The sequence below is a fragment of the Gorilla gorilla genome, chromosome 1, assembly GCF_029281585.2.
Source record: "Gorilla gorilla gorilla isolate KB3781 chromosome 1, NHGRI_mGorGor1-v2.1_pri, whole genome shotgun sequence".
NCBI classification, from domain to species: domain Eukaryota; kingdom Metazoa; phylum Chordata; class Mammalia; order Primates; family Hominidae; genus Gorilla; species Gorilla gorilla.
In genome coordinates this window covers 199,381,545-199,452,976 of record NC_073224.2, presented here as the reverse complement: position 1 = coordinate 199,452,976, position 71,432 = coordinate 199,381,545, and the positions used below count along the sequence as shown (strand labels likewise).

General features: G+C 41.8%; 3 protein-coding genes across 11 annotated transcripts; all 3 read left to right on the top strand.

The window, feature by feature from the left end:
* The first annotated feature begins 6,709 nt into the window (after positions 1–6,709).
* On the top strand, positions 6,710–14,083 carry EXO5 (exonuclease 5). 7 transcript variants are annotated; one of them, XM_019016306.3, is made up of 4 exons: positions 6,710–6,939; positions 7,477–7,651; positions 7,759–7,816; positions 12,563–14,083. In XM_019016306.3, exon 4 carries the CDS (start codon positions 12,593–12,595, stop codon positions 13,712–13,714), a length of 1,122 nt encoding a protein of 373 aa, XP_018871851.2. In that variant the 5' UTR covers positions 6,710–6,939; positions 7,477–7,651; positions 7,759–7,816; positions 12,563–12,592; the 3' UTR covers positions 13,715–14,083. The 7 variants fall into 7 exon arrangements, with proteins under 7 accessions (XP_018871851.2, XP_018871856.2, XP_055248599.2 ...); XM_019016311.4 differs by having other exon boundaries at positions 6,745–6,920; XM_055392624.2 differs by having other exon boundaries at positions 6,756–6,908.
* A 15,522-nt stretch (positions 14,084–29,605) lies between these two features.
* ZNF684 (zinc finger protein 684) lies at positions 29,606–46,273 on the top strand. 3 transcript variants are annotated; one of them, XM_019016352.3, is made up of 6 exons: positions 29,637–29,861; positions 30,819–30,888; positions 31,223–31,261; positions 38,661–38,787; positions 39,692–39,787; positions 44,670–46,273. In XM_019016352.3, the coding sequence occupies exons 3-6, from the start codon at positions 31,247–31,249 to the stop codon at positions 45,566–45,568; spliced, it is 1,137 nt and encodes a 378-aa protein (XP_018871897.2). In that variant the 5' UTR covers positions 29,637–29,861; positions 30,819–30,888; positions 31,223–31,246; the 3' UTR covers positions 45,569–46,273. The 3 variants fall into 3 exon arrangements, with proteins under 3 accessions (XP_004025594.2, XP_018871897.2, XP_030859385.2); XM_004025545.5 differs by lacking the exon at positions 30,819–30,888 and having other exon boundaries at positions 29,606–29,861; XM_031003525.3 differs by lacking the exons at positions 30,819–30,888; positions 31,223–31,261.
* Positions 46,274–55,600: 9,327 nt separating this feature from the next.
* LOC134759092 (zinc finger protein 766-like) lies at positions 55,601–66,431 on the top strand. The gene is made up of 3 exons (XM_063709285.1): positions 55,601–55,744; positions 61,224–61,350; positions 65,676–66,431. Exons 1-3 carry the CDS (start codon positions 55,601–55,603, stop codon positions 65,786–65,788), a joined length of 384 nt encoding a protein of 127 aa, XP_063565355.1. The 3' UTR covers positions 65,789–66,431.
* Positions 66,432–71,432: the final 5,001 nt, after the last annotated feature.

Sequence of the window (71,432 nt, the reverse complement as noted above, 5' to 3'; positions counted from 1 at the left end):
CCATTCCCATTACCAATGTGTTAATCAGGTTCTTAGCACTTTCTAACTGCTTAAAAGATACCAAACTGGTGTTTCTATTTGTAGTTTGGATTAATCTCTCTAGCCTCCCCACTGCTTCTAGAGTAATCATTCTAAAACATATGTCTAATCAAACCACATCATTGCTTAAAATCCCTCAATGATTTCTCATAACTTTAAGATAAAGGTAAGCCTGAGCAATATAGTGAGAACTTCTCTCTACGAAAATTTAAAAATTAGGCCAGGTGTGGTGGCTCATGCCTATAATCCCAGCACTGTGGGAGGCTGAGGCAGGTGGATCACCTGAGGTCAGGAGTTTGAGACCAGCCTGACCAACATGGTGAAACCCCATCTCTACTAAAAATATAAAAAGTAGCTGGGCGTACTGGCGCATGCCTGTAATCCCAGCTACTCAGGAGGCTGAGGCAAGAGAATCGCTTTAACCAAGAGGTGGAGGTTGCAGTGAGCTGAGATCGTGCCACTGCACTCCAGCCTAGGGGACAGAGCGAGACTTCGTCTCAAAAAAAAAAAAATTTTTTTTTTCAATTAGCTGGGCATGGTGGTGCATGCCTCTAGTCCCAGCTACTAGGGAGGCTGAGGTGGGAGGACTGCTTGAGCCCAGGAGGCAGAGGTTGCAGTGAGCCAAGATTGCACCACTGTACTGCAGCCTGGGTGACACAGCAAGACCCTGTCTAAGAAAAAAAAAAAAAAGATAAATTTCTTAGTACAGACCACTTGGTATAGAGCATCTCCTATTTGTCTAGAAGTGGCTCCCAAATTTCCACCCAAGCATATTTTGCTTCAGCTATAAAGATCTTATGGTTCCCTAAATATTCCATGCTATTTCATGGTTTCTGGTCCTCAATGGTGCAATTTCCTCTTCTGTCCAACTTCTCTTTTTCTTCTTTTTTCTTTTTTTTTGAGATGGAGTCTCACTCTGTCACCCAGGCTGGAGTGCAGTAGCACCATCTCGGCTCACTGCAACATCTGCCTCCTGGGTTCAAGCGATTCTACTGTCTCAACCTCCCAAGTAGCTGGGATTACAGGTGCTGCCACCGTGCCTGGCTAATTTTTGTATTTTTAGTAGAGACTGGGTTTCGCCATGTTGGCCAGGCTGGTCTCAAACTCGACCTCAGGTGATCCTCCTTCCTTGGCCTCCCAAAGTGCTGGGATTACAGGTGTGAGCCACCGTGCCCAGCCCAACTTCTTTATTTAGTTAGCTCCTACTCATCCTCCCAGATTTAGTTTGCATCATACAAGGAAATGACATGTGATACACCTCACAAAATTTATACCTTTCTTGGATGAGCCCTTGAATTCTTGGCTGGATTGACTAAATAAAGAGATAAGCCTTATCCTATAGGATTTGAGACCAGAAAGTGACAACGTGGGGTTTAAATTTTATAAAATTACTGTGAAATCGGTTTGGGAGAACCACATCTCAACATGAGGCAATAGCCCAGTGCAATAACTTACCACTTCAGTTTGCTTTACATTGTTACTTGCTCCACGTCCCTCTTTTCTTATCCTTGCTACCACGTGCTTAACACCTTCCAAATTTAAAAAAAAAAAAAAAAAAAAAAAGGACTCTAATCCTTGCCTCAGGCTCTGTTTTCTAGAAGACTCTGGCTAAGACAGGCATAGAGTTTAACCCCAGTTTACCAATCAGGAACAATTTCTGAACTTATGTTTCAGCTATCAGGGAAACAGACTTCCTTTTTTCCCACAATGGACACAAATCTGAAAGGCTTTCATGGTCCTGGAAGCTACTAGCAGTGGAAGAGGAGGGAGGCTGCCAGATATGGAGCAAACACAGGAGAAACAGATCCAAGAAATGGAAAGAGAAAACCCCTTGACTCAAGGGTTCATAATGTACCATATCCGAAGCTGCCTTCTTTTAGCAGAAGCATGCCCCAGTCGTTCATCCTTAGCTCATTCTCACCCCCCCACAACTTCCTAGCCTAGGGCTACCTCCTCCTGCTTTCTCCGACTAAAAATGCCCCTTTCAATTGCCAGAAATTGGAGTTTGACTCAAGAGAGAGGCTGATTCTCATATAAGGAATAGAAGATTCTCAAATACTGAATATTGTCAATGGAGTTCTCTTGAGCATGTAAAGAGTATGCCGATTATTGCCCCTATACCTGTGAGGAACACAATTTGAGCAAGATAAATTCTCTTCCTTTAAGGCTCTGATACTCTAGAGCAGCACTGTACAACAGAAATATAATGTAAGCCACAACACAAATGCAAACATATGTAATTTTCAATTTTCTAGCAACTACATTAATACAACAAAAAACAGCAAGTAAAATTAATTTTTTTTTAAAGACAGAGTCACTCTGTTGCCCAGGCTGGAGTGCAGTAGTGCAGTCTTGGTTCACTGCAACCTCTGCCTCCTGGGTTCAAGTGATTCTCATGCCTCAGCCTCCTGAGTAGCTGGGACTACAGGCACATGCCACTATGCCTGGCTAATTTCTGTATTTTTAGTAGACATGGGGTTTCGCCATGTTGGCCAGGCTGGTCTTGAAATCCTGACCTCAGGTGATTCACCCACCTTGGCCTCCCATAGTGCTGGAATTACAGGCATGAGCCGCCACACCCAGCTTAATTTTAACATGTTTTATTTAACTCAGTTTTATTAGTCTGTTCTCATGCTTCTAATAAAGACATACCCAAGACTGGGTAATTTATAAAGGAAAGAGGTTTAATGGACTCACCATTGCACATGGCGGGGGAGGCCTCACAATCATGGCGGGAGGCAAAGGAAGAGCAGGCATGTCTTACATGGTGGCAGGCAAGAAGCTTGTGTAGGGGAACTCCCCTTTATAAAACCATCAGATATTGTGAGACTTATTCACTATCACGGGAACAGCACAGGAAAAACTCGCCCACATGATTCAATTGCCTACCACTGGGTCCCTCCCATGACACATGGAGATTATTAAAATTCAAGGTGAGATTTGGGTGGAAAACATAGAGCCAAACCATATCACCAATATATCCAAAACATTATCATCTCAACATTTAATCAATGTAAACATTATTAGTGAGTTATTTAACCTTTTTTTTGTACTCAGCTTCAAAGTGCTTGTAAATTTTATAATTATAGCACATTTCATTTTGGACTAGCCACATTTCAAGTGTTCAAGAGCCACATATGACTAGTGGCTACTGTATTGGACAGTGCAGCTCTGGGAGTAATCACATAAAGACTTACTCCGATATATGGTAGACTGTAGTCAGTACAATGTTAGGGGTACAATCCTGTGCTCCAAAACACCAAGGAGGGAAGAATGGACACAGAGGAAAATGGGCCATTTGTGTCTAACAGTATTTTGATGGTTACAGACCTGGAGATGGAAGAACCAAATCAGTGACTTTTGCATACAGGTGGGCCTTAAGGACTCAGACTTCCTAGGATAGCCTTTTGGGGAAAAGGGCATTCTTTTCTCAGTTTTGAGACCCACAGTCTTTAGGCTGAAAGTTTTGGGGAATATATGGTACTATGTTTTTGACATTTATTTTCCCCACAAATTCCATGACTGTTTCTAAATCTCTTCTGCTTCACTCTACCCAGTGTCATTGCCCCTCGAACCCCATTTGAGGAGTGGTCCATGTGTGAAGGGGCTGGGGAGGGGTTTTCCTGGCATTCAGTTTACATCTCAAGTAAGAAAGGTTATGTTGGGGAAGAGGCAGAAAGTTTTTGTAGCCTCAATCCAGAAATGCCTTCTCATATCTCAATGGATTAAAAAGCATTTCCTCAATGATATGGTTTGGTTGTCTCCCAACCCAAATCTCATCTTGAAGTGTAGCTCCCATAATTCCCACATATCATGGAGGAGGTACCTGGTAGGAGGTAATTGAATCATGGGGGCAGGTCTTTCCCATGCTGTTCTCGTGATAGTGAATAAGTCTCACAAGATCTGATGGTTTTGTTTTGTTTCGTTTTTGTTTTTGAGATGGAATTTCACTCTTGTTGCCCAGGCTGGAGTGCAGTGGCGCAATCTCAGCTCACCGCAACCTCCGCCTCCCAGGTTCAAGTGATTCTCCTGCCTCGGCCTCCCGAATAGCTGGGATTACAGGCATCTGCCACCATGCTTGGCTAATTTTTTGTATTTTTAGTAGAGATAGGGTTTCACCATGTTGGCCAGGCTGGTCTTGAACTCCTGACCTTAGGTGATCCACCAGCCATGGCCTCCCAAAGTGCTGGGATTACAGGCATAAGGCACCACACCCAGCTGACCTGATGGTTTTATAAAGGTGTGTTCCCCTGCACATGTTCTCTCTTGCCTGCCACCATGTAAGAGGTGACTTTGCTCCTCCTTCACCTTCCTCCATGATTGTGAGGCCTCCCCCGCCATGTGGAGCCGTGAGTCAATTAAATCTCTTTCCTTTATAAATTACCCAATCTCAGGTATGTCTTTATTAGAAGCATGAGAACAGACTATTTAATACACTCAAATTCCATTTTTTTTTTTTTTTTGAGACAAGAGTCTCAGTCAGCCACCCAGGCTGGAGTGCAGTGGCATGATCTCAGCTCACTGCAACCACCATCTCCCGGTTTCAAGCGATTCTCCCATCTCAGCCTCCCGAGTAGCTAGGATTACAGGCACCTGCCATCATGCCCGGCTAATTTTTGTATTTTAGTAGAGACAGGGTTTCACCATGTTGGCCAGGCTGGTCTTGAACTCCTGACTTCAGGTGATCCACCCACCTCGGCCTCCCAAAGTGCTAGGATTACAGGTGAGAGCCACCGTGCCTGGCCTTAACTTACATATTTCTAAGAAAAAGAACATTTTCCTACATAACCACAAAATCATTATGACACTCAGGAGACCTATAATTGATTGATAATATTATCTAAAACACAAGTCACTTCAAAATTTTCCCAACTGACGCACCAGAGTAGCTGGGACTACAGGCACATATCACCACCTCCAGCTAATTTTTGTATTTTTTGTAGAGATGTGTTTTCACCATGTTACCCCAGCTGGTTTCTGAACTGAGCTCAAGGGATCCACCCACTTCAGCCTCCCAGAGTTCTAGGATTACAGGTGTGTGAGCCACTGCACTCAGCCTGTAGTTGTCTTAATTTAATGTTTCTCTTTCTTTCTTTTCTTTTCTTTCTTTCTTTCTTTTCTTTCTTTCTCTTTCTTTCTTTTTCTTTCCTTTTTTCTCTTTCTTTTTTTCCTTTTTTTTTTGATACAGAGTCTCACTCTATCACCCAGGCTGGAGTGCAGTGGCCTGATCTTGGCTCACTGCAAACTCCGCCTCCCAGGTTCAAGTGATTCTCCTGCCTCAGCCTCCCAAGTAGCTGAGATTACAGGCACCTGCCACCACACTTGACTAATTTTTTGTATTTTTACTAGAAACGGGGTTTCACTATGTTGGCCAGGCTGGTCTCAACTCCTGACCTCAAGTGATCCGCCTACCTGGGCCTCCCAAAGTGTTGGTATTACAGGCGTGAGCCACCATGCCTGGCCAATTTAATGTTTTTCTATTTTTGTTTTAAAATATTTACCTATTCTGAAGTCCAAAGATATTTTCCTATATTATATTCTGAAGGCTTTATAGTTTAGGATTTCACATTTAGGTCTTAATCCAGCTGGAATTGATTTTTGTGATGAAATGAGAGATAGAGGTCCTGTTTTCTGTTTTTTTGTTTTTTTTTTTTTTTTGAGACGGAGTCTCCCTCTGTTGCCCAGGCTGGAGTGCAGTGGTGTGATCTCCGCTCACTGCAACCTCCGCCTCCCGGTTCAAGCGATTCTCCTGGTTCAGCCTCCCGAGTAGCTGGGACTACAGGTGTGTGCCACAACACCCAGCTAATTTTTGTACTTTTTAGTAGAGACAGGGTTTCACCATGTTGGCCAGGATGGTCTCGATCTCTTAACCTCGTGATCCGCCCGTCTCAGCCTCCCAAACTGCTGGGATTACAGGCGTGAGCCACCGTGCCCGGCCTTCATATTGTCATAGAACCTTCACCGAATAGACCATCTTTTCTCCATGGCTGTATGATGCCACCTTTGTCATAAATCCAGTTTTCAAGTATGCGTGATAAACCGTAAAGAAAAGCAAAGAGTCAAGTATCTGCTTTTGGTAAAATAAATAAATAAATAAATATAAATAAGAAAAGCAAAGTGTTACAAAAGTCGGGCTAGTGGTTTTCTCAGGAAGTGTATCTGTGAAGAACCTGACACTATTCTTTTTTCGCTCTAATGACTTGGCTGTTCATAATAATTATCTTTGCTTTATATTTCAGAATAAAATTGTGTTATATTTATCAATAAAAGGTTAACTAAAAGTAAGCAAACAGAAAAAAAAAAAAGAAATATTGATGAGGGGAGCGCCAGCATCTCTCAAAAGTGAGTTCGTGGTTTTGCTCTCAATGGAAAAGCTGGCGGGAGGTGCTAAGGTGGGGATGCTGAATCCACGGATGGCCAACCGGAGACGCGGCACTTCACCGGGGGCAGCGAGGGGCCCAGACCTTGCTCGGACTGTCCCGGTGGTAACTGGGAGACCTCGCCAGTGAGGGAAGTTACAGGTCAGCTGCGCCTGGAATTAAACGACCCACAGACAACGGCGCAAACAGAGGGACTGACCTGCTTTAGTGAGCTCCCAAAACCTGCTCTTGCATAAGCAGCACCCTCCTCCGCTCAGACAGACGGATTTCTGCCCCAGCCGCAGCCTCGCGAGGTAGGCGGCGCCGCGAGGGCCTCTGGGAAGGCGGTCCGTGGGCAGCCGCGGGGCACTCTGGGACTGGGCTGTGGGCGGCTTTTTTGCGAGTGGCGGGTCGACTGTGTAGTCCGCTCCTGCAGCGCGCTCTGCCCGGCTTCCTCAGTCTCCTCGCCCGGAGCGTCCGGGAGCAGCTCCGAGGCCGCGGCGAAACCAGGTGGAGTCCGAGGTTCGGAGGAGTATCAGAGGTTAGGGGAAGGCCGGAGAATGGGCTGGGAGGCTGCGTTTCGGAGCTTAGGGTTCTGTCCCTGCGATCGCCGCGTCTCCCTCCCTTGGTGGGCGCGGCTCCCGGGAAGCGGCTCGTCTCGTCTCCCCTCACAGGCCGGGTTCCCCTTCTGGACCTTCGCCCTCGGAACACAGTGCTGTTGGCCGGGACTCCTTCCCGAGGTGGACGGCTCCTTGTTCTCATTCCTGGCTCTGCCAGAACTGTAGGAAGTGCGCAGTACACTTTAGGGCATGCATGGCACTCCCTGGGAGACAGTGCTTTAGGGCCAAAGATCTCCCCTGCAGGCAAACGCCCGCGGAGCCCACAAGTCCGGGCCGCACTGAACAAGTCAGGATGTTGCCATCGGCAATTCTGCAGAAGGCAGTAACCCATCAGAGAGAAAGAGCCGCTGTCATAAGGTCTCTTGCTTGAGCTGCTGGGTTGAGAATGGAGCTGGAAGAGGGAACTGATCTCGGAGCTCCTTGGGGACCTTGGTTATGTTTGACCCTTTTACTTTCAGGGAGCAGGGATTGGATCAAGTCATTGCATCTAGAGTACGGGGGAACGAAGAAATCATGGAGAGAGTTTGCCCCAGGAGAGAGGCGAGCGTTATGTAACCTAGGATCTGGGGTGGGTAACAGTCTGTGCGGTGTCAATCTGAGAGGAGAAAACACCCAACGTGAGGGAATGGTCAGGTAAGAAAGGACCAGAAGTTCCGGTTCTACCATAGCAAGGACCTAAGTTGCTAATTTAGGTTCTTTAATGCAGACCTGGTCTTTCAGAACTTCTTTCTCTTCCCTAGCCTTGTCATTTCAGCATTCTGGCCTTCCCTATGAGGAGGAAGATCAACGAAGTCACAGGTGAATAGGAGTTTCTTCTCTTCTAAAGTTTCATCTCCTTTGTCAGGGGGAATCGATACACTCTCTGATCTCTTCCTTGGGGAAAAACAAGGAGATCTATCTTCATCGAGTGCTAATATGTGTACTATATGTTATCACTCAATGGTCGGATAGCTCAGTAGGGTTAGTAGGTATTTTAAAGATGTGTCAGTAACTTCAGGAAAACTAGAACCTTGTCCAAGCTTACTCAAAAGGCAAGTAGCATACTACTAAATGCTACCGAACTACTCAGGATTAGGTTCAGAATCCATATCTGTAGGACTCCCAGACTCTTGACATTATGCTGTTTCCCAGCATCCCATTCACTTACTACCTAACAATTTTGCCATACCTGTGACTACCTGTATTATTCTATGTTTTTACTTACTTTTTTTTTTTTTACAAAAATCAAACTTGTCCTAAGAAACAATATCTGTGAAATTAGCCATTTGATGGCTGCTCCAATAACAGTATAGTTATTCTAAGGTGTATCTAAAAATGTTGGTCCATGTGCTATGTAAAATCGTCTCGTGTCAGACATACAAACTACAATTTGGGACACAATGCACTGCATTATGCTCTCTTCTGGATTCTTTTCTGCGTAGGAAAGTCCCAGACACATCTGAGCATCAGTTATCCATCCCTAGTGTACTGTTTTATTCTTATAGATGAATACTTTCACAGAGAATGCCCTGCTTTGTATCTTCTCCAAAAGACATTTCACTTCCCTGTTTAGAACTACCTGTTCTCAATGTTGTATGTAAAACAAGTAGGAACTCCATACATTTCAGGAGCTTCCTCTCTCTTTGGGGAGTTAATGTGTACACAGGAAATAGTCTAACTCTGTGCTGTTCAGTAGAGCTTTCTGTGATCAGGGAATGTTCTGTATCTGTGCCTTATCTGTATCCACCAGCCAGATGTAGCTACTGAGCACTTAATATATGGCTAGTGCAACTGAGATGTGAATTTTATTTTATTTTAATTAATTTAAATTTAAGTAGCCACATATGGCTAGTGGCTACTAATGGCTACCATATTGGACAGCCAGATCTAGATATTTGAAATAAAATATTTTAAGGTTATTGATTTGGACTTGGAGTTCCCCCTCACCCTCACAAATACCTCATAGCATATGTGTTATAAATGCCCTTTAGGGCTGGGTGCGGTGGCTCATGCCTGTAATCCCAGCACTTTGGGAGGCCGAGGTGGGTGCATCACGAGGTCAGGAGATCGAGACCATCCTGGCTAACACGATGAAACCCCATCTCTACTAAAAAATACAAAAATTAGCCAGGCGCGGTGGCGGGTGCCTGTAGTCCCAGCTACTCGGGAGGCTGAGGCAGGAGAATGGCGTGAACCCGGGAGGCAGAGCTTGCAGTGAGCTGAGATCCCGCCACTGCACTCCAGCCTGGGTGAAAGAGTGAGACTCTGTCTCAAAAAATAAAATAAAATAAAATAAAAAATAAATGCCCTTTAACTTTAGTTTCTTGGTGAAGGGTAAATATTCTTTCCAATTTTCAGAGACTTCATAGTTGAAATAAAGTTTCTTGAAATTATTTAAAGCACATTGACAGTTTATAACACTTGTGTAAATGCACAGCTTCTGTATTTTGTTACTATTGAAATATCCTGTAAAGCAATAATGTTGTAGGATACTCTATAAGCAAAAGTCTTACTATTGTATTATTTTTATTCATTGCAGATAACTTTTCTTCTAGCTATCTATGTTTTCTTTCATTAGTGATGTTTAGACTATTTAAAAATCAGTTAAACACAACCACAACTGATATTAATGACGTTTTCAGGGCATCACTTCTTACGCTTTGACATAGGAGTTGGTGCATTCACCTTATTTCACTGCTTATTAGAATAGCAAGAAGGGGACATTTGGTTCATAGCTATCTCTATCAGCTAAAATTCTATGTCAAATTATTTATTTTCCTGGCACTCAAAGTCAGACACTAATGGACTGGTTGTATCTTGTTTTGCTTACTCTCTGTGCAGGTTAGATATGTGGGGTTAGAAGGAAGGCTTAAAAAGAGTATCTTCATAAGATAATTTGCCTAGTTTTTCTTTTTTTTTTCTTTTTTTTTTTTTTTGAGACGGAGTCTCGCTCTGTTGCCCAGGCTGGAGCACAGTGGTGCGATCTCAGCTCACTGCAAGCTCCGCCTCCTGGGTTCACGCCATTCTCCTGCCTCAGCCTCCCAGGTAGCTCGGACTATAGGCGCCTGCCACCAAGCCCGGCTAATTTTTTGTACTTTTAGTAGAGACCGGGTTTCACCGTGTTAGTCAGGATGGTCTCGATCTCCTGACCTTATGATCCGCCCGCCTTGGCCTCCCAAAGTGCTGGGGTTACAGGCGTGAACCACTGTGCTTGGCCACCCAGTTTCTTAAGATTAAAAAATACTTGAAAGACAAAACAATCAAACATAATGTGTGGTCTTTGTTTCCTGGATTAAAGAAAAGCTATCTAGGACGTTTTGAGGACAGTTGGGGAAATTTATATATGAACTGGAATGTTAAGGAATTACTAATTTTGTCAGATGTGATAATGTAGTTATGAGGAGAATGTCATTTGGAAGACAGTATTGTGGTTATGAAGAAGAATGCCATTTGGAAATGTATGCTGAAACATTTAGATTTTAAAGTGTTATGCTGTCTGTAATTTACTTTAAAATAGTTCAGCCAAAACAAAAAAGTACACACACAAGAAGTAAATACAGCAAAATGTCAACAGTTGTTCATCTACATGGTGTGGACATGGGTGTTTGTTGTTTTATTCTTTCTACTTCTCTGTATGTTTGAAATTTTTTTTTTTTTTTTTTGAGATGGAGTCTTCACTCTGTCACCCAGGCTGGAGTGCAGTGGTGTTATCTCAGCTCACTGCAACCTCCACTTCCTAGGTTCAAGCGATTTTCCTGCCTCAGCCTCCTGAGTAGCTAGGATTACAGGTGCCCGCCACCACACCCGGCTAATTTTTTGTATTTTTAGTTTCACTATGAGGTGTATTTTTAGTTTCACCATGCTGGCCAGGCTGGTCTCAAACTCCCGACCCCAGGTGATCCACCTGCCTTAGCCTCCCAAAGTGCCGAGATTACAGGCTTCAGCCACTGTACCCGGCCTTGAAAATCTTTATAGTAAAAAGTTGAAAGAAAAAAGGAGTACAGTACCCATCCCCATCCCACAGTAGGGTAGTGAGATATTGGATGTAAAACACGTGGCTCAGTGTCTGGCACACAAAAAATAACCGCACAATAAATATTCTCTATTATAGCAGTAAATTTTGAGTTTTTAATAATGCTGTAATAGGCAGATTTTTTTCCCATTATAAGCTAGTTTCTTGTGGAGGGAGAAAATAAACTTAATGGGAAACTCCAGTTTAGTGACAGACACCAATTTCTATAATATTAAGAGGATAATTTATGAAGTCAAGCTACTAATTTCCATGTGTTGCTGTAACATCCTCTTATTATTTCATGCATTAATTTGTGTTAGACTATATTTATTTGTATTTATATATAGTTGATCTTTGAATTTGGCCATACTAGGTTCCTTGAACTGCATTTAAAAACAGTTATAGCAGAGCTCCTTTTTCTCAAGGAACAGTTTGTAGTTGAGATTCATTTTGCTCGTCAAGGACTTTGTATCAAGGAAATTGTAGAAAGTGGCCCATGGTAGACTTCTCAAACATTGTTCCTACATTTACAAAGATGTATATTCACTTAAAATAATGAAATACTCTTTCAAGTCAATAGAATTTTGAAGCAGAAAAGGCAAACCTCAAATCTGCTTTTTTTTTTTTTCTTTTTCTTGAGACAGAGTCTTGCTCTGTCACCCAGGCTGGATGCAGTGGTGCAGTCTCGGCTCACTGCAACTCCCATCTCCCTGTTCAAGCAATTCTGCTGCCTCAGCCTCCTGAGTAGCTGGGAATACAGGTGTGTGCCACCATACCTGGCTAATTTTTGTATTTTTAGTAGAGATGGGGTTTCACCATGTTAGCCAGGCTGGTCTTGAACTCCTGACCTCAAGTGATCTGCCCACCTCAGCCTCCCAAAGTGCTGGGATTACAGGCGTGAGCCACCCGCCCGGCCTCAAAGCTCTTTTTAAATCTGAAGAAACTGAGGCCAAGAAAGGTGATTTGCTTAAAGTCACACACAGTATGTTAGTGGAAGATCCAGGAATAAAACTATTTTCCCACTTAAAAAATTCTGCAGTGGCTCATGCCTGTAATCCCAGCACTTTGGGAGGCTAAAGTGGGTGGATCATGAGGTCAGGAGACTGAGACCATCCTGGCTAACACAGTGAAACCCCGTCTCTACTAAAAATACAAAAAATTAGCCAGGCGTGGTGGCAGGCGCCTGTAGTCCCAGCTACTCGGGAGGCTGAGGCAGGAGAATGGCGTGAACCCGGAAGGCAGAGCTTGCAGTGAGCCGAGATCGCGCAACTGCACTCCAGCCTGGGTGACAGAACGAGACTCCGTCTCAAAAAAAAAAAAAAAAAAAAAAAATTCTGCCAAGAGATATATATGGATATATATAAGGAGCCCTATAGCAATACATACCTGGACTATAACTCTAAGGCATTACTAATTGGTCATAAATAAACTGGCTTTTTAAAAGAATGTAAATAAATAATTTGTCATAATTTTGTTTTTATCTCACTGAAATTTGAAAGTGCTTTTGAGAACGTTTTTATTTGAACAATGCATTTCTTTAACATGTTATGCAGGGCCCTTCTAGCCCAATCCAGAGCTGTGCCATGGCAGAGACAAGAGAAGAGGAGACAGTGTCAGCAGAAGCCTCAGGGTTCTCAGACTTGAGTGACTCAGAGTTCCTGGAGTTTCTGGACCTAGAAGATGCCCAAGAGTCAAAGGCTTTAGTTAACACGCCTGGCCCATCTTCTGAATCCCTTGGGAAGGATGACAAACCCATAAGCTTACAAAACTGGAAAAGAGGATTGGATATCTTATCACCCATGGAGAGATTCCACCTTAAATATTTATATGTTACTGACCTGGCTACTCAGAACTGGTGTGAACTGCAAACAGCATATGGGAAGGAGCTTCCTGGTTTCTTGGCACCTGAGAAGGCAGCTGTGTTGGACACTGGTGCCAGCATACACCTAGCTAGAGAACTAGAACTTCATGATCTTGTGACTGTCCCAGTCACCACTAAAGAAGATGCTTGGGCAATTAAGTTTCTGAACATACTTTTGCTGATTCCTACCCTGCAGTCAGAAGGGCACATCAGAGAGTTTCCAGTGTTTGGGGAAGTGGAGGGTGTACTTCTTGTTGGAGTGATTGATGAGCTGCACTATACAGCCAAGGGGGAACTGGAGCTGGCGGAACTCAAGACACGCAGGCGCCCTATGCTCCCTCTGGAAGTTCAGAAGAAGAAAGACTGTTTTCAAGTCAGCCTATACAAATATATCTTTGATGCCATGGTACAAGGAAAAGTGACCCCTGCTAGCCTAATCCACTACACAAAGTTGTGTCCAGAAAAGCCACTGGGGCCATCAGTGCTGAGGCATGCCCAGCAGGGAGGCTTCTCTGTGAAGTCTTTGGGTGACCTCATGGAACTGGTCTTCTTGTCTCTAACACTGTCAGACCTCCCAGTTATTGATATCTTGAAGATTGAGTATATCCACCAAGAGACTGCCACTGTGCTGGGTACTGAGATTGTAGCCTTCAAAGAGAAGGAGGTGAGAGCCAAGGTGCAGCATTATATGGCCTACTGGATGGGCCACCGAGAGCCCCAGGGAGTTGACGTGGAGGAGGCTTGGAAGTGCCGGACGTGTACCTATGCAGACATTTGTGAGTGGAGAAAGGGCAGTGGAGTGCTCAGCTTGACACTGGCGCCCCAAGTCAAAAAAGCCAAATGAATAGAAGGTATGCTTTCAAGAATGTTGATCCTTCCTGCTCCTGCTGTACCTAAGCAAAAGAGGACCAGTCTCTGAGCTTGGCTTTTATGGAGAGTGTTCTTATTTTGGTTCTTTTTTTAATTTCCACAACCTCTAACCACATTCAGTCCAGGACTAAGGCTCAGGGATGAGTGGGAGAGATGGGTTATACTGTCCCTGGAGCTTCATCATGATTGCCTGAGAAGACAGATGCTCATCATGGCTGGAATGAAGGTATCCTTCAGTAAACTTTGCTTTCCTAAGAAAATTCTTCAGTTTCTGATAAGTCATCCCTATTTTTATCTTGATCAAGGCTTTCTACAGTTACATAATAAAATGAAATGCTGTCCATGACAGTTGAACTGATGGTTTTTTCATAACTGCAGTCCTTCAAAGATGACCACCATATATAGTTGTGTACGTGTTATTCCAAGCCTTTAAATATATACATAAACATATTTTGGAATCTGAGCAGACCAAAACATAAACAATAAATATTCTCAAAGAGACAAGGGAAGATGAAGTAGAAACAGGAAGTCATAAATATTAGATATGAAAAACATAATACATGGCTGGGTGCGGTGGCACATGCCTGTAATCCCAGCACTTTGGGAAGCTGAGATGGGTGGATCACCTGAGCTCAGGAGTTCAAGAGCAACCTGACCAATACGGTGAAAGCCCGTCTCTACTAAAAATACAAAAATTAGCCTGGGGTGGTGGCGTGCGCCTGTAGTCCCAGCTACTTGGGAGGCTGAGAGAGAAGAATAGCTTGAACCTGAGAGGCAGAGGTTACAGTGAGCTGAGATCATGCCACTGCACTCCAGCCTGGGCAACAGAGTGAGACTCTGTCTTAAAAAAAAAAAAAGAAAGAAAAATAATACATGAAGTAACATGTAACATTCACATATTGCAATCCAGCAGTAGCACTCCTGGGTATATGCTGGAAGAAACCTACATGTGCAATAGAAAATGTGAACATGAATATACTTTGTAGCACTTTCACAATAGCAAAAGCCTAGAAGCTACCCAGGTGCCCATCAGCAGAAGAGTGGAAAATGTACAGTAGCCAAAACAAATGAGCTACAGTGACATAAAACAATATGCATGAATATTAGCAGCACAACATTCGGTGAAAAAAGTCCTGAAAATTACATACAGCATGATACCCTTTTTATAAGGTGAAAAATAACATTTAAAGGAAAATGTAAAGGTAGTGGAGAGGAATCCCAAGCATCTTAGAAGGCAGTGGAGCTCTTAACTACAAACATCATCAAAGAAGCTAGAGGAAGGAATGATACGGATGTCACCTGGAAGATAAGGACTTGCTTGTGGTGACACTACTGGAGAATTTGCAGAAGTCAATGCATGGGGAGGGCAATTGGCAGGGGTAGAGTTTCTGTATTAACTGGAACTTTAAGAGCCAACAGAACATGGTGAATGTTGTTAGTATGATTCCATGTTATACATGAGCTGGTAAATCCTGGACATCTGTAGGAGATAAGGTAGGTTGTCTCTGGAGGCCCTTCTTCACATACTTTTCTTATGGACCCTGGAATCTTATGATGACTCTTTACTGAGTGACTCTTATGGCCAGGCACTGTGCTAAGCACATTATAATTAAATCTGTATCCATTATCTCCAGTGAGGGAACTGAGGCCTAGAAGGGTTATATAATTTTCTCAGCTGGGTGTGGTAGCTCACACCTGTAATCTTAGTACTTTGGGAGGGGAAGGTAGGAAGATCACTTGAGGACAGGAGTTCAAGACCAGCCTGGGCAACATAGCAAGACCCCATCTCAAAAAAAAAAAGCCAGGCATGGTGGTGCATCCCTGTAGTCCTAGCTACTTGGCAGGCTGAGGCAGGAGGATCACCTGAACCCAAGAATTCAAGGTTACAGTGAGCTATGATCATGCCACTGCAAAAAAAAAAAGTTTCCAGGGTTCTACTGTTTGAAAGTGGTAGACTCCAGGCTAGATATGTCTGACTGCAGTGCTTATGCTCTCAATCATTATGCTATTAAAGTTTTCTTGTTGAACCTCCTGGACTGTATGTTATTATAGGCCCTAGTAAGTTTAGTGTTAAATGAACCTAAATTCACTGGACCTATGGGATAAATGGTATTAAGCTAATAGTCTTCAAGAAAAGAACTTGCTCAAGTTCTATAGCATCATCTTAGTTATACTAGAAGTTTTAAGAACAGAAAAAAGGGCTGGGCACGGTGGCTCACCTGTAATCGCAGCACTTTGGGAGGCTGAGGTGGGCGAATCACCTGAGGTCAGGAGTTGAAGACCAGCCTGGCCAACATAGTGAAACCCCATCTCTACTAAAAACACAAAAATTAGCTGGGTATGGTGGTACACACTTGTAATCCAAGCTACTCGGGAGGCTGAGGCAGGAGAATCGCTTGAACCCAGAAGGCAGAGGTTGCAGTGAGCTGAGATCACACCACTGCACTCCAGCCTGGGCGACAGAGTAAAACTCTGTCTAAAAAAAAAAAAAGAAAAAGAAAATTTGCCAGGCGCGGTGGCTCACGCCTGTAATCCCAGCACTTTGGGAGGCCGAGGCGGGCGGATCACCAGGTCAGGAGATTGAGACCATCCTGGCTAACACGGTGAAACCCCGACTCTACTAAAAATACAAAAAATTAGCCGGGCGAGGTTGAGGCGTCTGTAGACCCAGCTGCTCGGGAGGCTGAGGCAGGAGAATGGCGTGAACCTGGGAGGTGGAGCTTGCAGTGAGCCGAGATGGCACCACTGCACTCCAGCCTAGGCGACAGAGCGAGACTCCATATCAAAAAAAAAAAAAAATTTGTTTTCAGATACTGACATTATTGAGAATTCAGTAATTCCTTGAGATTTCAAATCCTCATTTTAAGTTAACATCTTCTGGTTATAACCTTAGGGTTTCTCATAAGTTGAGACATCTTTACTTGGGACCACCCCAGGATCACTGCTTATGAATGTTTGTGCCCCCTCAAATTAGTATGTTAAAATCCAAACCCTCAATATGGTAGTATTAAGAGGTGGGCCTTTGGGAGGTGATTAGGTAATGCGGGGACAGCTCCCATGAATGGGATTGGTGCCCTTATAAAAGAGTTCCAAGGGAGCTCTTCAGTCTTTCCATCATGTGAGGACACAGTGAGAAGGCGCCTCCAAAACTATGAGAAATAAATTTTTGTTGTTTATAAGCCGCTCAGTTTGTGGTATTTTGTTATAGTCTCTCAAATGACTAAGACAATCACTGATGCTGTTTTCTATAACAGATACCTTCCTGATTCAGCCTTTGCATGTCTAATAATGTCATCTCTCCCTTATGAATTCTGCCTAACATGTCTATACTCCAAATTACAGCCCTGTTGGACGTTTGTTTAGTGAGTGGATAAAAAAAAAAGATGTCACAACAAAGCTATTTCTTGATTTTTAAAAAATTGCTTTCTGGGCCAGCAAATGAGTTGAATACCTTAATTGGGATTAGGATCAATTGTTTATAATAGAAATCACCAAAACAACAGTGGTTAAACAAAACAGAAATGCATTTCTCACTTAAAAAGAAGCCTAACTATAGTTAGTTCAGGACTGGTGTGGCACCCAGTGATGTCAAGAGCCCAGATTCCTTCCCTCTTGTTTCTCTGACATAAACATGTATCTTCTTCATAGTCCAAAACGGCTGCCCAAAATCCAGTCACCCGTTACACATTCAGCATAAAGCTGGAATAGTAGAAAGGCACCCTTTTACGGACACTTTTAAAATGTGTACTACTACTTTCACTTACAGCCCACTGGCCAAAATTTGGCCACCTCGTCATAGCTAGCTGCAAGAAAGGTTGGGATGTGTAGTTTTTATTCCCAGTAAGCATATGCCCTGACCAAAACTAAATTCTATGACTGCAAAAAAAAAAAAAAAAAGGGAGAATGGAGAGAGGATTTGGAGAAAATGGCAGCATAGAAAGCACCAGAAATCTGTCTCCCAGCCTAGACAGCAGCTGCATTGGCAGAATCTATCTGATGCAACTATTTTGGAATCTGGAGTCTGTTGAAATTTTGCAACTTCCAGGGGAAGATGATAAATTGTAGTTAATTTTGGTCAATTTCAACTCTTAGGACGGTAGTAACTACCAGTTCCTCACCCCTCAGTCCTATGGCGACAGCTGTGCACATATTTCTGGAGCAGTTTGCACACAGCTTGATTTTTTCCTCCTTCATTTTTCTCTTTTAACCCCTTTTGGGAGCAAGACATTGAAGACTGGGACATTCAAAAGCATCTGCATATATGGGGAAACTATAAAATCACCATGTACGCTGAGGGGAGGTGCAGGATTAGAAAAGGCCTGAGTAGAAAAGTTTATATTTCATGCTGATTCTTGGGACAGACACAGCCTAAACAATGAAAGAAATAGAAACCCTGAGGAATGGGGAAAATCTGATATCCAGAGTTACCACATTAGATTAAAATGTCTAGTTTTTGGCCGAGCATGGTGGCTCACTCCTGTAATCCCAGTGCTTTGGGAGGCCAAGGTGGGTGGGTTGCTTGAGGTCAGGAGTTCAAGACCAGCCTGGCCAACATGGCTAAACCGTGTCTCTAATAAAAATGCAAAAATTAGGGGGGTGTGGTGATTCTGAGGTTTTGGGACTCAGACTGGCTTCCTTACTCCTCAGCTTGCAGATGGCCTATCTTGGGACTTTACCTTTTGATCGTGTGAGTCAATACTCCTTAATAAACTCCCCTTCATATATACATCTATCCTATTCTGTCCCTGTAGAGAACCCTGACTAATACACTGGATGACAGCACATCTGTTTACAGCATGGATGACTATTTTAAGCCCACTGTTGAGACCTACTGCTCAGAAAAAAAGATTCCTTTCATACTGTTACTGCTCATTGATAGTATACCTGTTCATCCAAGAGTTCTGACAGAGACATATAAGGAGATTATTGTTTTCATGCCTTCTAACACAACATCCACTCCAGCCCATGGATCAAGGAGTCATTTTGAATTTCAAGTGTTGTTATTTAAGAAATATATTTCATAAGGCTGTAGCTGCCATAGATAGAGATTCCTCTGATGGATTTGGGCAAAGTAAATTGAAAACCTGCTGAAAAGGAGTTGCCATTTTAGATGCCATTAAGAATGTTGATATTTGGTGGCTCACGCCTGTAATCCCAGCACTTTGGGAGGCCGAGGTGGGTGGATCACGAGGTCAGGAGATCAAGACCATCCTGGCTAACATGGTGAAACCCCGTCTCTACTAAAAATACAAAAAGTTAGCCGAGCGTGGTAGCAGGCGCCTGTAGTCCCAGCTAATTGGGAGGCTGAGGCAGGAGAATGGCATGAACCCGGCAAGCGGAGCTTACAGTGAGCCGAGATTGCACCACTGCACTCCAGCCTGGGCAATAGAGCAAGACTCCGTCTCAAAAAAAAAAAAAAAAAGTGTTACCTTATCTTCAATTTTTTGCAAAAGTTTGAGAACTGGTATTGCTTCTTCTTTAAATGTTTGGTAGAATTAACTAAAAAACAATATTCTTAAAAAAAGAATGTTGATATTTTAACCTCCAACCAAGACAACTAGAATTAAAAGTGGAGCCTGAAGATGTGACTGAATTGCTGTAGTCTCATGATAAAACTTGAACAGATAAGGAGTTGCTTCTTATGGACGAGCAAATAAAATGGTTTCTTGAGATGGAATCTGCTCCTGGTGAAGATGCTGTGAATATTGTTGAAATGGCAACAAAGGATTTACAATATTACATAAACTGAGTTGATAAAGCACTGGCAAGTTTTGAGAAGACCAACTCAAATTTTGAAAAAAGTTCTACGGGGGTAAAGTGCTATCAAATGGCACTGCATATTGCATGCTACAGAGAAATTTTTTTTTCTTTTTTTTTTTTTTGAGATGGAGTTTCGCTCCTGTTGCCCAGGCTGGAGTGCAGTCCCAGCTCACTGCAACCTCTGCCTCCCCAGTTCAAGCGATTCTTCTGCCTCAGCCTCCTGAGCAGCTGGGATTACAGGCACGTGTCACCACGCCCAGCTAATTTTGTATTTTTAGTAAAGATGGGGTTTCACCATGTTGGCCAGGCATGTCTCGAACTCCTGACCTCAGGTGATCCACCCGCCTCGGCCTCCCAAAGTGCTGAGATAACAGGTGTGAGCCACCGTGCCCAGCCTGAGAAATCTTTGTGAAAGGAAGAGTCAATCAATGGGGCAATCTTCATTGTTGTCTTATTTTAAGAAATTGCAAGGCTGAGCATAGTGGCTCATGGCTATAATCCCAGAACTTTGGGAGGCCAAAGTAGGAGGATCACTTGAGGCCAGTAGTTCATAACTAGCCTGGGAAACATAGTGAGACCCTGTCTGTACAAAAATTTAAAAATTAGATAGGTGTGATGGTGGGCACCTCTAGTCCTAGCTACTAGGGAGGTTGAGGGGGAGGATTGCTTGAGCCCAGAAGTTTGAGGCTATAGTGAGCTATGATTATGCCACTGCACTCTAGCACCTGGGCGACAGAGTGAGACCCGCCTTAAAAAAAAAAAAATCAACAACTTAACTTTACAACTTACGGAACTAGAAAAAGAACAAGGCCAGGTGCCGTGGCTCATGCCTGTAATCCTACCACTTTGAGATTGTGAAGGTAGGAGCATCGCTTGAAGCCAGTATTTCAAAACTCACCTGGGCAACCAAGAAAGACCTTGTCTCTACAAAAAATTCAAAAATTAACCAGGCATGGTGGTTTAGGCCTGCAGTCCCAGCTACTCAGGTGGCTGAGGCAGGAGAATCCCTTGAGCCCAGGAGTTGCAGGCAGTGAGCTATGATCATGCCACTGCACTCCACGTAAGCAACAGAGCGAGACCCCATCTCTCAAATAAATAAATACTCAACCCAAAGTTATCAGAAGGAAGGAAATCATGAAGATGAGAGCAGAGATAAAATAATGAATAGAAAAACAATAGAGAAAATCAATGAAACAAAAAGTTGTTCTTTAACCAAACACATAAGTGTATGCCAACAAATTGGATAAACTAAATGAAATGGACAAAATACTAGCAACATAAACATACTAAGACTAGGACTAAATCATGAAGAAAGGGAAATCTGGATAGACCTATATGTCAAAGCCATTTCATTGCATGTTGGTTACTTTCACAAGTCTGGTTAGATGGAATACACACAAAGCAAGTTAAATGCAGTGAATTTGTTACTTACAGTTAGACCTCAAGGGACAACAGAAGCCTAGGATTCAGGACAAGCCATCTGAAAGACTCAGGAAAGCTACCCAGAGTGGATGGAGGCCTGTGTGTCATGTGCCCATGTGCACTGCACCTGAGAGACCCCAGAAAGCTGCCCATCTCCCCGGGTTTTATTATTTATTTATTTATTTATTTATTTTTGAGACATGGTCTCGCTCTGTCTCCCAGGCTGAAGTCTGGTGGCGCGATCTCGGGTCACTGCAACCTCTGCCTCCCGGGTTCAAGTGATTCTCATGCCTCAGCCTCCCGAGCACCTGGGATTACAAGTACCCGCCATGACACCTGGCTAATTTTTGTATTTTTAGTAGAGACGGGGTTTCACCATGTTGGTCAGGCTGGTCTCGAACTCCAAACCTCAAGTGATCTGCCCACCTGGGCCTCCCAAAGTGCTGGGATTACAGGCATGAGCCACCGTGCCTGGCCCCTCTGGGTTTTATACCATGGGAACCATGGGAACAACATGACAGAGTGGGCTAAAATGTTAAAGGGCATCCTGTTTCTATGGGGGACAGGAAGAGAGCCTGGGCTTTTCTAACCATCTCCTTTATCTTGGAATGTTGCATTCCCAGTATATTCTACAGTTAATCTTTTTTTTTCCCCCGAGATGGAGTCTCACTCTGTCACCTAGGCTGGAGTGCAATGGCACGATCTCGGCTCACTGCAACCTCTGCCTCCTGGGTTCAGGTGATTCTCTCACCTCAGCCTCCCAAGTAGCTGGTATTATAGGCACCCGCCATTATGCCTGGCTAATTTTTGTATTTTTGTAGAGATGGGGTTTCTCCATGCTGGCTAGGCTGGTCTTGAACTCCTGACCTCAGGTGATCCACCTGCCTTGGCCTCCTAAAGTGTTGGGATTACAGGCGTGAGCCACCTTGCCTTGCCTATACACTTATTCTTAAGAAATAAGAATGAGTGAGAAACAGGAGAGAACTAGGTTGCTCGAAGGCCACGGAGAGAATTGTCCTGTACTATTAACTAATAATGAGATTGAGTCAGAAATCAAAAGTCTCTGACAAAAGCCCAAGACCTGATGGCTTCACTAGTTAATTCTACCAAGCATTTAAAGAAAAAGCAATTCCAGTTCTCAAACTTTTGCAAAAAATTGAAGATAAGGTAACACTTTTTTTTTTTTTGGAAACGGAGTCTTCGCTCTGCCACCCAGGCTGGAGTGCAGTGGTGTGATCTTGGCTCACCGCAGGCTCTGCCTCCTGGGTTCACGCCATTCTCCTGCCTCAGCCTCGGAGTAGCTGGGACTACAGGTGCCCACCACCATGCCCGGCTAATTTTTTTATTTTTTTAGTAGCTATGGTGTTTCACCATGTTAGCCAGGATGGTCTCAATCTCCTGACCTTGTGATCCACCTGCCTCGGCCTCCCAAAGTGCTAGGATTACAGGCGTGAGCCACAGCACCCAGCCAAGATAAGGTAACACTTTCTAACTCATCCTATGAGGCCAGCCTTAACCTGACATCAAAGCCAGACAAAAACACTACAGGAAAAAACAACAGACCAATATCTCTTACGAATATTGATGCAAAAATCCTCAACAAACTACTAGCAAATCAAATTCAGCAGCACATTAAAGGAATATACACCATGATCAAGTGGGATTTATTCCTGGGATGCAAGGGTGGTTTAATATTGGAAACTCAATTAATATAATACACCATATTAACAAATGAAGGGAGGAAAGCATGCAATCATGTCAATTGATGCCGGAAAAGTATTTGACAAAATTTAGCCCCCTTCCATAATAAATAAAACGGTCAACAAACTAGGAATAGAAATACAACAATTAGTAGCATTTCTACATATGAACAAAAAACTAGGCAAAAAGGAAGTCAAGAAGGAAATCCCATTTAAATTGCTACCAAAAATTTTTAAATATTGAGGAATAAATTTAACTGAGGAGGTGAAAGACATCATGAGGAAAACTACAAAATACTGATGAAATAAATTGAAGAGGATTCAAATGAATGGAAAGACATTACATGCTCATGGGTCAGAATTAATATTGTAAAATGACCATACTACCTAAGGCAATCTACAGATTCAGTGCAATCCCTATCAGAATATCAATGACATCCTTCACAGAAATAGAAAAATGTCTTAAAATTTGTAGGGAGCCACACAAGACCCCAAATAGCCAAAGCAATCCTGAGCAGAAAGAACAAAGCCAGAAGGATCACACTACCTAACTTCACAATATAGTACAAAGCTGTAGTAACCAAAACAGCCTTGTACTGGCATAAAAACAGACACATAAATCAATGCAACAGAATAGAGAAACCAGGAATTAATCACATATCTACAGCCAACTAATTTTTGACAAATGTGCCAAGAACACTTTTTGGGGACAGAGCAGTCTCTTCAACAAATGCTGCTGAGAAAATGATATCAATATGTTGAAGAATGAAACTAGACTCTCATCTTTCACCCTATAAAAAAATCAACTCAAGGCCAGGAGCGGTGGCTCACGCCTGTAATCCCAGCACTTTGGGAGGCAGAGGTGGGCGGATCACGAGGTCAGGAGACTGAGACCATCCTGGCTAACACGGTGAAACCCCATCTCTACTAAAAATACAAAAAATTAGCTGGGCATGGTGGCCAGCGCCTGTAGTCTCAGCTACTCGGGAGGCTGTTTGGCAGGAAAATGGCATGAACCCAGGAGGCGGAGCTTGCAGTGAGCCAAGATCACACCACTGCACTCCAGCCTGGGCAACAGAGCCAGACTCTGTCTCAAAAAAAAAAAATCAACTCAAAATGGATTAAAGACCTAAATATAAGACCTGAAACTATAAAACTACTAGAATAAAACATAGAGGAAATGTTTCAGACTATTGGTCTAGGGAAATATTTTATGAATAAGACCTCAGAAGCACAGACAACAAAAGCAAAAAATAAACAAATGGTATTATATCAAACTAAAAAGCTTCTGTGCAGCAAAGGGAACAACAGAACGAAAAGACAACCTGCAGAATGGGATAAAATATTTGCAAACCATTCATTCAACAAGGAATTCATATCCAGAATATACAAGGAACTCAAATGTCTCAACAGCAAAAAAATGAACAATGCAATTAAAAGTGGGAAAATGATCTGGACATTTCTCAAAAGAAGACATACAAATGGCCAAAAAACATATGAAAAATGTTCAACATCACTTAATCATCAGGGAAATGCAAATCAAAACCACAATGAAGTATCATCTCATCTCAGGATGGCTATTATCAAAAAGAGAAAAAAATAAGAAATGCCCTTTAGGATGTGGACAAAACGGAACTCTTACACTGTTGGTGGGAATGCAAATTAGTACAGACACTGCGGAGAACACTATGGCATTTCCTTTAAAAACTACAAATAGAATTATGTGATCCAGCAATCCTACTGGGGCATTTATCCAAATAAAAGGAAATAAGCATATCAAAGAGATATCTGCATCCCCATATTTATTGCATCACTATTCACAATAGCCAAGATATGGAATCAACCTAGGTGTCTAACAATAGATGAATGGATGAAGAAAATGTGGCATATATGGACAATGGAATACTATTTAGCCAGAAGAAAAGAATAAAATCAGCCAGGTGCAGTAGCTCATGCCTGTAATCCCAGCACTTTGGGAGACCGAGGTGGGCGGATAACAAGGTCAAGAGATTAAGACTATCCTGGCCAACATGGTGAAACCCCGTCTCTACTAAAAATACAAAAATTAGCTGGGCGTGGTGGCACACACCTGTAGTCCCAGCTACTCGGAAGGCTGAGCCAGGAGAATCGCTTGAACCGATGAGGCAGAGGTTGCAGTGAGCAGGCAACCTACAGAATGGGAGAAAATTTTTACAATCTACCCATCTGACAAAGGGCTAATATCCAGAATCTACAAAGAACTTAAACAAATTTACAAGAAAAAATCAAATAACCCCATCAAAAAGTGGGCAAAGGATATGAACACACACTTCTCAAAAGAAGACATTTATGCAGCCAACAGACACATGAAAAAATGCTCATCTTCACTGGCCATCACAGAAATGCAAATCAAAACCACAATGAGATACTATCTTGCACCAGTTAGAATGGCGATCATTAAAAAGTCAGGAAACAACAGGTGCTGGAGAGGATGTGGAGAAATAGGAACGTTTTTACACTGTTGGTGGGACTGTAAACTCGTTCAACCATTGTGGGAGACAGTGTGGCGATTCCTCAAGGATCTAGAACTAGAAATACCATTTGACCCAGCCATCCCATTACTGGGCATATACCTAAAGGATTATAAATCATGCTGCTCTAAAGACACATGCACAAGTATGTTTATTGTGGCACTATTCACAATAGCAAAGACTTGGAACCAACCCAAATGTCCATCAATGATAGACTGGATTAAGAAAATGTGGCACATATACACCATGGAATACTATGCAGCCATAAAAAAGGATGAGTTCATGTCCTTTGTAGGGACATGGATGAGGCTGGAAACCATCATTCTGAGCAAACTATCACAAGGACAGAAAACCAAACACTACATGTTCTCACTCACAGGTGGGAATTGAACAATGAGATCACTTAGACACAGGGTAGGGAACATCACACACTGGGACCTGTTATGGAGTGGGGGGAAGGGGGAAGGATAACATTAGGAGAAATACTTAATGTAAATGACAAGTTAATGGGTGCAGCACACCAACATGGCACATGTATACATATGTAACAAACCTGCAAGTTGTGCACATGTACCCTAGAACTTAAAGTATAATAAAAAAAATCAAGTCAAATCAAATCCTGTCATTCTCAGCAACACATATGTAACTGGGGAACATTATGTTATGTGAAATAAGCCAAGAAAAGAAGGTTAAACAACGCATGTTCTCACATGCAGAAGCTTTAAAAAGTTGATCTTATAGAAGTAAAAAGGAGAGAAGAGGATACTAAAGGGTAGGACGAGTTTGGGGAAGGAGGGGATAGGAAGATATTTGTTAAAGGACAGAAAATTACAGCTAGATAGCAGGAATAAATTCTCATGTTCTATACCACTATAGGATGACTATAACAATAATATAGTTTCAGATAGCTAGAAGGAAGGTATTGAATATTCCCAACACAAAGAGATGATAAATATTTGAGATGAAGTATATGTTAATTACCCTGATCTGAACACTATACATTATACATATACACTATGCCTATGTATACACATGCACTATACATATACACTATATGTCAAAATATCACTATGTACCCCATAAATATGTACAGTTATTATATGTCAATTTTTACAAACCTCACCAGGGTCCTACAAATTTAGGTACTGTTATTGTTCTCATTTTACATTTGAGGAATCTGAGGCACAGATAAATTTATAAACTGGCCCAGTGTTGCATACCTAATAAGAGGTAGTGCACTGATTCAAATCCAGGCAGTCTATCTCTGCAGCCCACACTGTTAGCCACTAGTATGTCAGAAATTCAAAACTTCAAAGTCAATGTCTAACCAACCCAGGAGCAGTGAACACCACCAGATGCCTGATCAAGGTCTTGAAATACCATCTCCCATTAAAAAGAGCCAGGTTCCTTGGAGAAATGGCTGATTTAAGGTCTGGGTCAGGAAATGAACAAGAGAAACCTGAAGCACCTTGTCATATAGATAACAAGCTATTGAAGACTAATAGGATCATTCCAAAAGAAGAGGACTCTCGAGCCAACTTAAAGGGGCTCCCAATGGCCAAAGATGTGACAGTTTGAGTATCAGTAGGGATAACAATAGCAATAGATTGAAGCACATCAAACATGTTTAAATCTATGAGTTCGTAATGATGCTCAAAAATTGGTCATGTTTAGAAGATAATTGGGAATTGTTAAGTTGAAAACTGGTAAATAAATTTTTTTCCTGACATTCCTATGTGAACTGTATACCTGAATAACTACATAGTACATGATATGAAGTTCCTCTTTATAGGAATAATCCAGCTGCTAAATGACAAAGGAATGATAGAATTAGAGTGTCCCTTTTTTACAACCTCTAAAGTTGTGGTATGATCATAGCTGACTGCAGCCTCAAACTTTTGGCCTCAAGCAATCCTCCCTCTTCTTCAGCCTCCCAAAGTGATGTGGTTACAGGCATGAGCCACTGTGCCCAACGTTTGTACTTAATTTTTTTAAAACTCTAAAAGAAATTGCATTTATGAGAAAATTGATAATTTAAACAATGACTCAATGTTTGATGATGTTAAGGAAATATTGTTAATATTTTAGATGTGATAATAATATGGTTTTTTAAGTCTTTATTTTTATTGGTGAAATTATATGCTCTGGGATTTGCTTCAAAATATTATGCAATGGGGTTGGGGGTAGAGATGAAACAGAATTGGCCCTGAGTTGATAATTATTGGAGTTGGGGGATGGATACATGGAAGTTCACCACTATTCTTTCTACTATTGCATAGTTTAAAATTACCATAATGAAATGTTTTGTAAAATTAAATGCCTAATTTTTGGGTTGTGCAAAATACATACTGTTTCTAATAAAAATACATAAGTAATTTGGCCCAAAATACTTTAGATATTAAGATGTAATGAATTTATTCTACTACCCATGTCTTTAATATATGTCCTTTCTGTTGAAAGAGAGGAGAGGGGGAGGGGAGGGGACGGGAGGGGAGGCAGAGAGAGAGAGATGTGTTTATTGCATAGAAAATGCTAGTAAAGTCAATGGGTACTAATATCACTTGATCTTAGCCAAAAGGCTGAGAAGCGATAATGGCTACTAATATCAAGCCAGTTCTTAATGGTGCCAGGCAATAGTACTACATTTCCTTAATCTATTCACTTGCTCACATTCATAAATCATACTTTATCGAATCTCAGATGCCATTGATTATAAGTTGTATTATTATTTTATGTACTAATAAAAAACAATGCTCCTGATTAAACTATGGAATGCCATCACTTGTAAGACAGCAATTTCACAGATGTTAAAATATGAAAAAATCATGTTTCAAAATCATCATAATACAGTATTCATCTTTTCTGTCAAGTCTGGAATACTTTCCCCCATCTTCATTTCAGCTTCCTATTTCACTGGGAAAATAGAAGCACTCAGAACAGGGTATCCTCTTTCTCCTACCACCATATTTGTCCACCTGTTTGGATCTGTACTTATAAACTCTGCCTCCCCTTTTATTTCAATGGAGATGAATTATCCATACTCTTACTTAGAATGATCCCTGTGATTGTGTACTGGATTCCATCCCTTCTCTTCTCAAGGACATTCCTCCGTGTAACTAGCCTGTCTATCCTGAATTGTGTATTTCCCGCCTCTACTGGATCTTTTGTTTTATTTTATTAACTAACTCATTTATTTGAGACAGAGCCTCGCTCTGTCGCCCAGGCTGGAGTGCAGTGGTGTGATCTCGGCTCACTGCAACGTCTGCCTCCCGGGTTCAAGTGATTCTCCCGCCTCAGCCTCCCAGGTAGCTGGGTTTACAGGCGTCTGCCACCACGCCCGGCTAATTTTTGTATTTTTAGTAGAGACGGGGTTTCACCATGTTGGCCAGGCTGGTCTCCAACTCCTGACCTCAGGTGATCTGCCCACCTAAGCTTCCCAAAGTGGTGGGATTACAGGCGTGAGCCACTGCGCCCAGCCTAGATCCTTTTAATTAGTACATAAACTTACTATAATTTCTTCCATCTTTTTTATTTTTTTTTTTTTGAGACAGAGACTAGCTCTGTCGCCCATGCTGCAGTGCAGTGGCGGGATCACGGCTCACTGCAGTCTCTACTGTCTGGGCTCAAGCGATCCTCCCATCTCAGCCTCTCAAGTAGTTGGGACTTCAGGCGGGTGCCATGCCAGGCTAATTTTTTATTTTTTGTAGAGATGAGTGTCTCACTATGTCGCCTAGGCAGTTTCAGACTCCTGGGCTCAACCAATCCTCCCACTTTGGCCTCCTGAAATGTTAGGATTACAGGCATAAGCCACCACACTCAGCCCCATCTTTGAATTAAAAAAAAAAAAAATTAGAACGTGGAAAAACGCAACAACAACAAAAGATTAACAAAATCCCTATCCCATGATAGCCTTATTTTTCTGCTCACCTTAAAAACAAAACTTCTTAAAAGTATTGCGTATATTTGCTTTCTCCATTTCCTCTCCTCCCATCCTTCCCTCCAACTCCTATCAAATTTTCATCAGACTTTATCAAACTTCCACCACTGCCAAAATGGCGTTTCAACATCACTGGTGACCATTGCTACAGTGGCCCATTCTTAATTCTCATTTTACTTGACCTATGAGCAACATTTGAGACAGTGGGTCACTCCCTTCTTGAAACACTTCCTTCCCTTGGTTTTGCAGATCTAAACTCTCCTACTTTTCCATCTACTTCATGGATTATTCCTTCTCAGTCTTCTTTGTTGGATCCTCTTCACCTCTCCGACTTAACCTGGTGCATTGCTAGAAGAAACCCTGCTGAGTAAGAGCAAATTTTTTTTAGCATACCGCTGATTTTACTTTCCAGTATTTAAAAATGCTGTCTATCCTTTTAAATGAAAACGACTTAAAAAGCGTGGCTCTCAGGCTAGCAATAGAGATACCAACCCGGGAATCTCCGCACCACCCCCCAAGAGGAAGCGGCGTCTGACGTCTTCCGGAAACGAGCTCCACTGGCCTTATGGGAAATGTGGTCTCCGACGGATGGCCTACACCCGGGAGGAGTCCAGGAACTCTAGGTGGACAGTTACTTCCGCACAAGCGTAGTAGGACGGTAGCCGGTATTCAATCTTCAAATCAGCGCCGCGGGAAGTGCAGGCGGGGCTTGCTACCCTGTCTCTGGACGACGCTGTGACTGATCCCAGGCTTGAAGCCGGAGCTGCGAGCGAGGCAGTGAAAGGGTGGCAGGTATGGCTTTGCTGGACTCGGAGGACGTAAGAGAAAGGCGGGGACTGGCTTCTAGGTTTACCCTACCGAAGACAAAACTTTAGTCTCCAAGCGCAGTGACTTCAGGTTTGGATATGTGGGTCCTGTTCAACTCGAGTAGCTGAGAGAAAGCAAGAGTTGGGCTCCGACTGGCACTGGGTAGATGTCCAGGGCTCTGGTGGGACTGGGAGAGGCTCAATTTGCATTCCTGCTCTTGTAGGTCAAGGTCACTATGTAGGAGTCTGTTCATCTAACTGTACCTTTCCTGGTTCCAAGAGCATTGTTGGCTCGACTGGAGCCTGCGACAATTTTAAGCCGTGTCAAGGGATCCAGTGGAAACTGTAAGCTATTTCAAGGGATCCAGGAAGAAAGCATTCTTGAGAAACTGCTATGGATTAGAAGGGTATTCTCAGCAATCATTTGAAGTAAATGCTATTACCATTTTGCATATAAGTTAACTGAAGCTGAAAGGTGAAATTACTTGCCTGGACTCACACAGCTTAGTAAGTGGAAGAACTGAGATTCAAACTCAGATACATTTTCTCCAAATTTCTTTTTTTTTTTTTTTTTTTTTTACAGTATAGCATTCCTGCATAAAACAGAGTTGGGTTTATTCTCCTGAAATATTTGAGCAATGAATGCTGAGTAAATTTCGATTTGTAGTCATTTTGTAGAGTCTCTTGGTGTATCTGCAGATCTTCCAGTGCAGACTGTGTAAATGAAGATGTGAGTCCCCGGTTTGCCCATTATACCCTTTCTAGAGCCCCAGCAGTCTAAGCTCATAGGAGATGGCGAGTTTCTACAGAGAGAAACATTTGGAGTTTAAACTGAAGGATCCAGCTTAACAAAAAAAATTTTAAAAAAAGTGTTCCTGGGTCCCTGAATCCAGCCTTCTCAAGAAAGCCCAACCTAATTTGCAATCTCTTATCCCACCTTCAGAGTAGAAACCAGAGAATCACAGGAAGGAATCATTTTTAGACTTACGGAGCTTCAGAGACCAAGCTTTTAAGTGAGTCAACTCATTCATTATTTCTTCAGGATAAATTTCTGGGAGGAAAAAAAATAACTGTTTCAAGAGGAACCACTTGGTGCTAGATCAGTAGGACAGAAACATATAACATCCTTATCTAAGCTCCATATATTGCTAACAATCACAAGTAGAGATCTGTGCTTATGGAACATGGACTTTTCTGTCTTGCTAGAAATGTCATTCTCCCCCACTAGGTGGCATTTTCTGAGGCTGCAGTGTGGGTACTTATGGTCTGATAGAGCAGGGTTCTACTTTGCATGCAGTCCTGGTATCTCAGGTCTTTCTATTCTCTTCCCCATTTCTACTTTCATAGATTTCTGTGTAAGAGCTGCAGAAAATGATCAGCTTCCAGGTAAGGTATCCATCTATTCATCCAGTTGTTTAAATCTCCCAAAAATCCATATGATAAAAAGGAAATGTATGGTCAGGAAAAATGTAAACCAAATAAAAGATCAAGTCTAAAAGGAAATTTAGAAGATTGGTAAGTTGATATTCAAGTCATAGGGTTTGCAGATGGTTGGAACAAATTTGAGCTGCAAATGTGTACTCAGTCTTCCTGGAAATCATAGTAAATGGATAACCAGCCAGTTAAAAAGTATTGGCATTGCTGTGAAGATAAAGCAAAATTATTCTCCTTGTAAGTAAAGTTTTTCCTGACACATTTCTTTGAAGAAAATCTTTTCTAATGAGTTTTCACGTAGATAACATTAGAAATAACATTCACAGCAGCAGCCTGCGATAAATACAGCATCAGGTTTCCTATGACTTTCTTAGAGTATTCCCTAGAGTAAGAACATAGTGCCAAGCAGCACTAAATGAACTCAATTTATAAGTCCAGGTATGTGGCCTTTTTAATGCCCACCTGGATCCATAAGTAAATCTTGTACCTTTTCCAGTCTCTAGCTATCCTGAGCATTTACTCTTCTACATGAATTTTAAGGTCATCAAAATAACAAATATTGTCAAGGTTCATAAAGCAGTATGTTAGGTATTGTTTTTTGTTTTTTGTTTTTTTTTTTTTGAGACAGAGTCTTGCTCTGTTGCCTAGGCTGGAGTACAATGGCGTGATCTCAGCTCACTGCAACCTCTACCTCCCAGGTTCAAGCGATTCTCCTGCCTCAGCCTCCCAAGTAGCTTGGATTACAGGCATGTGCCACCACGCCCAGCTAATTTTTGTGTTTTCAGTCGAGACGGGGTTTCACCTTGTTGACCAGGCTGGTCTCGAATTCCTGACCTCAAGTGATCTGCCTGCCTCAGCCTTCCAAAGTGCTGGTAGGATTACAGTTGTGAACCACTGCGCCCGGCCAGATATTCTTATTAGGATTGCATTAAACTTAATAGGTTAATTTGGAGAGAATTCATGACTTTTCAATGAGTCCTATTTATTCAGGTTTTCTTATAGGTCTTTTATTATAATTTTTTTTTTTTTTTTTTTTTGAGACAGAGTTTCACTCTGTTACCCAGGCTGGAGTGCAGTGGCACAATCTTGGCTTACTGCAACCTCCATCTCCTGAGTTCAAGTGATTCTCCTGCCTCAGCTTCCTGAGTAGCTGGGATTACAGGTGCCCGACACCACGGCCGGCTAATTTTTGTATTTTTAGTAGAGACAGGGTTTCACCATGTTGGTCAGGCTGGTCTCAAACTCCTGACCTCAGGTGATCCACCCATCTCAGCCTCCCAAAGTGCTGGGATTATAGGCATGAGCCACCGCACCCGGCCCTTTTATTATAATTTTATAGGTTTTATAAGCTTCTTATTGTAATTCCTGTACATTTCTTATATTTATTCTTACATATGGTTTTAGTTGCTATTGAGAATGAGGTAGGCCTTTTTTTCATTATCTCTTCTAATTGGCTATTTTGGTAAATAGAAAAATATGGACTTCTCTTGGCTGGGCATGGTGGTTCATGCCTATATTCCCAGCACTTTGGGAGGCTAAGGTGGGAGGATTGCTTGAGGCCAGGAGTTCAAGACCAGCCTGGGCAATATAGCAAGACCCCATCTCTAGAAAAAAAAAATTAATTAGCATGGCATGATGGCACACACCTGTAGTTCCAGCTGCTAGGTAGGCTAGGGCAGGAGGATATGTTGAGCCTAGAAGATCAAGGCTATAGCTAGCTATGGTCACAGCACTGCACTCTAGCCTGGGTGACCCTGTCTCTGAAGAAAAGAAAAGATGGATTTCTCTATGTTGAATTTATATCCAGCCAATGTACAGAACTCTTGTTAGATCTAAGAGTTCTTTAGTTGATTCTTCTATTTCTTAGGTAGACAATCATACATTCCAAATGGAGTTTTATCTCTTCCTGCCCAATATTTATACCTTCCCCCATATTTTCCTTGTCTCATTGCAATGGCCAGGACTTCTAGTCACTGCAGTTTTGAATAAACAGCCATCCTGTGGTATCCATGGGAGACTGGTTGCAGAACTCCTGCAGATCCCCAAATCTGAACATAATGAAGTCCCACAGTACAGTTGGCCCTGTGGAACTCAAGGATAGGAAAAGTTGGCCATCCATATTCATGGGTTTTGCATGGCAAGAATACTGTATTTTTTTTTTATCTGCATTTGGTTGTAGATGCAGAACCTGCCAACCAAGGGCCAACTATATTCATTGCAAAAAAATCTGAGTATAAGTGGAACCAGGCAGTTCAAACCTGTGTTGTTCAGGGGTTAACTGTAATTGCTAGCCAGAAGTCTTTTTTGTCCTAATTTTAATGGGAGTGCTCCCAGTGTTTCACCGTTTCCTCTTGTATTCTAGTAGATAGTTGTTTTTTTTTTTATTTTGTTTTTAATCAAGTTAAGGATTTTTAACTTGCAAAGATTATTTTAATAACTAGGGACTTTTGGCCTCATACCCTTTTTTAAAATAGCTGTCAGTAATATAATATATCTTGCCACCCTTAATATACCAGTTTAGAGAATTTTCAGTGCATTTCCCAGTACTGAACTATCTATACATTCCTGGAATAAACCCTTCCTAGTCCTAACTTTTTCATAAAGGGTGAGATAGTAAATATTTTAGATTTGAAGGTCATACAGCCTCTGTGGCAACTACTCAACTCTGTCCTTGAAGCTGAAGTAAATGAATGAGTGTGACTATGTTTCAATAACATTCTGTTTACAAAAACAGGAGGCCAGTCCATGGGTTACAGTTTCCTAATCCCTGCTGACAATGGTCTTAACTATCTCTTTTGTGGTAGATATGTAACTACTTGTCTTTAATTTCGGTGCTTTTAACATTTATCCATTAAACATGATTTTGGAATTATGGTTAAAAGGACATATTTTAGCCGGGTGCGGTGGCTCACGCCTGTAATCCCAGCACTTTGGGAGGCCGAGGCGGGCAGATCACGAGGTCAGGAGATCGAGACCATCCTGGCTAACATGGTGAAACCCCATCTCTACTAAAAATACAAAAAAATTAGCCGGGCATGGTAGCGGGCGCGTGTAGTCCCAGCTACTCAGGAGGCTGAGGCAGGAGAATGGCGCGAACCCGGGAGGTGGAGCTTGCAGTGAGCCGAGATCGCACCACTGCACTCCAGGCTGGGTGACAGAGCGAGACTCCGTCTCACAAAAAAAAAAAAAAAAAAAGAAAAGAAAAAGGACATATTTTATCATGTAAAAGTATCCATGTGTTCCTATTTTATTATGCTTACATGCATCTGGCATGTAAACCTTACAGTCTCAGTAACATCTTTTTTTTTTTTTTTTTATACTTTAAGTTTTAGGGTACATGTGCACAATGTGCAGGTTAGTTACATATGTATACATGTGCCATGCTGCTGCGCTACACCCACTAACTCGTCATCTAGCATTAGGTATCTCTCCCAATGCTATCCCTCCCCCCTCCCCCCACCCCACAACAGGCCCCAGAGTGTGATGTTCCCCTTCCTGTGTCCATGTGTTCTCATTGTTCAATTCCCACCTATGAGTGAGAATATGCGGTGTTTGGTTTTTTGTTCTTGCGATAGTTTACTGAGAATGATGATTTCCAATTTCATCCATGTCCCTACAAAGGACATGAACTCATCCTTTTTTATGGCTGCATAGTATTCCATGGTGTATATGTGCCACATTTTCTTAATCCAGTCTATCATTGTTGGACATTTGGGTTGGTTCCAAGTCTTTACTATTGTGAATAATGCCGCAATAAACATACTTGTGCATGTGTCTTTATAGCAGCATGATTTATATTCCTTTGGATATATACCCAGTAATGGGATGGCTGGGTCAAATGGTATTTCTAGTTCTAGATCCTTGAGGAATCGCCACACTGACTTCCACAATGGTTGAACTAGTTTACAGTCCCACCAACAGTGTAAAAGTGTTCCTATTTCTCCACATCCTCTCCAGCACCTGTTGTTTCCTGACTTTTTAATGATTGCCATTCTAACTAGTGTGAGACAGTCTCAGTAACATCTTATGGCACTTACGTTTACTTTGTAGAGTCTAATAGAGTGTAAGATCCCTGAGAGGAGTAATAATTTTATTTCTTTTGATATCTCCAGTATAGGGTTGGTAGAGCCTCATTAAATATTTTATGAGTGAACAAATAAGAATATGTAAGTGATATTTTTAAATAGCTTTACTGAAATATAATTATCATACCACAAAAGTGACCCCATTAAAGTATATACAGTCAGCCAGGTGCAGTGGCTCATACCTGTAATCCCATCACTTTGGGAGGCCAAGGTGGGCAGATCACTTGAGGTCAGGAGTTAGAGACTATCCTGGCCAACATGGTGAAACTCCATCTCTACTAAAAGTACAAAAAAAATTAGCCAGGTGTGGTGGTGCATGCCTGTAGTCCCAGCTACTCAGGAGGCTGAGGCATGAGAATCACTTGAACCTGAGAGACAGAGGCCACAGTGAGCCAAGATCACACTACTGCACTCCAGCCTGGGCGACAGAGCAAGACTCTGTCTCAAAAAAAAAAATAACAATTGTATACAATTCAGTGGTTTTTTAATGTATTCACAGAGTTGTACAGCCGTCACCACTATCTAATTTCAGAACATTTTCATCACCCTAAAAGCAATTCCATACCCTAATTAGCAGTCACTACTCATTCCTCCCTTTCCCTAGCACTAATCTACTTTCTCTTTCTATGGCTTTTCTCTTCTGAACATTTCATACAAATGGAACCATGAAATATGTAATCTTTCATGACTGGCTTCTTTCACCCAATACGATAGTTTCCTATTTTTCTTTTTTATTTATTTATTTTTTTGAGGCAAGGTCTCACTGTGTTGTGGCTTCAACCTCCCAGACTCAAACAGTTCTCCCACCTCAGTCTCCCAAGTAGCTGGGACTACAGGTCCATGCCACCATACCCAGCTAATTTTTTTTTACTTTTGTAGAGACTGAGTCTTGGTATGTTGTCCAGGCTGGTCTCAAACTCCTGGGCTCAAGTGATCTGCCTACCTCAGCCTCCCAAAGTGCTGGGATTACAGGTGAGAGGCATGGCACCTGGCCCCGTACAGTATTTTCAAGGTTCATCCATGTTGTAGATGTACCAGTGCTTGGTTCCTTTTTTATTGCCAAATAATATTCCATCATATGGATATACCACATTTTCTTTATCCATTTATCAGTTCATGGACACCAGATTATTCCACTTTTTTTGACTATGAATAACTCTTACTATGAACATTTGTCTGTGGGTTTTTGTGTGGACAAATGTCTTGAATTCTCGTGGGTATATACCTAGGAGGGGATTGCTGGGTTATATGGTTACTCTATGTTTAACACTTGGAGAAGGCTGGGTGCAGTGGCTCATGCCTGTAATCCCAGCACTTTGGGAGGCTGAGGCGGGTGGATCACTTGAGGTCAGGAGTTTGAGAGCAGCCTGGCCAATGTAGTAGAACCCCGTTTCTACTAAAAATACAAAAATCAGTGATGTGCACCTATAATCCCAGTAACTCAGGAGGCTGAGGCAGGAGAATTGCTTGAACCCGGGAGGCCCCACTGCACTCCAGCCTGGGTGACAGAGTGAGACTCCATCTCAAAAAAAAAAAAAAAAGAAACAAACACTCGGAGGAACTGCTAAACTCTTTTCCATAGTTATATAGGCTGGGTATGGTAGCTCATGCCTGTAATCCCAGCCTTTGGGAGGCTGAAGCAGGAGGATCACTTGAAGCCAGGAGTACAAGAGCAGTCTGGGCAATGTAGTGAGACCCCATCTCTAGAAATATATATATATATATTTTTTTGAGACAGAGTCTTACTCTGTCACCCAGGCTGGAGTGCAGTGGCGCAATCTCGGCTCACTGCAACCTCCGCCTCTCGGGTTCAAGCAATTCTCCTGCCTCAGCCTCCTGAGTAGCTGAGACTACAGGCGCATGCCACCACACCCGGCTGATTTTTTGTATTTTTAGTAGAGGCGGGGTTTCACCATGTTAGCCAGGATGGTCTCGATCTCCTGACTTCGTGATCCACCCGCCTCGGCCTCCCAAAGTGTTGGGATTACAGGCGTGAGCCACCACACCTGGCCCCCAAAAAATATTTTTTTAATTGCCTGGGTGTGGTGGCATGTGCCTGTAGGCCCAGCTACTTGAGAGGCTGAGGTAGGAAGATCGCTTGGGTCCAGGAGTTGGGTGCTACAATGACCCCTGATTGCACCACTCCACTCCATTCCAGCCTGGGTGACACAGCAAGACCCTATATCAAATAAAAGAAAAGAAAAAAGAAAAAACGTAGTTGCTGCACCATTTTGCAATCCCAGTGTACAGGAGTTGAGTAACGTACAAGAGTTTCGGTTTCTCCACATCCTTGCCAACACAGGTCATTGTCTGCCTTTGATTTTAACTGTCCTCATAGAAGTGAAGTGCTGTCTCATTATGGTTTCGATTTGCATTTCACTAATGACTAATAATTAATGATTTTGAGAATCTTTTTTCTTTTTATTTTTTTTTCTTTCTTGCTTCAGTTTCAGACCCTAATGTTGAGCATCTTTTCATGGGCTTATTTACTATACACATACCAACACAGATACATACATACATACATATATCTATGTCTATATCTATATATAGATATATACATATATCTTTGGAGAGATGTCTCTTTAAATCCTTTGCCCATTTTTAAATTGTGTTGTCTTTTTATTGTTGATTTTTTTCTCCCCTCCCCCTATTGTTGAATTTTAAGAGTTACTTATATATTCTAGATACAAGCCTCTTATCAGATATATGATTTGCAAATATTTTCTCCCATTCTGTGGATTTTCTATTCACATTCTTGGCAGTGTCCTATGGAGCACAGAAGTTTTAATTTTGATGAATTCCTGTTTATTTTTTGTCACTTCCACTTTTTCTGTCATATTTCACAAATCACTGCCTAATCCGAGGTCACAAAAAACTTTTTTTCTGTTTTCTTCTAACTGTTTGATAGCTTTGTTTCTTACTTTTAGGTCTCTGGTCCATTTTAGTTCATTTTCTTATATGATGTGAAATGGGTGGGGAGTTCGGTGTCTTACTTTTGCATGTGGATGTCTAGTGGTCTCAGTACCATTTGTTGAAAAGACTTTTTTTTCCCCTGTTGAACTGTTCTGGCACCAGTTGGATATGTTTAATAAGATTTTTGTTACTATCACAAAGCATATTTCCGAATCAAGCATGTAATCATTATAATTGATTTTCTACAAGCTCAACAGTGAACATGATATGATATTAAGGAGCTGCCTTGATTCTCTTGCAAGTTCGCTAGTGATGCACACTTTAGTTTGAAGATAAATGTGCTGTTACAGGAATCAGTGACGTTCCAGGATGTGGCTGTGGATTTCACTGCAGAGGAGTGGCAGCTGCTTGATTGTGCTGAGAGAACCCTGTATTGGGATGTGATGTTGGAGAACTATAGAAACCTCATCTCAGTGGGTAAGGACAATGAGTGGTAACTTTTCAGTGTAATTCAGTGTATACTAATAGTGCTCATTTTTTAAGACTTGGGAACGCTTGCCAATTGTGGTCGCTCATGCTTATAATCCCAGCACTTTGGAAGGCAGGAGAATTGCTTGAGCCCAGGATTTCAAGACCAGCCTGAGCAACGTTGTGAGACTGTCTCAAAATTTAGCTAGGTGTGGTGGCACATGCCTGTCGTCCCAGCTACTTGGGAGGCTGAGGTGGAAGGATCACTTGAGCCTAGGCGTACCACTGCATTCCAGCCTGGGTGACAGAGTGAGACCCTATCTCAAAAAAAAAAAAAAAAAAAAAATCATATTAAAACTGTGAGCATTCTGAAGCATTAATCAGCTGGGCCCTAAATTTTAGTTGTCAAAGATTCTGAGTCCCCTTTGAGCTTCACATAGTCTGCTTATTCTTCTACTTCCCAGATGGAGGAGAAGGGTCTGTTCTGTTTTTTGTTTTTTTTTTGGAGAGGGGGAAGGAGTCTCGCTGTGTCACCCAGGCTGAAGTGCAGTGGTGCAAGCTCGGCTTCACCTCCCAGGTTCACGTCATTCTCCTGCCTCAGCCTCCCGAGTAGCTGAGACTACAGGTGCCTGCTACCACGCCCGGCTAATTTTTTGTATTTTTAGCAGAGACAGGGTTTCACTGTGTTAGCCAGGATGGTCTCGATCTCCTGACCTCATGATCCACCCGCCTCAGCCTTCCAAAGTGTTTGGATTACAGGCGTGAGCCACCGCGCCCAGCCTGGGTCTGTTCTGTTTTAAAGGCTGCTTGTTATCCTTTAAAAATCCTGAGACTCAAGGAGGCAACCCAAGTTGTGAGCTGGTTGTTTGCCTAGCACTTTGGCCCCACTTCTATGTTGTTTTCCCACCAACAGGATGTCCAATTACCAAAACAAAAGTGATCCTCAAGGTAGAGCAAGGACAAGAGCCATGGATGGCGGAGGGAGTGAATCCACACGAGAGCTCTCCAGGTGAGTGAGAGAAATTCAGATGGGGGTGTGTGGAGTTGAGATCCCCATTGGTCAGTGAGGGACAGGAAGTTCTGAAATACTCTTAGAAGCACCTCTTAAAAGCCACACACCTTTAACATAACATCATCAGCCAGCTCCCCAAAAGCTGCCTTCACCCTCATTCTCCCCACACGTGCCCTTTCTCTTTGCTCAGCTGTTGTATGGAGGGTTGTCCCTCTCCTGTCTCCTCAGGCTTCTCACACTGCCTGTTTCATCTAGGTCCTTGCTTTGTTTATGTTCTCTTAATTCCTAAAACCCTCATTATTCTTCCCTTCTCAACATCGATCTTTTTCTATATACGTAGTCCTTATAATGAAGTTAAATTATCTGAATTTGAGGCGTTACTCTACCAATCACTGTCTAACCTTAAGCAGATTATTTTGTAGCATAATTTTCTTTATTTATAAAATAGGAACATTAATCCTTACCTCAGGTTTCCTGTAAAGATTATATGAGGTAATACATGCAAAACACTTCAAATAGTTGGCAGATAGTAAATGTTCAGTATATGCTAATTATTTTTTTTGTAAATGTTCAGTATATGCTAATTATTTTTTTCAAAACTTTTAGGTACATCATGTTCTATTTTATTTTCCTTTTGTTTTTTCTTTAACTTGTTCCTTTCCTCGCATCATAAATCCCATCTTGCATCTTTCTTCTCCCTGATAATTTGGGATATGTCTTGTAGTGCATATTGGTTTCACTTGGTCATATTGATAACTTTTTGAAATTCCCCTCCAGCTTTTTGTTGTCTTACTAATCTGTTCTCACCCTTTCTTACTGCTTATTCACCTTTTGCTCAGGTCTTGTCTTCCATCTTCTTAACTTCTCTCTACAATAACTTCCTCAGAAGCCTCATCACTCTGAAGACTAAAGTTACTTGTTTTATGCCAACTCTAGCATCTTTGCCTCACCAACTTTTCATTCCCATAATTTTACTCTACCTGGCCTTCATGGTAACTAATTTTTTTATTTCTTCAATTGTCACCCTTAGCTTTATATCACAATAAATAATAATGAATGGCCCCCTGCTTTGCAGTCTCGAAACCACTGCATTAAGCAATTTGATTTTTTTCCTGTCAATAGTTTCTCCTTAAATATGATACTAACTTATGGCCTATGATTTCAGCGATTAGTTTATTCAAGACTGATTCAAAATTAAATTTTCCCTTTCTGCAGAGTTCACAAAAGAACCCTTTCAAATGATTGACATATCTTTCAAATGATTGACACCAATTAAATATATTTCAGATTCCCTGGGACCCCAACTTCTGTTGACATAAACCAAATGACTTTTTTTTTAGAGACAGGGTCTTACTCCATTGCCCAGGCTGGAGTGCAGTGATGCCATCATAGCTCACTGCAGCCTTGAACTCCTGGCCTCAAGCAAGTCTCCTGCCTCAGCTTCCCAAGCAGCTGGGACCACAGGCACATGCCACAGTCCTCAGCTGAATTTTAATTACTGATATTGTATCTAGACTGTTTATGTTACTGTTTTACAAATTACATTCTATTTTCTAGTTTACATTAGATATTTCTACAAGATTTATCCAAATTATTCTATTTCTCTTGTCGCTCTCCTGAAAAATGTAAATTATCCCCTTTATAACCTGTGTTGTGATATTTAAATGGCTTTTAACGTCCTCTATAACGTGGTCCCATTTTACTTACCCAGAATTATCCATCTTTTTTTTTATTCCATGGAAATTGGCCTTTTTAATGTCCACTATATTACAGTTTTCTTTTTTTTTTTTTTTTCGAGATGGAGTCTTGCTCTGTTGCCCAGGCTGGAGTGCAGTTGCGAGATCTGGGCTCACTGCAAGCCCCGCCTCCCGGGTTCACGCCATTCTCCTGCCTCAGCCTGCTGAGTAGCTGGGACTACAGGTGCCCACCACCACACCCAGCTAATTTTTGGTATTTTTAGTAGAGACGGGGTTTCACCACGTTAGCCAGGATGGTCTCGGTCTCCTGACCTCATGATCCTCCCGCCTTGGCCTCCCAAAGTGCTGGGATTACAGGTGTGAGCCACTGCGCCCAGCTTATATACAGTTTTCTTCTCTGCATCAATCCTTCTGATTCTGGTCTGCTCCTAAAACCAGCATTTTCTTAAGTCTGAGTTCAGCTTTTCCTCTTTCATTGTAACTCCAGTCTAAATTAATCTTCACTTTCTTGGAACTCCCAAGCCAATTCTATTATGACTGTCATGAAAAATTTACTTATACTGTCTTGGATATATTTTTTTAATGCATGTGGCTTTTAAGGCCTGTTTTCTTTTTCTTTTTTTTTATGATAGTGCCTGAAGAGAATGACCTGTTTTATGCAGAGCACATCATGGTATCCAATGAATATTTTATTAATTTATTGTTATAGAGCCAGACATTGTGGGGGATGTTTCTTTTTTTATTTTTCTTTTTTTTCAGTATCCCTGTCATAGCAATGTGGGAGATGTTTCTTATTCTTCCATTCAACAAGGCTTTTAAAAATGTTTCCTGAAAAGGTTCAAAGGAAGCAAAAATCTCATTACCATTTTCTAACTTATGAAAGGTAGTTGGAACAGCAAAACATGTTCATATTAAAATATTTTCCCTGGTGGTTTAGTGGTTAGGAAAACAATATATAAATAAAAAGTAAAAGTTTTGTTTTCTTGTTGTTGTTTGTTTGTCTTTTTTTGAGACAGAGTCTCGCTCTGTCGCCAGGCTGGAGTGCAGTGGCACAATCTCAGCTCGGGTTCAAGTGATTCTCCTACCTCAGCCTCCCGAAGAGCTGGAACTACAGGCGCCCGCCACCATGCCTGGCTAATTTTTGTATTTTTAGTAGAGACACGGTTTCACCATGTTGGCCAGGATGGTCTTGATCTCTTGACCTTGTGAGCCACCCGCCTTGGCCTCCCAAAGTGCTGGGATACAGGTGTGAGCCACCGTGCCTGGCCCAAAAATAAAGTATTTTAAAATTCAACAAACGAGTATGAAACATTTCTTCAATGCACATTAACATTGCAGTTTTGTTCTAATTAACTGTCAAAATGAATGGTACAGACAGCAGCAGTGACTATCTTAGAAATTCATAGAAAATGGAGCTTAAAGTATGCAAAATTTGGAGAAGTCTTTTTTTTGAGGTCATGGAACAGTGGTTCCTCCCTAAAGAGTATCTAAGTTCTAGATAGGACGAGAGGAGATAAGGGGGGATGCAAATGAAGGTGGAGAACGAACATGAGCAAAAGATTGAATTTAGGAATCTAGAATCCATGGAGTAGAAGGTATTTGTTGAGGACTAGTGAAATGCATGCTTCCCATGAGTGAATTCACATCTTGCATAATTTTGTTTGCCAGGCTGATTATGTTGAATTTTTCAGTGGATTATTGTTGGTAGAAGTAATGCAAGATGCTGCTTCCCATCGGTTGAAATAGAGCGGAAAGAAGAAAGGAACCAAATCCCCAGAGTCAGAACCACTCTATAAAGAAATGTGTACCAATGGCTGTAGCCCACTACTCAGTCTCGCTCCTCAGAGAATAAGGCATAGAGAAAGAGGCTTGGAGTATTGTACTAACACTCCACATGGAGGAAAACTTAAGCATGGGGAATTATGACCCCCTCTCCCCAATTTTTTTTTTAATGGGAACAGATTTGGGATTTATAGTGTTTTGAGGATAGTGAAAAAATGTGAATTCAAGAGCAAAGCAGCTTGCTGAAGACTGGTTTGTTAGATTGAAAGAGGATGTAAAAAGAGTATTTGCCAAATAGAAGTATGACAGATATTTGTCATATATAGAAACTCAGCCAGAATAAAACAATAATAGCAAATAGACAGAATCTATTTGCTATTATCTAGAATCCATCCCAAGCTAAGGATGACTTACTCTTGGATGACTTGCTGGACATTTGTGTTCCTGGGCTTACAAGTACAGGTACAAATTAATTCTGGCTCTCAGTAGAGCTGGAGCCATGACTACAGACATGCTTCAGCTGTGGTTTGCTTGGCGTTAGAGGGCTGGAGATTTGAGAATGTTTCTAAAGGAAGCTGATACTGTGCAGAATGATTAAGAGGAAAAAGACATAAGTGAGAGAAATAGGGAATTATCCTACCAATGTTGTCTAGACATTAATTATGTAGTGATTTATATAACTGCCTGTTACCACCTCCTCCAAACCTAGTCTGTTCTCTGATATTTTCCCTTAATCCCTTTGCCTTTGTCTCCTTTTCTTTTCTTTTCTTTTTTTTTTTGGAGATGGAGTCTCGCTCCGTCACCAGGCTGGAGTACAATGGCGTGATCTCGGCTCACCACAACCTCCAGCTCCCAGGTTCAAGCAATTCTCCTGCCACAGCCTCCTGAGTAGCTGGGACTACAGGCATGTGCCACCACACCCGGCTAATTTTTGCATTTTTAGTAGAGACCAGGTTTCACCATGTTGGCCAGGATAGTCTTGATCTCTTGACCTCATGATCCGCCCGCCTCGGCCTGCCAAAGTGCTGGGGTTACAGACGTGAGCCGCCATGCCTGGCCTATCTCCTGTGTGTTTGGTTGTCCTATCCATTAATCAGATCTCCACAATGGGTCTTCTTCATTTTATGAGCTAACCCTGCACCCTCGTTGAGCAGCCTTTTGACTTCCTTTGTACCCTCACTCTACCTTGTGCCTAATTTACTGTCTTTCCACAGGTCACAAGTTAAGGCATCTGCTCCCATTCCCTCTTCAGCAGTTTTATTCTTAAAGCTCAGGAGGAGTGAGGCAAATATAAGATTTCTTTCAGAATGAGATACTGTATTTGAAAGTATAAACGTTTTTCTCTATAACATGTTGATGGGAAAAAGTAACTAGGAATGTTTTGTTGTACTCCTTTTTAGAATCTGACTACCCACTTGTTGATGAACCAGGGACGCATCGGGAAAGCAAAGACAATTTTTTGAAGTCAGTTTTGCTCACGTTCAATAAAATTCTGACTATGGAGAGAATCCACCATTATAATATGAGCACAAGTCTTAATCCAATGAGAAAAAAATCATATAAATTGTTTGAGAAGTGTTTGCCACCTAATTTAGACTTACTTAAATATAATAGAAGTTATACTGTAGAAAACGCTTATGAATGCAGTGAATGCGGGAAAGCCTTCAAAAAGAAGTTTCATTTCATTAGACATGAAAAAAATCATACAAGGAAAAAACCTTTTGAATGCAATGACTGTGGAAAAGCCTATAGCAGGAAGGCACACCTTGTAACTCATCAGAAAATTCATAATGGAGAGAGACCCTTTGTGTGCAATGATTGTGGGAAGGCGTTTATGCATAAAGCCCAACTCGTGGTCCACCAGAGACTTCACACTGGAGAGAAGCCTTATGAGTGCAGTCAATGTGGGAAAACATTCACTTGGAACTCCTCATTTAATCAACACGTGAAATCTCATACACTTGAGAAGTCATTTGAATGTAAGGAATGTGGGAAAACCTTCAGGTATAGTTCATCCCTTTATAAACATTCCAGATTTCATACAGGAGAGAAACCCTACCAGTGTATCATATGTGGCAAAGCTTTTGGCAACACATCAGTGCTTGTTACACACCAAAGAATTCATACAGGAGAGAAACCTTACAGATGTATTGAATGTGGCAAAGCCTTCATCAAGAAGTCCCATCTCCTCAGACATCAGATAACTCATACAGGAGAGAAGCCCTATGAATGTAACAGATGTGGGAAAGCATTTTCCCAGAAGTCAAATCTTATTGTACATCAGAAAATTCATATATAATATTCACTTTATGAATATGAGAAGGCCTTATTAAATATTTGCTAAATCTTATTAAATACTAAGGAATTCATGGTGAGAAGCCTACAATTTAAATGAATTTGGAAGAGTAGATTCCCATAAAAAACAATCAATGCCAATCATGTTCTAGAAGTGATAATAAACTTTTTACAGAAAATATGACAGAAAACAACTATAAATAATAGAGCATAAAGCTTGGAAAGTAAGCATAACTTAAATAATCAAAGAACCAGTGAAAACTACATTTGCCATTCCTGACTTTTAGTTTTTATAATAAAATAATTATGCAAGTGTGAGTTTAAAATATATGCTTATACATTATATTAAAGTATGCCTATTAACAGTTTCTGCAGTAAATAACATTTTTTCTTCCAGTCTCAACATACATAATTAATCAAGTGAGAAAATGTGTTTTAATATGTCATATGAATTTCAGTGATATTTTCATCCATTTGCTGGCACTTTTAATGGGCATGACAGTGTTTCTGAATCTGAGTCTCCTTTAATTATACAAGTGAAGACTTCTTATTAAAATTAATATAAAGATATTTTCCTATGTATGTAAATACCAGAACAAAAAACAAGACACTAATTGAGGAGAAAAAGGCACTTGTATTCTGTATTACAGTAAGTATTCAGTTGAGGAAAAGAATTATTTAAATATGTAAATAAATAATTTGCACTTCAGATATTTCTGTTTTGCTTTTTCATTGATATATCTATGTAAGCTGTAAGGATAGCTTAAGTGGTTTTGTGTTTTTTGTTTTTCTTTTTTTTGAGACAGAATCTCACTCTTTCCCGCAGGCTGGAGTGCAGTGGTGTGATCTCGGCTCACTGCAACCTCTGCCGCCTGGGTTCAAGCGATTCTCCTGCTTCAGCCTCCTGAGTGGCTGGGACTACAAGCGCATGCCACCACACCTGGCTAATTTTTGTATTTTTAGTAGAGACGGGGTTTTGCTATGTTGGCCAGGATGGTCTCGAACTCCTGACTTCGTGATCTGCCCACCTCGGCCTCCCGAAGTGCTGGGATTATAGGCGTGAGCCACTGCGTCCGGCCAGCTTAAGTGGCATTTAACTGGGGTATCATCTGTATTTGATTTTAATTAAGTAGGGTCTCATGATACTTTGCAACTTTTGGGGAGAGAGTTTTGGGGATTTTGTTGTTTTGTTTGTTTGTTTGAGGCGGAGTCTCACTCTGTCGCCCAGGCTGGAGTGCAGTGGCGCGATCTTGGCTTACTGCAAGCTCCGCCTCCCAGGTTCACACCATTCTCCTGCCTCAGCCTCCCGAGTATCTGGAACTACAGGCGCCTGCCACCAGGCCCAGCTAATTTTTTTTTTTTTTTTTTGTATTTTTAGTAGAGACGGGGTTTCACCATGTTAGCCAGGATGGTCTCGATCTCCTGACCTCGTGATCCTCCTGCCTCAGCCTCCCAAAGTGCTGGGATTACAGGCGTGAGCCACCATGCCCGGCCTGTTTTTGTATTTTTAGTAGAGATGGGGTTTCACCATGTTAGCCAGGATGGTCTCAATCTCCTGACCTCGTGATCTGCCCACCTTGGCCTCCCAAAGTGCTGGGATTACAGGCGTGAGCCACCATGCCTGGCCTTTTGTTGTTTTATAGAGACAAGGTCTCACCCTGTTCCTGAGGCTTGAGTGCAATGGCACAATCATAGCTCACCATAACCTTGAACTCCTGGGTTTAAGCATTCCTCCTACCTCAGCCTCTTAAGTAGCAAAGACGACAGGTGCAAGCCACCACACCTGGCTAATTTTTTATTTTTTGTGGAGAAGGCATCTCACTATGTTGCCTAGGCTGGTCTTGAACTCCTGGCCTCTAGTGATCCCCCTGCCTCTCATCCCCCTTCAGCCTCCCAAAGCACTGGGATTACAGGGATATTTTTTTTTTTTTGAGAAGTCAAAACATGTTTAACCCCGAAGATGCCTGGAATTTTCCATATGAACAGCATAGGCATCATTAATGAAGATGAAAACTTGTTAGACAAGAGCAAGCTTTTCTGCTTAGCAACTTTGGAATATGACATTTTGTAAGTTCTACATATTCCCTTCAAGGATTAATTAGCCATTATTTAAAGTTTTCTTGTTGTCCACAGTATTCCTTGGTAATGCCAAAAAACTTTTATGTCTTTTCTTGAGTGGTGACAAAACTTAGACTTGAACCTAAATTCAGAAATCAAGCCTTTTAAGTTTAAGCTCAGTTACAATTATGTTGCATTGTTTTCTTTCATTAGCCATTTTTTGAAAGAGTAGTGTTGGGTAATAACCATAAACGATAGTGCTTTTTTGAATAAGCATACTGGGACTTTAAAGACCTAAATTAAATCTTGTCTTTCTAAGTTATTTTAGGAGGCTATATGCTAATTTCACTTATGAGGTCATTCCAAAATTTCTGGAACCTTCTTTTCAGGAGTTGTCTTCAAAATCAGTATGCCATCCACACAGGAAAATCTGGGTATTTATAGTCGCAGTACTTGCCTTTTTTCAGCTCAGGAGTTTTCTGTCATTTCCTACATGAAGTCCTCACTTCAGCCTATGTAGTGCTTACCATTTCCATTCTCTCTCCCTTCCCCGGCCTGTAACCCTCATCTGAGAAACTCCAAACTACACAGATAAAGGAAGAGAGATAGGGGGCAGGAGGCTCCACTGTTGCTGCATGGTATGAGATGCCCCTGAAAGAGCAGCTATGTAGGTCAAGGTGGCAAGAAGTGTGCAATAGTCTGCTCCAGCTTACCGGAAATAAAATACAGCCAGGACATTTAAATTGTAATATATCAGGATGTATCTGGTTTCATAATTTTGTTTGCTCCCAGACAAATGAATTCTACCTAGAAATCGAGTGGGATAATTTTCTGCAAATATGCCTTAGCTGTAGTTTGGATGGAGTCAGAGGCTGAGGCTATGAGAAGGTGCCTATAATAAGAGGGAGTTAGTGGCTGACAATTTGCTTGGTGGTTGTGTGCGAGATAAGTAAGAGGGGAAAGACCAGTGTATGAAGGAGACTAAGGAAAATCCTAACAGGACAATTTAATATTTGGAAATTGTGAACCTTGATTCTGATCGAACTCCAAACCAGTTCACCTCCTCTCATTTCCCCATCATGCCTTTATCTCCTTGTTCTGATTACCCTCCTCATTCATTCTTCTGAGATGGCTTACCTGATTCTCAGAGTTCACCCCGCATCCTTGTTAAAAATCTTTTAAAAATTCTTTTGTCATCATTATAACTTTGTATCTATTTCACCATCTTTCACAGGTTGGAAAGTATTGTTTCTAACTTTAAAAAATCTATGTGATGGGGCATAATAGTTCATGCCTGTGATAGCAGTACTTAGGGAGGCTGAGGCGGGAGGATCACTTGAGCCCTGGAGTTTGAGACAACCCTGGGCAACATAGTGAGACCCCCATCTCTATAAACGGGAAAAAAATGAGCCAGCTTTGTGCACACCTCTAGTCCCTCCAGGAGGATAGGGGGCGACTGAGGTGAGAGGATTGCTTGAGCCTGGGAGGTCGAGGCTGCAGTGAGCCATATTTGCGCCACTGCACTCCAGCCTGGGTGACAGAGCAAGATTGTCTGAAAAAAAAAAAAGCTACTTGTTTTCAATTATTGTCAGTTTTCCAGACCCCTATTTTAGCGGTATTTTCTTAAAGCTCAGGGGTAAGGCAAATGCAGGATTCTGTTTTGTTTTGTTGTCCAGAATGGGAATGACAATTATCATCTATAGGGTAGGTGGTAATGAGATGGAAGAGAGATTTTGACCTTTTGTTTTGTTGTCCAGACCCGAAACCAGAAACTGTGTGTGTGTGTAAGTGTTAAAAAAAAAGAAGTGTACCCTATCAAAGTGTTAAATGTACAGTACACTATTGTTTACTAGATGCACTTCATTGTAGAGCAGATCTCTAGAACTTTTTCATCTTGTATGACTGAAACTGAGTACCCATTGAACAATTCCCCATTTCTAACCCCTCCAGCCCCTGGCAACCACCATTTTACTTAACTGATTCTGTAAGTTTGACTACTTTAGATAATACATATAAGTGGAATCACGCAGTATTTGTCCTTTCATGACTGGTTTATTTCACTTGGCCTTTTTTTTTTTTTTTTTTTTTGAGACGGGGTCTCACTGTGTCACCCAGGTTGGAGTGCAGTGGTGCGATCATAGCTCACTGCAGCTTGAACTCCTGGGCTCAAGTAATCCTCCCTCCTCAGCTTCTTGAGTAGCTGGAATCATAGCTGCATGTCACTATGCCTGGCTTAAAAAAGTTTTGTTTTGTTTTGTTTTGTTTTTGGTACAGACTGGGTCTTGTTTTGTTGCCCAGGCTGGTCTCAAACTCCTGGCTTCAAGTGATCCTCCTGCCTCGGCCTCCTGAGGTTCTGGGATTATAAGTGTGAGCCACCCCGTCCAGCTGACTTACCCTAATTCTTAAGGATCATTCACATTGTAGCCTATGACAGAATTTCCTCCTTCTTTAAGGCTGAATTATTCCATTGTATTTATATCCCACATTGTCTTTATTCAACCATTGATGGACATTTAGGTTGTTTGCAATTCTTGGCTATTGTGAATAATGCTACTATGAACACGGGACAGCAACTATCCCTTTGGGATCCTGTTTTCAATTCTTTTGGATAAATACCCAGAAGTGGGATTGCTGCATCTTATGGTAGCTCTATTTTTAATTATTTGAGAAGCCTTCATATTGTTTTCCATAGCAGCTTGACCATTTTACATTCCCACCTTAGCGTTCAAAGGTTCCAATTTCTCCACATCCTTGCCAACACTCGTTATTTCTTGTTTTTGTAAGTGATATTACTGATTTTATTGAAAAGATTACAGAAAATTTTGAGTTATAAGTAGACAATTTTAATGTAGAGTATAAAGCTTAGGAAATTGTGAGGAATTGAATATGAGGCTTCAGATGGACTATAATTACATATATGCACTGCCCTGATTTTTTATACAAATTATAGAAATATCTGCATTGCTTCAAAATTTATATAACTATAGGTTTGAAATATGTCATGCACTTTATACAAAATTTTATCTATTATGATAATGGTTGTACAACATCATGACTGTACTTAGTGCCAGTGAATGATACACTTAAAAATGGTTAAAATCTTAAATCTTATTTACATTTTACCACAATTTTTTAAAATGCTCCCAAAATTGTGTCTATTAAAAGTCTCTGGCCAGGCTTGGTGGCTCACCTGAGGTCAAGAGTTTGAGACCAGCCTGGCCAACATGGTGAAACCCCGTCTCTACTAAAAATACAAAAATTAGCCGGGCGTGATGGTGGGTGCCTGTAGTCCCAGCTACTCAGGAGGCTGAGGCAGGGGAATTGCTTGAACCTGGAAGGTGGAGGTTGCAGTGGGCCGATATCATGCCACTGCACTCCAGCCTGGGGGACAGAGTGAGACTCCATCTTAAAAAAAAAAAAAAAAAAAAAAAGAGTCTCTGGTAAACACCTTGTCTCTTCAAATCTTAAAAACCGCCATTTGCATAATTGCTGAGTGTAAGTGAAATAATATGATTTATTATCTAGTATGAAGTTCATTTCTATGAACTTCATTTCTGACCATTTCCTGGTGGCAGTTGTTACTGAGCATTCTCGAACCTCCTTTTAGATAAAAGAAGTCAGGAACAGTCACGTAGTCTTCTACTGCCTCTGCTCAGCTGAGAGCATTGTAATATGTTTTCTTCCCCATGCAAACCACAAATGGGGTGTGTGTGTGTATGTACATGTGCATATAGATATATTTAATCCTGATTAACAAGATAAGAAAGAAAGCAGCTGTGTTCTGTATTACTTTAAGCATTTAGTACAGGAAAAGAGGCATTTCTGCAGGTAAATAGTTTTATAAATATAACTCATCCTGTTTCACTGCCGTAGCTACGTATGTAGGAGTAAACCTACAGGAGGTCAAGCAGCATGTAACTAGGGAACTCCTATATTTAGTTTAGAAAAATTAATCATGATACTTTGCAGAGACTTCTGGAAGAAAATTAATTAGCATTATATTCTAAAGGAATTTAGGATGGGGGAATGAATAGGTCTTTGCATCAACATACGTGCTACGATTGAAAGGCAAATAAAAACTAGTTAGGGCTTGGTGACTCTTCTTCCCTAATAAGGGAAATGTTCATGATATTTTAATTGAAAAATATTTAAAAAGTTACAGAGAATATCCCAATTTAAAAAAGTTTTATATACATATGTGTTCCAAAATGTAAACAGTAGTAACTTTTGAGTGATGTGATTATGTATTTTGTACTTTTTCTACATCTTCTCTAATTACATATAATATTTACCTTTTTTTTTTTTTTTTTTTTTTTTTTGAGACAGGGTCTCACTCTGTTGCCTAGGCTGGAGAGCAGAGGTGCAAATAGGGCTCACTGCAGGCTGGACCTCCCTGGGCTCAGGTGATCCTCCCACTTCAGTCTGCTGAGTAGCTGGGACTACAGGCACACACCACCATGCCCAGTTAATTTTTGTATTTTTTGGTAGAGAGGGGGTTTCACCATGTTGCCCAGGCTGGTCTCGAACTCCTGGGCTCAAGGGATCTGCCCACCTCAGCCTTCCAAAATGCCAGGATTACAAGTGTGAACCACTGTGCCTGGCCTTAGCACTTTTCTTATCAGAAAATAAAAATTATATATATATAGAGAGAGAGAGAGAGAGAGCAAATGAAATGTTATTCCCTTTGCAGTGGTGGGAGGTGTACTTGAAATGTTTGTTGTTTTCTTTTTCCTTTTTTTTTTTTTTTTGAGATAAAGTTTCACTCTTGTCACCCAGGCTGGAGTGCAATGGCGCCATCTCGACTCACTGCAACCTCTGCCTCCCAGGTTCAAGTGATTCTCCTGCCTCAGCCTCCCGAGTAGCTGGGATTACAGGCATGCACTACCATGCCTGGCTAATTTTTGTATTTTTAGTAGAGACGGGGTTTCCCCATGTTGGCCAGGCTGGTCTTGAACTCCTGACCTCAGGTGACCCACCCACCACAGCCTTCCAAAGTGTTGGGATTACAGGTGTGAGCCACTGCACCCGGCCGAAATGTTTGTTGTTTACATCAAATTTTATTTTCTTTTTCTTTCTTTTTTTTGAGATGGAGTTTTACTCTTGTTGCCCAGGCTGGAGTGCAATGCCGTGGTCTTGGCTCACTGCAACCTCCGTCTCCTGGGTTCAAGCGATTCTCCTGCCTCAGTCTCCCGACTAGCTGGGATTACAGGGGCCTGCTACCATGCCCGACTAGTTTTTGTATTTTTAGTAGAGACGAGGTTTCACCATGTTGGCAAGGCTGGTCTTGAACTCCTGACCTCAGGTGATCCACCTGCCTTGGCCTCCCAAAGTGCTGGGATTACAGGCGTGAGCCACCGCGCCCGGCCCAAATTTCCTTTCCATGGATGAATGGTGATGATAACAACCATCCACAGCCTAGGAAAAAAGTCATAATTTAAGTATTCTAGCCTAGAAATACAAGCTGTCAAACTAGTGGGCAAGATAAGAGGTTTACAGTTGCTGATGCAATTATTATATAAAAAGAATATGCAGCAGTCAGAGAAAATCTTTAGCCAAGTGAATAGATAGTACAACTATACTGCACACACATTCTAGAAGAGAAGAATATGGAGAAGAACCAGAGATCATACTTTCTATATGTAAAATCAAGTAGATGGTAGGCTTAGAGGTTTCATTTATATCAGCAACTAATTTACGTGTGTCTGTATTATTCAATGTAGGATCATTATAGATATGAGGTATTTTAACAGTGCAGATGATTTTTCAGTATGGTCTGAGGTGGTATAGTCATACATGCACTTGATCTTGCTTCTTTTCTCATAGCTAAAATAAACTCTAGGGTTGGGCATTAAAAACTATGGTTTTAAGCATTTAAACAGTAAGAAGTTTCTATTCTATTTAGAAATAAATTTTACAAAATAACAATGTAACTGGTATGGTTATTCATTATTAACTAAGAACAAAGCCAATTTTATGTGTGTACCTGAGTAAATTTGTAAAGCAAACTCCTTAGCAAAATATTGTCAAGCTCCCTATATTCAAACTAAGTCAAAATACTAAAAGTCTCTGTATTTTGGAGACCAACTTAAATATGTTCATTTTCACAACCAGTTCCCAAAAACTTGTCATAATTAAGAATTGAAAATGAGTGCTACTATGTGAACATATCTAATTACTGGGAATTTACTCTGATCAGCTTTGGTTCTTAAATTGCTATGTCTCTAGATTTAGTAATTTTGCATTAATTCACTGTACTGCAATGAATGGGTTTGTGATGATTCAGGTACAAGATTGAGACAGTGGATAGGTATTCAGAATTTATGTTTTTTTGTTTGTTTGTTTGTTTGAGACAGTGTCTCGCTCTGTCAGTCAGGTTGGAGCGCAGTAGTGCAATCTTGGCTCACTGCACCTCCGCCTCCCAGATTCCAGAGATTCTCCTGCCTCAGCCTCCTGAGTAGCTGGGATTACAGGTGCGTGCCACCACGCCTCGCTAATTTTCGTATTTTTAGTAGAGACAGGGTTTCACCATGTTGGCCAGGCTAGTCTCAAACTCCTGACCTTGTGATCCGCCCACTTCAGCCTCCCAACATGCTGGGATTACAGGCGTGAGGCACCGTGCCCAGCCTAGAATATATGTTTTAAATGTGCCTTTAAGTAACATAAAATATAGTTTTAAAAAACAAGGGTTACAATTATTATGGACTAAACATTCATTATGCTGATGCGTGAATTTCAAGACTGAAAAACCACTAGTAAATTATTTCAAAGCTTTACAAAAGACAGTGGATTTTATTCTGTGTCATCTCACAATGCAACTTAATTTTTCTTCTTAGAACCATAATAAATACAAATAACCATACTCAAAGATCTAGCACATCCTTATTCATATGTTTTATAGCGCAATAACCGGGAAGGAAAGTACTGGCTTTTAAGTAATCCTATAAAACAATTTCAGTTGATAAAACACCTGCCTACTTACTGGCAAAACTACCAGTTCTTATTAAGGGTATTTTAATGCTCAGCTGCTCTATTGAGGTGTGAATGCAGCTAAGTTTGCACTTCTTAGTCTATAAGATGGTCCAAGCATCTACAAATTGCCTTGAAAATTAGGAATGCTATCTTCTGGATCAAATGAAAACTTTACATTTTGTGAAGATGAGGATCAAAAGACTGTCAGTATAATTTATTAGAAAGGTTTTGGGCCAGGCGCGGTGGTTCATGCCTGTAATCTCAGCATTTTGGGAGGCTGAGGCTGGAGGACCGTCTGAGCCCAGGAGTTCGACACCAGCCTGGGCAACACAGGGAGACCCTGTCTCTACAAAAAACAAAAAAAATTAGCTGGGCATGGTGGTATGCACCTGTGGTCCCAGCTACTCAGGAGGCTGAGGTAGGAGGATTGCTTGAGCCCAGGAGGTTGAGACTACAGTGAGCCATGATCACACCACTGCACTCCAGTCTGGGCCACAAAGTGCGAGACCCCGCCTCCAAAAAAAAAAAAAAAAAAAAAACGAAAACGGATCCCAAACTCTTAAGCAACACATATGGTTATTGTCTTTAAAAATTAATGCATGTGGCCGGGTGTGGTGGCTCATGCCTGTAATCCCAGCACTTTGGGAGATGGAGGCAGATGGATCACCTGAGATCAGAAGGTCAAGACCAGCCTGACCAACATGGAGAAACCCTGTGTCTACTAAAAATACAAACTTAGCAGGCATGGTGGTGCATGCCTATAACCAGCTACTCAGGAGGCTGAGGCAGGAGAATTGCTTGAACCTAGGAGATGGCGATTGCAGTGAGCTGAGACCACGCTATTGCACTCCAGCTGTGTCCAGAATTGGTGGGTTCTTGGTCTCACTGACTTTAAGAATGAAGCTGCAGACCCTCGCGATGAGTGTTACAGTTCTTAAAGATGGTATGTCTGGAGTTTGTTCCTTCTGATGTTCAAACATGTTCGGAGTTTCTTTTTTCTGATGGGTTCATGGTCTCACAGGCTTCAAGAGTGAACCTGCAGACCTTCACAGTGAGTGTGACAGCTCTTAAGGCAGCGCGTCCGGAGATGTTCATTCCTCCTGGTGGAGTCGTGGTCTCGCTAGCCTCAGGAGAGAAGCAGCAGACCTTCGTGGTGAGTGTTACAGCTCATAAAGGCAGTGCGGACCCAAAGAGTGAGCAGCAGCAAGATTTATTGCAAACAGCGAAGGAACAAAACAGCAACAAGGTGGATGGAACGCCAGTAGGCTGCCACTGCTGGCGCTGGCAGCCTGCTTTTATTCCCTTATCTGGCCCCACCCACATCCTGCTGATTGGTCCATTTTATAGAGAGCTGATTGGTCTGTTTTACAGAGAGCGGATTGGTCCATTTTACAGAGAGCTGATTGGTCCATTTTGACAGGGTCTGTTTTGATTGGTCTGTTTTACAGAGAGCTGATTGATGCATTTACAATCCCTGAGCTAGACACAAAAGTTCTCCAAGTTCCCACTAGATTAGCTAGACACAGAGCACTAATTGGTGTGTTTACAAACCTTGAGCTAGACACAGGGTGCTGATTGGTGTGTTTACAAACCTTGAGCTAGACACAGAGTGCTGATTGGTGTATTTACAATCCCTTAGCTAGACATAAAGGTTCTCCAAGTCCCCACCAGATTAGCTAGACACAGAGCACTGATTGGTGTGTTTACAAACCTTGAGCTAGATACAGGGTGCTGATTGGTGTGTTTACAAACCTTGAGCTAGACTCAGAGTGCTGATTGGTGTATTTACAATCCCTTAGCTGGACATAAAGGTTCTCCAAGTCCCCACCAGATTAGCTAGATACAGAGTGCTAATTGGTGCATTTACAAACCTTAAGCTAGACACAGGGTGCTGATTGGTGTCTATACAGTCCTCCAGCTAGACATAAATGTTCTCCAAGTCCCCACTAGACTCAGGAGCCCAACTGGCTTCACCTAGTGGATCCGCCGGCCAGTCCCGCGCCCTGTGCCCGCACTCCTCAGCCCCTGGGTGGTGGATGGGACCAGGCGCAGCAGAGCAGGGGGCGGCGCTCGTCGGGGATGCTCCGGCAGTGCAAGAGCCCACTGCGTGGGGGGAGGCTCGGGCATGGTGGGCTGCAGGTCCCCAGCCCTGTCCCGCAGGGAGGCAGCTGAGGCCCAGCGAGAATTCGAGCTCAGGGCTGGCAGGTCAGCACTGCTGGGGGACCTCCGCAGCTGCTGGCCTGGGTGCTAAGCCCCGCACTGCCTGGGGCCAGCGGCGCCCAGCCGGCCGCTTGGAGTGTGGGGCCCGCAGAGCCCACGCCCACCTGGAACTCGCGCTGGCCCGCCAGCGCCGCACGCAGCCCCGGTTCCCGCCTGCGCCTCTCGGTCCACACCTCCCCGCAAGCCGAGGAAGCCGGCTCCAGCCTCGGCCAGCCCAGAGAGGGGTTCCCACAGTGCAGCGGTGGGCTCACTCTGTCACCCAGGCTGGAGTGCAGTGGTACGATCTCGGCTCACTGCAACCTCTGCCTCCTGGGTTCAAGCGATTCTCCTGCCTCAGCCTCCTGAGTAGCTGAGATTACAGGCCCGTGCCACCACACCTGGCTAATTTTTGTATTTTTAGTAGAGATGGGGTTTCAACATGTTGGCCAGGCTGGTCTCTCCTGACCTCAGGGTGATCAGCCCACCTTGGCCTCCCAAAGTGCTGGGATTACAGGCATGAGCCACCTTGCGCAGCCCAAATCATACAGTTTGAAATGAAACTTTGCTACAACCAGCTTTTGGTGTAGCACACACATACACCACTGAACCTGTTTGAAATACAGTTTTTTTCTTTTTCATGATGCATCTTTGAGTAGCTCCAGGCTGAAGGACTGAGGTACCAGTAAAAACTTAAAGGCACAAATTCTCCTTGAAGACCGTCTCCCTTTTCTTTGTCCCCATATTTTATGTTGCTTTATCTTTGAAATTTTTCATGAAAAGGAAATTAGTGGGTTCAAATGAAATTGTCCTTTAGAGCATGAGTACTTGTTCCCATGGACAAATCTTTTTCTCCCCTTGCTCTTCCTGGCCTGAAACACAGGAAACCAGAGTCAGAAGTTATCTCCCTCTCCCTGTGATGCCTTGAGGTTTTTTCTGCATTGTTTTATGCCTGAAATCCAATAGTCTTCCTCCATTAGAAAATACTGTTATTTTACCAAATAACCAAATAATTCTACATGAGTAACAAAGATCTTTGTAGGCCTTCATTTTATGTTTTTTTCTTAACTGTTTTATTATCATGACACAGATTGTAATATTACTAATTTTTGGACGTTTCAAAAGGTCAAGCAGTAGATGTTGGAAAGCAATGAGTGAGTCCTTTTGATTTTTAGCTTATTCCCCATGTCCCTATACTTACTCCCTGTGCTTTATCTTTTTTTTTTTTTTTTGAGATGGAGGCTCACTCTGTCACCTAGGCTAGAGTAAAGTGGCACAATCTGGGCTCACTGCAACCTCTGCCTCCTTGGTTCAAGCGATTCTCCTGCCTCAGCCTCCCGAGTAGCTGAGATTACAGGCACGTGCCACCACACCCAGCTAATACTTATATTTTTAATAGAGACGGGGTTTCACCATGTTGGCCAGGGTGGTCTCAAACTCCTGACCTCAGGTGATCTGCCCGCCTTGGCCTCCCAAAGTGCTGGGATTACAGGCGTGCTCCACTGTGCCCGGCTTATTTTTCTTTATGTTTTTGCTTCATAAGAGGTTCTGTTAAGCAGTGATTTCCAACTCTCGCTGACATTAGAGTTGCTGGGGAAGCTTTAACAAAAAAATGCCCCACAGAGATTCTGATTTAATTGGCTTGGAGTAGAATTCAGGCACTGATAGCTTTAAAAACTCTCCCCAGTGTTAAGAAACAAATTTAGAGAGTTGAGAAGTAGTATGTTAAATTACAGAATCGTACTGAGTTTTCGTAGTCTGATAATACAATTTGCTTTGCTTTTCTTAAATTTGCATCGAGATGGGATTTGAAGCATATTGTGCTCTTTTGAATGTTGAAGTTGCATTGTAGAAGTTTAGAAGCTCTGGCTATGGGTTATCTAAGTTGATGTTCTGAGGAGGCATATGAATGTCATATACTTGGCTGACTTTTAAGGTTGTGTTGTAGCATGAGGAACACAAATAAAACAATTCTAAATAAAAAAAAAATTGAAGTGCCTGTGGGACATCCAATTAAAGAAGTCTAGATGGTAGGTAGTAGATATCAAGGTCTGAGAGAGATCCAGGGTAAAGGTACAAATTTATGAGTTGTCACCATAGATTGGTCATTAAAGCCATAGGCTTGGTTGATACGTAAGAAGAGAAGAAAAAGAAACAGAGAAGAACCTTGAGGAACACAAATATTTAAGAAATGGGCATAAAAAGAGATTATATAGCAGAAAGGCAACATGGTATATAGACCAACTAGGAGGAGAGGTGAGAGATCACAGTGGCTCAGAAAAAAGTGGCGGCAGCAGAGATACTTATTTATTTATTTATTTAGAGACAAGGTCTCTCTCTGTCACCCAGGCTGGAACACAGTGGTGCAATCATGGCTCACTGCAGCCTCGTCCTCCTGGGCTCAAGTGATCTTCCTATCTCAGCCTCTTGAGTAGTTGGGACTACAGGTGCATGCCACCACACTCAGCTATTTTTTTTTCTGTCTTTTTCTTTTGAGATGGATTTTTCACTCTTGTTGCCCAGGCTGGAGTGCAATGGCGCAATCTCAGCTCACTGCAACCTCCGCCTCCCGGGTTCAAGTGATTATCCTGCCTCAGCCTCCCAAGTAGCTGGCGTGCACCACCACACCCAGATAATTTTGTATTTCTAGTAGAGACGGGGTTTCTCCATGTTGGTCAGGCTGGTCTCGAACTCCCGTCCTCAGGTGATCCGCTTGCCTCGGCCTCCCAAAGTGCTGGGATTATAGGCATGAGCCACCACGCCTGGCCTTATTTTTTTTCTTTTTGGTAGAGATGGAGTCTTCCTATATTGGCCAGGCTGGTCTTGAACTCCTGGGCTCAAATGATCTTCCCACTTGGGCCTCTCATGGTGTTGGGATTACAGGCGTGAGCCACCACACCCAGCAAAGAGATATTTAGATTTACTGATGGAGCAGATGTGAGGGAGGAGGAAGAAAAAGAAATCAAGGATGACTCATATTTTTCTGACTTAAACATTTTGGTGGTTGGAGGTATGATTTCCTGAACTCAATTTCCTGATCATTTCCTAAACATGAAAGAAAAGCAGGAGATAAAGTTGGAATTTAGCATGTTAATTTAGATGCCTTTGAGACATCCAAGTAGGTATTTGTTTCATTGGGTAGATACTTGTTGATTACCTATTCTAAGTCAGGCACTGTGTTTCAAACTGGTATTCATCTGGCACGTACTTGGGTCTGTAACTGTCTGGCTTGAGGTCTCAGCTGCAAGTGTACATTTGAGTTGTCAGCATTCAAATGGCATTTGAAGCTATACGAATAGATGACATCGCATAGGAGGAGTAAGTAGAGTAAGAAGAGGGCTTAGGATCCAACCTGGGGAACCCCAGCATTGATGAGTAAAGGAGATTGAGAGTGATCAGAGAGGTAAGAGAAAAACCAGGTTACTATGAGAGGAAAGAGTTTTGAGGAAGACTGTGTAGTCAACAGGGCCAAATAATGTCAAGAAATCAAGTATAAAAAGGATTGAAAACTTTCCATTGGATTTAGTGGCAAGGAAGTCATTAGTTATCTTAATGAAGACGAATTTCTGAAATTGGAATTGCTGGGTCAAAAGATGTTTAATAAATATTGCCAAATTGTTCCCCAAAAAAAGTTTATAACAATTTATACTCCTTCCAACGGCATATGAGGGTATCTGTTTCCTCATACCCTCACTAATGAATATTATAAGTCTTAATCTTTGCCCAATGGGTTGAGAGAAATAATGTCTCATTGTTATCTGAATGTACATTTCTTTTTCTTTTTTTTTTTTGAGACGGAGTATTGCTCTTGTCGCCCAGGCTGGAGTGCAATGGCGTGATCTTGGCTCACTGCAACCTCTGCCTCCCGCCTTCAAGCAATTCTCCTGCCTCAGCCTCCCGAGTAGCTGGGATTACAAGCATGTGCCACCGTGCCCGGCTAATTTTGTATTTTTAGTAGAGGCGGGGTTTCTCCATGTTGATCAGGCTGGTCTCGAACTCCTGACCTCAGGTGATCCACCCGCCTCGACCTCCCAAACTGCTGGGATTACAGGCATGAGCCACGGTGCCCAGCCTGAATGTCCATTTCCTTGATGATTTGTGAGGCAGCATATGTTTTTGTCTGTTTATTGGCCATTTGTTTTTCTTCTAGGAATTATCAGGTCATTTTCCACTTGTCCATTTTTTAACCAGAGCATTTTATCTTTTTCTGACTGATGTTTAAGAGCTCTTCAGATTATTAAGGTTAGTGAGCCTCTGCATATGACACATGTATCTTTCTACATTTTTTAAATTGTTCTTTTAATTATTCTTATGGCTTGAGGTGAACTCTGAGGTTATCTACCTCCCCCAGTGTTGCCAGGTGGACCCTGTGTACTGCATGCATTGCTGTAGATACTTGCTCACTGAAGAGGAATTCCTGTTCATTGGTGTTTTAGGAACCTGTTACATTCAAGGATGTGGCCATGGACTTCACCAAGGAGGAATGGGGGCAACTAGACTATGCACAAAGGGCCTTGTACAGAGAAGTGATGCTGGAGATCTATGGCAACCTGGTCATAGTGGGTGAGGACAACTACTCTTTGGAGAATTCTGTTTTCCTTGGTTGTAAAAAGCTGTGGACTCTTAAAGTGTTTAACAAAGCTAGGGCTTGAGATTCAAATATCAGAATTTCCAAATCGTGACTGAAGAAATAAAATGCTTCTATCTAAGTAAAAACTCAAGTTTCAGGGCCAGATGTGGTGGCTTACTCCTGTAATCCCAGCACTTTAGGAGGCCAGGGCAGGAGGATTTCTTGAGCCTAGGAGCCTAGACCCTGTCTCTACAAAAAAATTAAAAATTAGCTGGGCGTGTTGGCACATACCTGTAGTCTCAGCTGCTTGGGAGGCTGTGGTGGGAGGATTGCTTGAGCCCAGGAGTTTGAGGTTTCAGTAAGCTATGATTATGCCACTGCACTGGACCTGGGTGACAGAGCAAGACCGCCACCACCCCCTGAAAAAAAACCCTCCAAGTTTCTACATCCCTATTTGTTTTCTTTTCTTCTTTTTCTTTCCTTCCTTCTTTTCTTTCTCTCTTTCTTCTTTCTGTTCTTTCTTCCTTCTTTCCTGAAATAAATATCCTTGTACTTATATTTTTGAGTATTTGTTCCAGTATTTCTATAGGATAAATCTCTAGAAGACGAATTGATGGATCAGAGATTTATATATTTACTCTACTATAAATTTGCCCCCTGAGAAGTTTGAATTAATTTCTCTTCTTGTCATGGGAATTCCCGTTCTCCACACTCTCACAACTCCTAATCTTTGTATTCTTCACCTACCTGAAGAGTGGGGAAAATACTATCTTACTGTCTTTTGATTTGCCCCCTTTCTCTCCCAACTTGTTCTCCCTCTATCTTCTCTTTCTCACAATAAAGTGGAAACTGCATCCTTCAAGTTGCCTAGGCCAAAAACCTTGGAGCCACCCCATTTTTCTTTCTCTCTCACCGCCAGATCAATCCATCAGCAAATCTGTCAGCTCTACTATCAAAGTATATTCAGAATCCAACCACTCCTCACCACTTACACTGTTGTTACCCTAATTAACCCACTGTGCCTCTCTGTCTCCCCCTCCCTTTCTCTCATTTTGAAGAGCCTCCTACTCTCCACATCCCAGCCTGTTTTACATGTGGCAGTCACTGCGATTGTGTAAAACACTCAGTCAAATCAAAACCTTCTCAAATCAATGTTCTTCAGTTAGCGAATACACAAACTGGAGTATATCCATGCTTTGGAATTCTACACAGCATAAAAAGAACGAACTATTGATTCACACAACAATTTGGATCGATTTGAAGGGAATTATGCTAAGTAAAGAAAGGTAATCTCAAAAAGTTACATACTGTGTGATTTCATTTCTATAACATTCCTGAAATGACAAAATTATCAAGATGCAGAACAGATTATTGGTTGCCAGGGACTGGAGAGAGGAAGTGGGAAGTGAGATGGGTCTGGCTGTAAAAAGGGTAGCACAAAGAATCCTTACGATAGAATAGTTCCTTATTTTGTTACACAATTCTACACAGGTAATAAAATTGCACAGAACTAAATACACACACAAATTAGTGCATATAAAACTGGCGACATTTATAAAGACACATGCACACATATGTTTATTGCGGCACTATTCACAATAGCAAAGACTTGGAACCAACCCAAATGTCCAACAATGATAGACTGGATTAAGAAAATGTGGCACATATACACCATGGAATATTATGCAGCCATAAAAAATGATGAGTTCATGTCCTTTGTAGGGACATGGATGAAGCTGGAAACCATCATTCTCAGCAGACTATTGCAAGGACAAAAAACCAAACACCGCATGTTCTCACTCATAGGTGGGAATTGAACAATGAGAACACATGGACACAGGAAGGGGAATATCACACACTGGGGCCTATTGTGGGGTGGGGAGAGGGGGGAGAGATAGCATTAGGAGATATACCTAATGTTAAATGACGAGTTAATGGGTGCAGCACACCAACATGGCACATGTATACGTATGTAACTAACCTGCACGTTGTGCACATGTACCCTAAAACTTAAAGTATAAAAAAAAAAAACTGTCAACATTTGAATGAGGTCTGAATTGGTAACATCATCTTACATGTAAACCAAATTATAAAAATTAGATTTGAAAATATATTTATTCTACAGAAATTTTAGAAAATACAGATGCTTAAAAATAAAATGTAGGATGGAATTTCACTAAATGTATTCTCTTAAAAAATGAAATATTACCTGGGCGTGGTGGTTTATGCTGGTAATCCCAGCACTTTGGGAGGCCAAGGCGGGCGGATCACCTGAGGTCAGAAGTTTGAGGCCAGCCTGGCCAACATGGTGAAACCCTGTCTCTGCTACAAATACAAAAATTATCCAGGCATGGTGGTGCATGCCTGTAGTCCCAGCTACTCGGGAGGCTGAGGCAGGAGAATTGCTTGAACCCAGGAGACAGAGGTTGCAGTGAGTGGAGATCATGCCAATGCACTCCAGGCTGGGCAACAAGAGTGAGACTCCATCTCAAAAAAAAAAAAAAAAAGGAATATTATTCAGCGCTAAAAAGAAATGAGCTATCAAGCCATGAAAAGACATGGAGGAACTTTAAATGCATATTACTAAGTGAAAGAAGCCAAACTAAAAGGCTACATGTACTGTATGATTTCAGGTATATGACAGTCTGGAAAAGGCAAAACTATGGAGAAAGTAAAAATATCAGTGGTTTCCAGTGTTTAGCGGGGAGGGAGGATGAGTAGGCAAAGCACAGAAGATTGTTAGGGCAGGGAAATATTCTTTATGATACTAAGATGGTGGAGACATGTCATTATACATTTGTCAAAGCAGAATGTGCAACACCAAGAATGAAGCCTAGTGTTAACTATGGATGTTGAGTGATGTGTGGGTGTAGGTTCAGCAGTTGTAACAAACGTACCATTCTGGTACAGGAAGTTGACAGTGAGGGAGGTATGCATGTATGGGGGCAGGGTATATGGGAACTCTACTTTCTTTTTTGAGATGCAGTTTCGCTCTTGTCACCCAGACTGGAGTGCAATGGCGTGATCTCGGCTCACTACAACCACCACCTCCCGGGTTCAAGCGATTCTCCTGCCTCAGCCTCCCAAGTAGCTGGGATTACAGGCGCACGCCACCACGCCCGGCTAACTGTTTTGTATTTTTAGTAGAGACGGGGTTTCACCATGTTGGCCAGGCTGGTTTCGAACTCCTGACCTCAAGTGATCTGCCTGCCTCAGTCTCCCAAAGTGCTGGGATTATAGGCATGAGCCACTGTGCCCAGCCAAGATTCTCTCTTTATCTTTAAAGAGGTTTAGCAAAATCCTCAGAGGCAGAAAAATGTCTTGCCAGTTCACTAAACGTATCTAAGCATGAGTTTTTTATGTTTTTCCTAATCAGGACACATTATGCTTCTTTTGTGGTGCTATTTTCTATTTTATTAACTTTTAAAATCTTTACTAAATCCTTCTACTTATTTCAGGGTGTTTTTGTTTGTTTTGGGGTGTTTTTGTTTGTTTAGTTTTTAGAGAGACAGGCTGTTTCCCTGTCACCCAGGAAGGAGTGCAGTGGCATGATCATAGCTCACTGTAACCTTGAACTACTGAGCTCAAGGGATCCTCCCATCTCAGCCTACAAAGTAGCTAGGACTACAGGCGCACACCACCACTCCTGGCTAATTTTTAAATTTTTTTGTTGGGGATAGGGTCTTGCTATGTTGCCTAGGCTGGTCTTGATCTCCTGGCCTCAAGTGATCCTCACATCTTGGCCTCCTGGACCTCTGGGATTACAGATGTGAGTCACTGCACCTGGCCTTCTTCTATAAACTTCTTTTAAGTTTATAATTATTTTTCTAGTTTCTTGAGTTAGAGCTTATTTATTCTTATTTTCTAATAAATGCATTTCACTGAATTAAATTTTCCCTGAATACTTTGGCAGCATCCTGTCCAGAACACAGTTTGGCAACATATATCAAAAGCCTTTAAAATGTTTCTGCCATTTGACTTAGAAATTTTACTTCTAAGAACTACATTAAGGAAATAATCAGATGAATGATGTATAAAAGGTATATATTACCATGTTATTTTTAGTATTTTTTAAAAAAGGAAAAATTTTACATTACAATAACAGAAATGTTTTTCTGTAAATTATAATATTTATGTATGATTCATTATTCTCTAGCAAGAAAAATTATATTTTTGGATTATTTTTAATGACTTAGGTAAATGTACATAAGTTATAGCAGGATGTTAAAGATACATACATATAAGAAAAACCTGGAAAGACACTAATATATTAATAGTATCAGTGAGTGGTTTTTATTTTCTATTTTATGCTTTTCAGGATTTTGCAAGCCATCTCGAATGTTTCCCAATACTATTGCTTGGCAAATAGCAAAAGTAAGCAAAAGTAAGTGTAACTGGTTTATTGTAGAGTGTCACCTCAATGGGGCATAGAAGGTTATGAAATGGTTTTTTTTTTCCAATCACTGCTTTCAACCATATTCTATTGAATTCCTCAAATAAATTAATGTATGAATAAATATTGAATGGGAAAGAAAAACCTAGAGGGAGGGCTTTAAAGAAGAGAGGTTTTCCCCTTTGCCAGCTCCCAGAGGAAGAATACAAATGGAATAAAAGATTACAAACTGTTGAAAATATTTGCAATTCATATTACAGACAAAGGGATCCATTGCCTTATTTATCAAGAGCTCTTAGAAATCAAGAAGAAAAAACATGGAAAATATGAAGAGACTTGTCAGAGAGAAATACAAATGATCCTTAAATTTTTGGAAAGGTGTTCTACCTTTCTCATTATATGAGAAATGAAAATCAAAACCATACTGAGACACCATTTCCTACCTATCAGGTTAGCAAAAAATTGAAAAGGTTTTTTTTTTGGTCTGTTTGTTTTATTTGTTTGTTTGTTTTTTGAGATGGAGTCTCGCTGTTACCCAGGCTTGAGTGCAGTGGCACAATTTCGGCTCATTGCAACCTCGGCCTCCTGGGTTCAAGCGATTCTCCTGCCTCAGCCTCCTGAGTAGCTGGGACTACAGGTGCATGCCACCATACCTGGCAAATTTTTTGTATTTTTAATAAAGACAGGGTTTCACCATGTTAGTCAGGATACTCTTGAACTCCTGATCATGATCTGCCTGCCTCGGCCTCCCAAAGTGCTGGGATTACAGAAAGTGAAAAGTTTTAAAACCCATTGTTAGTGAGGCTGTGGAAAAACAGGCATTCTCAGACTGCTGTGGGCAGGCACAAAATAGAATAATTCCTTTGGAGAGCAATTTGACAGCATCTACCAAAACTGTAGATACACTTGCCTTCCAAGCCAAACACCCCATTTCTGAGAGTTTATCCCACAGATACACTTGCACATGCGCTTTGAAAACATTCGGCATTGTCTCCATTAGTAAAAAATGGAAAACAACACAAATGTATGTCAATAGAGGACTGGCTTAGTAAACTAGATATCCACATAGTGGAATAGTATGCAGCTCCAATGAAGAGTAAGCAAAATTTCCTCATTGAAATGGAAATATCTCCAAGATATGTTATTAAATGAAAAATGCAAGATAAAGAACAATGTATGTATGTATGTATATATAAATATATTAAATATGTACACAGAGTATTTTGTGTAAGGAAGAATGAGAATTGTATCCATATTTGCTTATATTTGCATAGTGTCACACTGGAAGCCTAAATAGGAACTAATAAAGTCATTTAATAATCAAAACTATATTTAAAAGTTGTCTGGGGAAGCAAGGGTAAGAGTGAGGCTTTCCTGTACTTTTTTCTTTTTCACTTTTAAATATAGTTTTGATTGTTGAATAACTGGAACACATTACCCATTTTTTAAATATAAACAACAGAAATGTATTTCTCACAGTTCCAGAGGCTAGAAGGTAGGGATCAGAACCTCGCCAGAGTCAGGTTCTGCTGAGGGCCCTCTTCTGGTTACAGATTGTAGCCTCCCATAGCAGAGAAGGCTACAAGGACCCTGGTTTGTTTTGTTTGTTTATTTGTTTTTTGAGACGGAATCTTACTCTGTCGCCCAGGCTGAAGTGCAGTGGCGTAATCTTGGCTCACTGCAACCTCCACCTCCCGGGCTCAAGCAACTGTCCGGCCTCAGCCTCCCGGGTAGGTGGGATTACAGGCGTGCGCCACCATGCCCAGCTAATTTTTGTATTCTTAGTAGAGACAAGTTTTCACCATGTTGGCCAGGCTGGTCTTGAACTCCTGACCTCAGGTGGTCTGCCCACCTTGGCCTCCCAAAGTGCTGGGATTACAGATATGAGCCACCATGGCTGGACCCTGTTTTTTAAATTGTGCTAAATGAGAGCCAGTGGGTTTTCAGTATTTATTGATATTAAAATATTGTTTTTCCATATTAACTTTTTTTTTTTGAGACAGAGTCTTGCTCTGTCACCCAGGCTGGAGTGCAGTGGCACTGATCTTGGCTCACTGCAACCTCTGCCTCCCAGGTTCAAGAGATTCTCCTGCCTCAGCCTCCCGTGTAGCTGGGACTACAGGCACCTGCTACCATGCCCGGCTAATTTTTTGTATTTTTAGTAGATATGGGGTTTCACTGTGTTAGCTAGGATGGTCTCGATCTTCTGACCTCATGATCCGCCTGCCTTGGCCTCCCAAAATGCCTTATTAACTATTTATGTGATTTTTTAAATAAAATACTTTATTTGTAAGTTTTACACCTATAGATTTGTCTGTTTTTGTTTTATTTTTTCTTTTTTAAATTTGTGTGTGCTATTTTAGTCAGGATTTGGTATTATGGTTATTTGGTCTCCAAAATGGAGTATAATTCACCTAAATAAACTAGAAAAAAGAAAAGCAAAAATAAAGCAAGCAGAATGAAAGAATAAAGTTTAGCCGGGTACAGTGGCTCACACCTGTAATCCCAGCACTTTGGGAGGCCGAGGTGGGCGGATCACCTGAGCTCAGGAGTTCAAGACCACCCTGGGCAACATGGTGAAACCCTGTCCAAAAAATTGGCCGGGCATGGTGGTGCGCGCCTGTAGTCCCAGCTACTCAGGAGGCTGAGGCACAAGAATCGCTTGAGTCCTGGGAGCAGAGGTTGCAGTGAGCCAAGATCACGGCACTACATTCCAACTTGGGCTAAAGAGTGAGACTCCGTCTCAAAAAATAAATAAATAAAATTTTTTTTAAAAGTTTAGAGCAGAAATCAATGAAATTGAAATCAGAAAAATAGAGAAAATAAATTAAATCAAACACTGATTCTTTAACAAGACAGACAGAGAAGACACAAATTGCTGACATAAACAATGAAAGAGGGGACATCACTACTTTCCCTTTTTACAGACAGTAAAAGGATAATAGAGAATCCTAGGGACAACTCTGTGCACACATATACAACAACTTAGATAAAATGGACCAATTCCTTGAAAGACACAAATTATCAAAACTCATTCAAGGAGAAATAAAGTGAATAGTCCTGAATCTATTAAAAGATCTAATTCATAGCTTCCAAAAAGGAAAACTTGAGGTCAAATGATTTCACTGGTGAATTCTTCCAAACATTTGAAGAAGAAATAGCAGCAATTCTTCACAATCTCTTCCAGAAGATAAAGAGGCAACACTTTGTAGCTCATTTTATGAAACCAGCATTACCCTTGTATCAAAACTAGACAAAGACGCCAGGCATGGTGGCTTACACCTGTAATCCCAGCACTTTGGGAGGCTGAGGTGGGGGGGATCACATGAGGTCAGGAGTTCGAGGCCAGCCTGTCTAACATGGTGAAACCCCGTCTCTACTGAAAATACAAAAAATTAGCCAGGTGCGGTGGCGGGTGCCTGTAATCCTAGCTACTCAAGAGGCTGAGGCAGGAGAATTGCTTGAACACAGGAGGCAGAAGTTGCGGTGAGCTGAGATCTTGCCACTGCACTCCAGCCTGGGCAACAAGAGCAAAACTCCATCTCAAAAAAAAAAAAAAAAAAAAAGAAAGAAAAGAAAAAGAACAAAACTAGATAAAGACATCATGAGAAAAGAAAGCTACAGATCAATAACCTTCATGAACATAAGTGCAAAAATTCTTCAGCAAAATCTTAGCAAATCGAATTTAGCAATATATAAGATGACACGTCACAACCAAATGAATTTTATCCCAGTAATACAAGGCTGGGTCAATACTTGAAAATCACTGGGTGTGATTGCAGCACTTTGGGAGGCCAAGGCGGGTGGATTAATTGACATGAGGAGTTCAAGACCAGCCTGGCCAACGTGGTGAAACCCTGTCTCTACTAAAAATACAGAAAATTAGCCAGGCGTGGTGGTACGCACCTGTAGTCCCAGCTACTTGGGAGGCTGAAGCAGGAGAATCGCTGGTGTGGGGAAAAGAAAGAGAGATCAGATTGTTACTGTGTCTGTGTAGAAAGAAGTAGACATAGGAGACTCCATTTTGTTCTGTACTAAGAAAAATTCTTCTGCCTTGAGATGCTGTTAATCTGTAACCTTGCCCCCAACCCCGTGCTCTCTGAAACATGTGCTGTGTCAACTCAGGGTTAAATGGATTAAGGGCTGTGCAAGATGTGCTTTGTTAAACAGAAGCTTGAAGGCAACATGCTCGTTAAGTGTCATCACCACTCCCTAATCTCAAGTACCCAGGGACACAAACACTGCGGAAGGCCGCAGGGTCCTCTGCCTAGGAAAGCCAGGTATTGTCCAAGGTTTCTCCCCATGTGATAGTCTGAAATATGGCCTTGTGGGAAGGGAAAGACCTGACCGTCCCCTAGCCCGCACCCCCGTAAAGGGTCTGTGCTGAGGAGGATTAGTATAAGAGGAAGGAACGCCTCTTTGCAGTTGAGACAAGAGGAAGGCATCTGTCTCCTGCCCGTCCCTGGGCAATGGAATGTCACGGTATAAAACCCGATTGTATGTTTCATCTACTGAGATAGGGGAAAACCGCCTTAGGCCTGGAGGTGGGACATGCGGGCAGCAATACTGCTCTTTAAGGCATTGAGATGTTTATGTGTATGCCACAGCACTTAATTCTTTACCTTGTCTATGACGCAGAGACCTTTGTTCGCGTGTTTATCTGCTGACCTTCTCTCCACTATTATCCTATGACCCTGCCACATCCCCCTCTCCGAGAAACACCCAAGAATGATCAATAAATACTAAGGGAACTCAGAGGCCGGCAGGATCCTCCATATGCTGAACGCTGGTCCCCTGGGCCCCTTTATTTCTTTCTCTATACTTTGTCTCTGTGTCTTTTTCTTTTCCAAGTCTCTCGTTCCACCTAACGAGAAACACCCACCCCTTCAGCTGGAACCTGGGAGATGGAAGTTGCAGTGAGTTGAGATCAAGCCACTGGATACCAGCCTGGGCGACAGAGCAAGACTTTGTCTCAAAAAAAAAAAAAAAGAAAAAGAAAAAGAATAAAAGAAAGAAAATAAATGTAATGTACACTTATATAAACATTAACTCAAAATGGATCATAACAAAACTATGCAATTTAACACATCCTCAAAAAGTTACACGGAAAGTTTCCAAATGGCCCAGCAACTCCACTCCTAAGCATACTCAAGAGAAATGCAAATGTACACCCACACAAAAACCTGTACACAAATGTTCATAGCAGCAGTGTTCATATCAGCTAAAAAGCTGAAACAACCGAAATGTTCGTCAACTGATGAGTGGATCAATAAAACATGGTATATACACACAATGGAATATTATGAAGCTATAAAAAGAAATTAAGTGCTGATATCTGCTACAACATGGATGAACCTTGAAAACATGCAAAGAGAAAGAAGTCACAGAAGAACACATATTGTATACTTCCATTTACATAAAATGCCCAGAATAGGCAAATTTATGGAGACAGGGTAGGATAGTGGTTAGTGGTTTAGGACTAAGGGTGGGAAGTAGGGAAGAGGATTGATTGGTAATGGGTATGGGTTTCTTTTGGGGTGAATGATAATGTTCTAAAATTAGTTTGTAGTGATGGTTATACGATCCTGTGAATATACTAAAAAACATTGAGGCTGGGTGTGGTGGCTCACGCCTGTAATCCCAGCACTTTGGGAGGTCAAGGTGGGTGGATCACCTGAGGTC

Bases quoted from the DNA above. Each gene is read 5' to 3' on its own strand.
- EXO5 (XM_019016306.3), top strand. From the start codon at position 12,593: ATGGCAGAGACAAGAGAAGAGGAGACAGTGTCAGCAGAAGCCTCAGGG.
- ZNF684 (XM_004025545.5), top strand. The intron at 38,788-39,691 runs GTAAGGACAATG...TCCCACCAACAG, and splicing joins TAGAAACCTCATCTCAGTGG to GATGTCCAATTACCAAAACA. The intron at 39,788-44,669 runs GTGAGTGAGAGA...ACTCCTTTTTAG, and splicing joins TCCACACGAGAGCTCTCCAG to AATCTGACTACCCACTTGTT.
- LOC134759092 (XM_063709285.1), top strand. From the start codon at position 55,601: ATGGTCTCACAGGCTTCAAGAGTGAACCTGCAGACCTTCACAGTGAGT. The intron at 55,745-61,223 runs GTGAGTGTTACA...TTGGTGTTTTAG, and splicing joins AGAAGCAGCAGACCTTCGTG to GAACCTGTTACATTCAAGGA. The intron at 61,351-65,675 runs GTGAGGACAACT...TATGCTTTTCAG, and splicing joins TGGCAACCTGGTCATAGTGG to GATTTTGCAAGCCATCTCGA.